The 63,870-nt window shown below is 36.8% G+C and overlaps 2 protein-coding genes across 2 annotated transcripts in view; one reads left to right on the plus strand and one right to left on the minus strand.

The window, feature by feature from the left end:
• Nucleotides 1-700: 700 nt before the first annotated feature.
• ERO1L (ERO1-like (S. cerevisiae)) lies at nucleotides 701-52,837 on the plus strand. The gene is made up of 16 exons (XM_006894361.1): nucleotides 701-1,033; nucleotides 9,425-9,544; nucleotides 10,684-10,767; nucleotides 18,793-18,831; nucleotides 26,452-26,528; nucleotides 26,626-26,699; nucleotides 31,873-31,993; nucleotides 35,134-35,180; nucleotides 38,185-38,196; nucleotides 40,091-40,117; nucleotides 40,245-40,337; nucleotides 42,191-42,437; nucleotides 42,832-42,901; nucleotides 50,690-50,776; nucleotides 50,857-50,990; nucleotides 52,526-52,837. The coding sequence occupies exons 1-16, from the start codon at nucleotides 920-922 to the stop codon at nucleotides 52,584-52,586; spliced, it is 1,407 nt and encodes a 468-aa protein (XP_006894423.1). The 5' UTR covers nucleotides 701-919; the 3' UTR covers nucleotides 52,587-52,837.
• A 6,550-nt stretch (nucleotides 52,838-59,387) lies between these two features.
• Nucleotides 59,388-63,870, minus strand: part of GPR137C (G protein-coupled receptor 137C) — a 46,568-nt gene continuing 42,085 nt past the window's right edge. The window contains exons 4-6 of the mRNA XM_006894372.1: nucleotides 62,783-62,908; nucleotides 62,477-62,595; nucleotides 59,388-59,565 (exon numbers count right to left, since the gene is read on the minus strand). Coding sequence (XP_006894434.1) covers nucleotides 59,388-59,565; nucleotides 62,477-62,595; nucleotides 62,783-62,908 — 423 coding nt within the window. The remainder of the gene's footprint in view (nucleotides 59,566-62,476; nucleotides 62,596-62,782; nucleotides 62,909-63,870) is intronic.

The following is a 63,870-nucleotide window of genomic DNA, read 5'->3' on the forward strand; positions in this document are numbered from 1 at the left end:
CAATCAGATGCCAATAGACTAAACCCAGATCCCCTCTCCTCTCTGGGTCTGTTTCCTTCCCTAAATTGAAACGGTTCTCCCCATATAAGTTCTCAAAATACAGTCGCTACTAGGCACATGTAGTGATGAACTGTGCATCGTCTGTATGATATACACACATTAGCTTTCAGAGACAAAAAAAGTAAAATATTTTGTTAATGCTTTTAATATTTATTATACTTGGAAATCTAATTTTTCACATGTGCATTAAAGAAAATATACTAAAATTAGTTTCACCTGTTTCTTTTTACGTTTGTGGTGTAGCTGCTAAAAAAATGTAAATTACATATTCTGTCTCTATTGGACGGCGCTGGTCAGGAATGTCTCTGATGATGTCCCTTTTAGCTTTAAGGCAGCCTGCCAGGGACACGATGGACACGTAATTCGTAGGGTTTGATTTCCTTGCGTTGAGATATCTAAGGATTGGCCGGCAGAGAGCAGGGGTGGGGCGGGGCCCTGCGGGAAAACACAGGCCCCTCTGACTTGCGCTCTCGCCCGGGGAGCTGGTGGGACCCTGCCTCCCGCCCTAGAGCGGGGAGCTGGCGCGCCAGGCCCAGTGTCCCGGCCGGGGGCGTCCAGGGGCCGAGGCGGCCGCGGGCCGGGCCGGGCCGGGCAGCGGGCTTGGTGCGTCAGCCTCACGCGCCGAAGAAGGAAGCCGGTTCAAGGGACCCGGTGGCCTGCGCGGGCGCCGCAGCACGTCCGCAGGCTCCTGCGAGGGTGGCGGCTGCTGAGAGGCGGGAGAGGCGAGGGCGGGCCTGGGAGGCGGCCGGGAGGTGGGGCGCCGCCGGGGGCCGGCCCGCGCGGGCTTCATCTGAGGGCGCACGGCCTGCGCCGGCTGCTGGAGGCTTCGGGCGGTGCGCGACGAGCTGCTGGAGCGGCTATGGGCCGCGGCTGGGGCTTCCTGATCGGCCTGCTGGGCGCCGTGCACGTCCTCGGCTCGGGCGGCGGCGGCCAGCAGCCCGCGGAGACGGCGGCGCAGAGGTGCTTCTGCCAGGTGAGGGTGTCCCTGTCCTGTCCCCACGCCCCCCGCCTCCACCGTGCGCTTCGCCCTGCGCGCCCCGGCAGGTGAAGGGTGGGTGCGTCCATGCAGTGCTTCCCGCCGGCGGGACCCTTTGCTTCTGCTCCCTGACTGCTGGGTCCTCCACAGTTTACCTCCGGTTCAGGCGAGAGGAGAGAGATTGTAGATACACGCTGTGTGTTTTTTTACCGACTTGGTTGATGTCTCTTTGTTGGTCTCTCCTACCGCGGAGACTGTATTCTTACAACCAGTATTCCTGTTATTTTTACAGAACTCAGATCTTCCTAACTTCTCACTTGACCTGGGACTTGTGTGGGATGGTGCCTGGGCGGTGCTGAATACCTACACTGGCCTTTCTGGCCAAGATATACTTTTGTAGGGGACCTGCTCTCAGATTTCCTTGTCAGGCAGGAGAAAGGCTACTTGCTACTTCACGGTGTCTGATCTCTGCTGCTTGGTCTCTTTGGGGCCACTGCTACCCTGTAGTTCCTCACTGCTTGTGCGTGCGCTTTCTTTTTCCTGTATGCTCCGTGCTTATGTCACCCTGACAACTGCATAACTGATCTGAAGTAGGAAGGTGATCCCTTCTTCTCCATCTGAAAGTTTCATTAAAAGCTTGTCATGATCTTTTTTTTTTTCTTTTCTAATTAGTAAGAGCAAAATAACACTTCCTCCCCAAACTAGGGTTCTGGTACTTCACCAATAGTATTTCAACATCATTACTCTTGTTAAAGTCACCATTTGGTTTTGATGACAATGACATTTTTATGTGAAACTGAGGATTGTCCTCTGATCTGTAGAGTCACAATCAGCCTGATGACAGTGGGTTTGGTTTTGGTAAACTACATACAATCCTCTGTTTAATTTTTTTAAAAAGAATTTCAATTTCAAAATGATTAGACATTGGCTTCTTTTTTAACTTGGGGTGTATAGATTTGGATAACCACCTTCAAGACCAGGACTAGCTCTTTCTTTAAACTGAAATAGTATTTGTAATATTTGTTGTGATAAAATTAGGCTTGAAGGAGGTGGAAGATTCTCAGAAATCCTTATTGTTGTTAGTTATTATTGAGTTGCCCAACTCATGGTGACTCAGGACACAGTGAACTGCCTGGTCCTGGACTATCTCTGTTATTATTTATAGATCTGATCCTTGGTTTCTTCCTTATGTTTCAATAGAGAGAACAAGTAACAATTGTAGTCACATTCATGAGTCCTCACAGTGCATTTAAAAAAATAACCTTAGAAGTAATAATGAAACCCAGGTATGAAGGCAATAAGGGCACCCTGTCCCTTTAAATTAGAACTGATTTTATATACTCTTATGGACTCAGTGATTCTCTATCAGGCTAATGAAAATGAACCCAATAATAATGACATATATCCATTTCTTAGTAATGCACTGCAGTGGAATTAGGTTTGACTCTTAACAACCTTCTGATGCTGAGTCTGTAAATCTTTATGAGAGGAGATTGCCCACCTGTCTTCCTTGGAGTGGCTGGTAGTTTTGAACTTCTGGCCTTTTGATTAGCAGCTGGATACCTTACTCAGTATGTCACCAGAGTTCCATCTATTTCTTAACATATAATTACATATTCTCTTTAAGTAGTGAAAAATTGTCCAAAATTACTTACTCCCAAATGCAAAGAATAGATTTTGAAATGCATGGTAGATATAGTTTATGTATATTTATTATACTAGTTTAACCTATCAAATGTCTTATTTGGACCAATCTAAAGAATAGTTTTTATTTGCTAACTGAAATGACTGACTAATGGAAGAGGCATTGTTGGCAATATGTTGGCTGGTGGGTAGAAAGAAGTCCAAGATTAAAATTTAGTCAGAGGGATCTTTGAAACAGGTAATACTGGGCACTGTTGCCTCTGAATGCCTGTTGGTTTTAGCGCTCTTCTGAACAAAGTGACTGGAAGAAATAACTTTTGTATTAGTTGCCATCCTGTGAGTAATTTGACAAGTGACATTTCTAGTAATTTCAAATTTTTAAAGTAGAAATACCTCTAAGCATTTTATATCCATAACTACATTGTAGAGCAATTTGATTGACGGTGCGCAGGTTTTTGTTTTCTTTTGTGGGAGTGGGATCCTAATAAGGGAATTGATTAGTTTTGCCATTCTCCTAGGCTTGAAATGAGTCATCTCAGGGCAGGAGGACCTTACACCACCAAACAGTGACAGGAGGGAAACCTATCCTTTGAACCCAGAGTCCTTATGCTTCAGACCTTCTAGACCTGGGAGACAGAAAGAGTGGTAACACCAGAGACAGTGTTGGATGGAAAGAAGCAGTGGCAGAAAAATGACAGCAGCAGAGCCAGGAGATCAGCAAGAGAGAGTGTAGTGCGCTCCCAAGTCACTGAGTGCCTTCAAGTAGGAATGTTAGTGTTGCTGCTAGAGAGGGGTGCTGTGGGCACTGGATGCTGAGCTACCAAGTGAGAGAGCTGAGAGACCAGGCTGAGAATTCCTGATGGATTGGGATGCCTGTTGGCCCTTCCTGGTGAAGCAAAGGATACTTCTCTAATAAAACCCATAATCATGAGTATTGCCTATGAGTTCTGTGTGACCATAACGACGAATTCTTGAATTTAGCAGAGATATAGAATGCTGTGGGAGGGATGACTAGTGTCAGGATTGGTAGAAAGGTTGAAGGTTGGTTTGACTTTTACCTCAGAAACCAGCCTCGATCTGTAGATTCTCCTCACTCATTGTGAAGTCAGAAGAGGAAGTCTGCTGCTGCTGCACAATTTTTACATGGATCCAAACAAATGAGAATCAATGGAGGAAAATCATCCAGGCTCTCTCTACAGTTGACTTTTATTTATTCGGTTCTTTGTTCTTTTGGATGACTGATAGAAAAGTTCTAGAAAATTTTAGCTACAAACTTGGTCTTTTTCTTATGCATTAAAAATACATGAACTCCTTTGGGAACTAGTAACATATCTATCGCCGAACACATTTAAACAGAAATAGAGTAATAGTAGTGATTAACATTTACTAGATGGTTCTTAATCTACATAATTTTAGTCTGATAACAATTCTTTGAGATGCCAACTATTACTTCTATTTTGTATACCTATTGGAAACTGAACACAATCGGCATTATGCAGATGACACAACCCTGCTTGCTGAAACTGAGGAGGACTTGAAGTGCTTGCTTCAGAAGGTCAAGGACTGTAGCCTTCAATGTGGATTGAGGCTCAATATCAAGAAAATAAAGTTTCTGACCACTGGGCCAATTGGCAGCATCAGGATGGATGGTGAAGAGATTGAGATTTTTCACAGCTTTAGCTTGCTTGGCTCCATAGTCAACACTTTTGGCACCAGCAGCCAGCAAATTAAAAGATGTATTGCAATGGGAAAGGTTGCTGTTAGGGACCTCTCCAAAGTACTGAAGAGCAATGGTGTCTCTCTGGAGACTAAGGTGCACCTGATACAGGCCATGGTCTTTGCAATCAGTTGTTATGCGTCAGAGAGATAGACAATGACTAAGGAGGATAGAAGGAGAATTGATGCCTTTGAGCTGTGGTATTGGAGAAGAGTATTGCATATACTATGGACTGCTAAGAAAATGAACACGGTCATCCTGGAGAGGGTTAAACCAGGCTGCTTCTCAGAGGCAAGGATTCTGAAACTTCATCTGACATACTTTGGACACATTGCAAAGAGGGATCAGTCTTTGGAGAGGAATGTCATGCTTGGGAGCATGGAGGGACAGTGCAGAAGAGGAAGACCCTCTGTTGATTCGGTGACTGGGGTAATGGGGATAGGTGTGTCAGAGACAGTGAGATTGGCACAGGATAGAGCAGGGTTTAGGGCTGTTGTAATAGGGTCGCTATGAGTTGCAGGCGACTGGATGCACATAACAACAACAACACTGGAAACAGGCCTTGAGTTTAAATTAAATGAGTAAAATTAACAAGTAGTAAGTGAGATGATGCAAACTGAAGAAGGGCTGCCTCTGAAGTCTGTGTGCTTAACTGCTGACACACACTACTTCCTCCTGGAAGAGTGTATTTAGAAGGATTCCCATTTACATTTGGAGGTTGAATAAAGCCTTACAAAGCTTTGCAACTCTTAAGAGACCTTTCATTGTTGTAGGCCAACATTCCAGGGGGTTTCTGAGGTTATAAATCACACAGAAGGAAATTGCCTGTCCCTTGGAGCTGCTGAGAGGTTCGGCCTTTGTACTGCCAGAGAGGTTCATTCAGCCTTTGGGTTAGTAGAGCAATTACTACAGAGTATGTTACCATCTCCCTCTTAAGAGACAGGACTTTAAATTGAGTTAAATTGGATAATGCATGATGTCAAATCTATCTTGGTCCTTTATCTACCATCCCACAATGACAATCTTTTAAACTCAACTGTTAGCTTGGCCCTATCAATACTTAATTTTTAATCTAAAACCTAGAAGTAGGTTTCAAATTTTATCATGTACTGATAGCTTTCAGGGAGAGATGGTTACTTTGTTGTTGTTGTTGTTGAATGCACACTGCTATGCTAGAGCCAAACTTTACTTTCATTGCACATTCTAACAACAGCAACAACACCACCACCAATACAACAAGGCACAGCAAGCACCAGATCGTCCACATTATTAAGTGGTACCTGCCTTTTGGTATTAATTCACATAATATTTTTGCCTTTTTTTTTTTTTTTAAATCTTCCATCATCTGTGAACTTGATTTCTGATGTCATGCTTTCCTAGCACTTTGGTAATATATCTGGTTCCCTAGTTTCTAGAGTTGGGCCTGGTAGCACAGCTTTCAGATTTCCTTCCAGGGATCAGGCTCTGCAGATGCTGGTGGGCTGATCTAAACTGATGGCTTAGATTTCCAAGGAGCTGCCTATTCTTTTGCTGTGCTCTCCTGATGCTCATACCACCCCTTAGCTATTTCTTACTATTTCTGGTGGTACTGAGGAATTCCCTACTCAATATTAAGGGGCCGAAAACCCAAAAATTTACCATTGTCCTATCTTCACCTCTTTGAATTTTCTTGATGATAATAAATCACTCATATTTTGGAGGTAATCCCATTTTGCTTTGGAGCTTCTTAGAATTTCCTTTGTAATTGGGCTATGTTGTTGCTGCTAGGCACCATCTAAGCAACTGTATAACTTATCATGACTCTGTGAAACAACAGACTGGGCAGAGAATGCTGGATGCAAAGGATTGTTTAAAGAGCTCTTTATTTGTTATTAACTGTAAGACTGCATATGTAACTCATATTTATGTGGTCTGTAGCATAGAATACTACTAGATGTAATATATGACATAGGAGAGTAATTAGGTGGTGTGTTGCTAGTCTCTTGTGAATGATGAGAGACAGTGGGCAGCATTCATTTCTTTCTTCCTCCATTTACCCTTCAACATATAATCTTTGAGCATCCCTTTGTGTGCCTTCTAGAAATACAGTGCTAGGTACTAAGACTAGAAAAATGAACAAAAATGATTTTTGCTTAAGAATTTTATAGTCTAGTCAGTGGAGAGAAATAGATACGTTCATTTAAATCTATTCATATGGCATGTGAAAGTGTCATGTGTCAGGAAGGTTATTTATTCTGGCAGGTGTTGGTTTTTAGCACCTGAGATATACTTTCCTAAAAGAGTTAATAGCTGAGTTTTAAAGTTCTTTTCTTTCTTTTTTTAATTTTAGAAATGAACTCTTCAGGGAGAAAAAAAGTGGACTGCTCTTTGACTAAATATCTACTTGACACCTGTCCCTTTGGTTTTTTGCAGTCTGTTATTCTTTATATGATAATTTGTTTCAAAGGAGAGAAACAGTAACTATTTCATGTCCTTAGAAATTCTACATGTAAGGCTCAAAATAAAGAGCCGTGAAAACTCAAATTATCTAAGATTAAAACACTTTTCCTTCGTTTCCAAAATTATGTCTCTAAAATTGTGGTATACTCAGAATGTTTAGAACGAAACATGGACAGATTTCCATACTAAATGAGAATAGTTATATAGTGACAAAATATGTAGATTAGGTTTCTAGAAACTGAGTTAAACCAAAACCAAACCAAACCAATTATATGCAAGTCCGTTCCAGCTCCTGGGAACCCATGTGCTGCCGAGCAGAACTGTGCACCATATGGTTTGCAAAAGCTGTGACTTTTCAAAGGCAGATGGTCAGCCCTTTCTTTAATCTGAACCATCAACGCTTCAGTGAGCAATTGAGTTCTCAACCAGTTGTGCCACCCAGGAACTAGCAATTGTTGTCATGCACCATCAAGTCAGAACTGACTCCTAGCTGACCCTCTAGTGGGTTTTCATAGGCAGTTTTCACACAGGAGGAGATTACCTTCTTTCTCCTGCAAAGCAGCTGTTGGATTCGAACATGAGTTTGGGTTGGTGGCATAACTAATTACCACTAATCTACCAGAGCTCCCCTAGCAACTGAACTAAGTAGTCTGAAACAAAGTAAGATTAGGCAAAAAAAAAAAATCTTACCACTTTAATATTGCTATTATTCTCCAGGTACTCATACTTCTTGGGTGCAATTTCCCAGTCCTATTTTGTGATGTTCAAGATTAAAAGGTAGTGCAATATTTTACTATTCCAAACTTTGTCAAATGTTTAAATATTATTTATTTGCATTCTCACTGGTTGTTGTTGTTGTTGCTATGGGCTGTAAAGTCACCTGCAACTCATAGCCACCCTATGTACAGCGGCTCTGAACTCAGCGGTGTCTTGAGCCAATTTCATTGTCTCTGACACATCTACCCCTATTACCCTAGTCACTGAGTCAATCCATCTCATCCAGGGTCTTCCTCTCTTTTGCTGGCCCTCCACCCTCCCAAGCAAGATATCCCTCTCCAAGGACATGTTGGATGGAGCTTCAAAAACCTTGCCTTCAAGGAGCAGCCTGATTTCACCCACTCCAGGACAGACCTGTTTGTTCTTTTAGCAGTCTGTGGTACATTCAATGCTCTCTCCAGCATCACAACTCAAAGGCTTTGATTCTTCCTCTATTATCCTTAGTCATTGTACAGTGCTCTGATGTATATGTTATATATATAATAACATCTCTTCATCAGACATAATCCACCATTGTGTACAAAAGAAATATTTCCACCAAACTATGAGATGAATCTCTTTTCTGAATGGTTTGGTGCATTGAATAGTTGGTTTAGTAGATATAAATAACCCTGGTGGTGCAGTGATTAAGTAATTGGCTGGTGGTTCAAGTCCACCTGTGGGAAAAACAATACTTGGCAATCTGCTTCAGTAAGACAAACAAACAGCTTTGGAAACTGCAGGCCAAATCTGTTGTGTCTAGTTGGGTTTTTAGAGTCAGGACCAACTGGACCATAATGGGTTTGGGTGTAGTAAATACAATTAAGATAATAATATTAAGCATTGAAAGATCAGCTTTGGCTGCATGATCAGTTTATGATCCCAGTATTGATAATGATAAATAATTTCTTTTTTTAAAAAATGTTATTATTTTTTATGTGTGTACCATCAAATTGGATCTGACTGGTACAGGAGGAGATTGCTCCTCCTTCTGCAGTACAGCATCTGGTGGATTTGAACCACATACCTCTGGGATTGTAGTACAGCTTCTTGCCACTAGGCCACCAGAGCTCCCTTAATGATAAATAATTTCTAGCCACCATTTTAAACTATAAAAATTGCTGTGCCACAGCATTTAAAATTTGATGTATCTTTACTGCTTTTCTTAAAAATTTAATATCACTTTTCAAATATATTTGCCAAGCTGTTTCTGTATTAACATTCTCTGGGAAATTGAAACATAAGGAAGACAGAGACAACAGAATTATAGGAATACAATGTCTCAGGAAGACCAAGGACAGAAATGCAGCTAGGCTTCAGGGAAGACCGGTGATAGTAGGAACTAGAACACCCTAGGGACCTCATGTAGCATATGCTATCCATCTCCCATCTCTGCTTCCTCTTGCACCTTTAAAAATCTTTCTGATCTCTGCTACCTGGATCTTCTGTTCAGAATTACATGATGGAATATGGTCTAGGCTGACTTCTTTATAGGTCCTGACTCAAAGAGAGACATCACTTTGTCTTAGTTTCAAATCTATATTCCTGGAGAAGAGTTCATGACCTGCTTTGGGTCAAGTCAGATCTCAAGGCTGGTCAAATCAACTGAGGTAGAGTTACAGATGGCTGCAAGGTTACCAAATCTCTGGGGGCGTGTGGCTCATTGTAAAAGCAGTCGTTTTCTAATTGTTGTCCTACACTCTCAGAAAATGATTAGGAGAGAGGAGATAGAATTGGCAGAATTACAAGATATTTCATGATAACCACGTGAGAAAAAAAAAATCCTGTTGCATCAAGGAATTTCAACTTAATGTTTTATTTTCTTTTAACAGGTTAGTGGTTATTTGGATGATTGTACCTGTGATGTGGAAACCATTGATAAATTTAATAACTACAAGCTTTTCCCAAGACTTCAAAAACTTCTTGAAAGTGACTACTTTAGATATTATAAGGTATTTTTAATTTTTCTGGTATAAGAATATTTAAAAGTTTAAGTGGATAGTTATGTTTTCTTGTAAGTTAATTAAGTTGTGATTATAATATAAAATTGTGAGTTGTTTTATTAAGAAAATTCATTCCAAAAGATTGGATAATGTAATTCTGAACAGTCAACACCTGTTGGATATATTTTTAATTTTTTTATCTGAATTTGACTAAGCTAGTTGGGTAAATTGATCTGAGAACAAAACTATTGTGTTGTTATAAATAAGTGAATTATTTATAATTTTCTAAAACATCAGATTGACTCTAAAACTGTTAAAGCAATTGAAAGAAAGTTTTAAGGAACATTACTGTTTAGACCTATATAATTTTATCAAGTAACTTGTGCTATTTTATTCAGAGAGTTTAGAAAAACCTTAGCAGTAATATATTCAATTATTGTCTGAATCACAGTTATCCAACTGATTTACCTGTTAAATTTTACTTGCTTTTGGAGGGACAGCACAGGAGCGAAAGACCTGAGATGAGATGGATTGACATAGTAACTGGGGCAATCGGTGTTAAGTGTGTCAGAATCAGTGAGACCTGGCAGGCTTCAAAGCTGTTGTACATAGGGTTGCTATGAGTCTCAGGTGACTTGATGGCACATAACTACAACAAAAGAAAGAATGTAAGTTGAGAAGAGTTATGATATGAATGACTTTACTGAGGAACTGTTTAATAGCATTCTGTGTCTTTCTAAGAAAGTTCATAAATTTATCTGTACCAGTTACACATTTATATAATTATTGACAGTAGGTAAGTGGAAAAATTAGAATAATTGGAGCGAATAATACCAACCAAGTCTTTGACCCAAAATCACTGCCACTCAGTGAATTTCAACTCATAGTGACCCTGTAGGACAAGAGGAAGTACTCCATTGGATTTTTGGGACTGTTAATCTTTATGGAAGCAGATAGCCTCATCTCTGTCTTACAGAACAGCTGGTGGGTTTGAATTGCCAACTTTTTGGTTATTAGCTGAATATTTTAATCACAGCACCACTGAGCTTTTTCTGCTCAGGTTATATATAGAATCACAATCCAAAACCTCCTCATGATAATTTTGAGATCTTTATTTTTGGGATTTATTTCCTCTTATTATTTTTCAGGTAAACCTGAAGAAGCCATGCCCTTTCTGGAATGATATCAACCAGTGTGGAAGAAGGGATTGTGCTGTCAGACCTTGCCAATCTGTAAGAATCAAGTATACATTTAAAATTGGTTACATCTTTTTTTGTCTTTGAAACATTTTAAAAAAGAACAAGTACAACTGAATAGTTTACTCTTTAGGTTAAATATAATATAAAATTTTAAACTTAAAAATGAAAACTTATTTTGAATGATTTTGCCCATAGAATGATATAGGGAGCTCTTGTGGTTTAGTGTAAGGAACCTCACTGCCAACCCAAAGGCCTGTGGTTTGAATCTCCCAGTTGCTCTGAGGGAACAAGATGGATAGTCTCCTCTTTTGCGATTTACTGCCTCAGAAAACAGACTGGCGGGTCAGCTAGGAGTTGGTTCCAACTTGATAGCACACGACAACAATCATAATGATGTAATATAAATTTTATGGTTAACACAATCCTTTGCTTATTAATGAGATTAATAACTCTTGTGGCTTGACTTTTATCTTGTATCTTACCTGAACAGAGTTATGCTTATAGTGTGATAAAAAGAAATTTGTCTGAGATATAAACAAAATTTATTCTCCCTTTTTTTAGTAGGTGTATTGTTTTTCATTTAAGGGGTTAAAGTCTAAAACACCTGGTTTTTCATAAGAATTCTTAGAGCATTAACATTTGAAATAGTATAATGTTAAAGCCGGTGACGTTAAGCTATGCTGCAATACCAGTGGCACACGGTTCGAAGTCACCAGCTGCTCAGTGGGAGAAGGATGGGAAAGTCTCCTCCTGTGTGATTTACAGCCTTTGAAAACTTTCTGGAAGGTCAGGTATAGGTCAGTTTTGACTCATTGGCACACAACAACATAAACCAGATAAAACTTTAAGCTTTTCGTTAAATAGTTCCTTTTATACACTTACAGTTTGGTACATAGACCTATCTACATAGACCTAGTTGTGGTGTTGAAGAGTACTGAATGCCCAGTGGACTGCTAAGAGCACAAAGTATGTCTTAGAGAAAGTGCAACCAACGGGGCTCCCTAGAGGCATGGATGGCAAAGCTTCATCTTACATACTTTGGACGTATTGTTAGGAGGAAAAGGACTTCATAGTTGGAAAGATGGAGGGTCAGCAAAAGAGAGGAAGACCCCCAGGGAGGTGGATTGACACAGTCCCTATAACAGTGGGCTCAATTATATCAGAGATGGTGAGCATGGCATGGGATAAGGCAAGGTTCACATCTGTTGCTCATACAGTTGTACCTGATTCTTTACCACCTATAAAAAACAGCAACAACAGACCTAGTGTCAAGTAGTTGTTTTGTCAACCTGAAGGCAGACAGTTCACGTTCACAAGCTGTTCCTTGGGAGGGAGATGGGTAGTCTCCTCCTGTGTGATTTACAGCCTTTGAAAACTTGCTAGGTCAGCTATGAGTTGGTTCTAACTCCATGGCTCATAACAATGACAGAAACAACATAGACTTAATGTGGAATTAAAGCAAATGCAAATATTATTAATGAACATTTTATTATGAAAATGGATGAGAAGCTTGTTTTTAGTTATATTTAGCCTCATACATACGACCTTTTGAAAACCAAAAATTCAGTTATGAAAAACCTAGTGTTATAATTTCTAAAGCTTGCACTTAACATCAGAGTAGTATTAATTAAAACATTTAATTTTGGCGAGCTCTGGTGGCCTAGTGGTAGGAAACTGCACGGTTCAAATCCACCAGATGCTCTGCTGAAGAAGGAGGAACAATCGCCTCCTGTACCAGTCAGATCCAATTTGACGGTACACACGTAAAAAGAATAAATAAATAAATAAATAAATAAATAAAAATTATAAAAAAAACCCAAACTCCAAAAACATTTAATTTTATTTAGTAAGTTTTTGCATTTAATTTTCAGTTGTAGGAAAAAGTACTTAAAGATATTCACAATTAACTTACATGGAAGGTAAATATGTGCTCACTCTCTCATGGCCATTGAGTCAGTTCTGACCCAATGTGACCTTCCATCAGGCTTTCAAAGCTGTAATTTTTAATGAGAAGAGACTACTTGCATTTTTTTCCGTGGAGTGGCTAATGAGTTTGAACCGCCAGAGATGAGCAGTATCACACTCTATGGACCAGAGCTCCTTAAATATTTGGCATTATAAAGGCATTTAATTCAATCATCTGCATCAGCTAGGCTTTTAACATTAGTCAAGTGAAGAAAACAGTCCATTAATTACTGCAAAATAGAATCTCATTTTGAGATAGTGGCTACTTTTTCTCATTAATCAAGTAAAAGCTAGAGGATGCTGCTTTGACAAGAAGACTGGAAGAGACAGAAGAATGAAAAGATAGCATAAAATAATAGTTCTAGATTACCAGATTAACATATGGCTGCATGAATGAGGCCTGCTTTAAAGTAAATCCTACCAAAACCAATGAATTTATCATTTAAGAAATTTAGAAAAATAGATGCTTATTACTTGAACACAGAAATGCCAAGAAAGAACAGGTGAAATTTGTTTCAAGAAACTGAGACATAATCTATTTATTTCAGGTCCTATGAAACTGTTTCAGAGAACCTTTCACATCTGTCAGGTGCTAGTATTTTGTGGTTTTTTTTTTTTTTTTTTGGTTCGCTCCTACCTTGAGCTGATTTCTTAGCATAGGAAAGGCCTTTTCTTTAAAAGGCTATTGTGATTGTTAGGTGTCGTTAAATTGACTACTACTTGTAGCGACCTTATGAACAAAAGATCTGAACCTTGCCCTACCTGTCCTGTGCCATTCTCCCTATCTCTACTATGCTTGAGCCCATTGTGCCAATGGGTCACTGTGTCAATCCATCTTGTTGACGATCTTCTTCTCTTTCACTGACTTTCCACTTTTCTATGTGTGGTGTCTTTTTCCAAGGATTGACGCCTCCTAAGAACATGCCCAAAGTATATGAAACAAAATTTGACCATCCTTGACTCCAAGGAGCACCGTGGTTATCCTTTCTCTGAGAAGTATTTGTTTGTGCTTTTGGCAGTTAGAGGGTGTTTATCCATCAAAAATAGTCTTGGTTGTAAGTGTATATATTGATCTTGTGTGGTTAGATCCAAGTTTTAGGATACCTGGCAAGAGTGTAGAGTGGCAATCAGAAGATGGGGCGGGATGGAGAAGTGACCGGTAAAGAAATATCAAGGAGCAGTTGAGTGCAGTTTGGTGCAATATGGTATGTTTAGGAAGCTTCCTATATACTAGGACTAACAAGATGAGTTCTAACCTTGAGGAGTTTATGTATCTAAGAGGGAAGAGTAACACTAAGTAACCACTTCACTGCAATAACAGAGATGCACTGAAGGTGTATACACAGTGAGCAGAGGGGAAGGGAGAGCAGAGGAAGAAGACATTGAACTCCAAGTAAGGATGAGGAAATGAACCACTTACGTTCCTTATAGGAAACCTGGGCTCAGTTCTGACTGTTCTCAAATGGGCTGTGTGGTGTGTCAGAACTTAAAAGTGATTGAAGATCAATTTAAGCACTTTGAAGTACTTGTTTCAACCTAAATTATTTGTTGTCAGGAGCTCTTGTGTGGATCCCTTGTAATTAAGTGCTCAGATACCAACCAAATTGTTACGAGCTCACATGCTAAGCAAAAGCAGTTAAAGCCCACCTAACTGATGACTGGCAATTAGTTCCCATAAAGATTTACAGCCTAGACAACTTTATGAAGCAGCTTCACACTGTCTTGTAGGATTGCTATGCATTGGAATACATTTGGAAGCACACAACAACAAATCTAGCATTCCCCCCCAAATTCGATGGTAATTTCTCAACATTTCATTGTTACATACTGTAGATAACCCCAGTCCTGCCCAGTTGATTCCAATTCATAACAGTTGTAAAGGACAAGTAGAGTTGCCTCCTGGATTTTCCAGGGCTGTACATCTTTTCAGGAGCAGGCCTCCTCCTCTTTCTCTCACGCAGTGGCTGGTGGGTTCAAATGGTCAGCCCCTCATTTCACTTAACCTTCTGTGCCATGCAGCGTTCACGCTTGTTGCGTAGGCATCTTTTCAAGAAAGAACACTACTTTATGACCACAGTGCCATTATCACACCTAATAAAATTAGCAGTTCTTTCTTAAAGCATGTGGAAGTTTAAACATGGGTCACTTACTGCCTCTGCTGGTCTGCTGTGGTTTTATTAATGCCTTTTTGGACTACACAAGGAACAAGGTTCGTTTTCTTGGTGTCCACTCTTTGATTTCCTTGTTAGTTGATTTATTGACTTGGTTCAGATCATACATAGACAGAGATAGAAAAAAAATAATCAACATTGAAGTTCTCTTCCTTATCCTTGGATTTATAAAAACCATACACTTTGATTTGCATCCCTGCTTCCAGAGAAAATTTGAATGAGGCAGGCAGTCTGCCCACAGAGACTGGAATATTTTAGTGTAAGCTGAAAGTCCAGTCATTTGGACCCTTTACAATTAATCTGAACAAAGTTTTTGTCTCCCATTACTAATTGCCAGCATGGAAAAGATTAACAGTACCCAGTGTTAATTTGGGAGTTAGAGAAATGAACACACAGGTAGTTAAATTTTTTAAAAAGAGAAATTCGGCAAAATGTTTCAAGAAATTTTACAAAATACATACACTTCCTCCTCCTTCCCTGTTTAACATCTTTTTTGCTAGGAATTTAAAGTTCTGTTGCACATTTTATCCCCATTCTATCTATTGGTCTATCTACTGTGGTCCTTATTTGAACTGTTAATTATGGTAGATTATCTAGTTCTTCTAGAGAGATGAAGCTGTGGCTTGTGTAGACTGTTTTCCCTGTTGACTAGTTTCTTATTTGAGTCTTTGGTTTCATTCTTTTTCTTTTGCATTACTTGAGAAGAGTGCAGTATTTGTATGTTTGATGGCTGCTTGTAAGCTTTTAAGAACTTAGTACTAACCAATCTAGGATGTAGCATTTAACCTTATAAACTATGAGGGTTGACCAAGATATACAATGAGACTATAAGCAAATGTCTGTGACATATTTGGCAATGTCTAAGAAGTATGATTGCTGAAGACTGTGACAGTGATGTGCCAGTCGTGGTAATGGGTACCCATGGTGGACAGTGCTGGCTGGAGCTTCCTGACTAAATCAAGCCTGGAAGTAGGAGCGGCATCCACTTCCGAAATGGCTTTCCTCCGGAAACTCTATGTACAAACAGTGCTCAGGCCGTTCGTTCATAGGGTCACTATGAGTCGTCTACGACTCTACGGCATCAAACAACAACAACAACAAGTATCATTAGCTGTGTCAGCGTGTATGTGTGTGTATATCTATACCATGGTTCAAATCCACCAGCTGTTCTGAAGGAGAAGGATGGTCAATGTCCGCCCATGTAATTTACTGCTTCTGAAAACCCACCTGAAAGGCAGCTGTGGATCGGTTTAGGCTCAAAGGTACACAACAACAACAAATTACCTGATGTCAGGGACCTCTCCTAGAGCACTAAAGAGCAATGACGTTAATTTTAGAGACTAAGATGTGCCTGAACCTAGCCATGATCTTCTCAGTTGCTCTCTATGTTCCTGAGAGCTGGAAGATGACTAAGGATGACAGAAGAAGATTTGATGCCTTTGAATTGTGGTACTGGAGAAGAATATTGAAAATACCATGGACTTCAAAGAGAATAAAGAGGTCTGTCCTGGAGAGGGTGAAATCAGTTTGCTCCTTTTAGGCAAACTCTGTCACACATACTTTAGGCATGTTGCCAGGAGGGACCAGTCCTTGGAGAAGGACATCATGTTTGAAAGGGTAGAAGGTCAGTGCAGGAGAAGACCCTGAATGATAAGGATTGCTACAGTGACTGTGGCAATGGGGTCAGATGTGTCAGAGGTGGTGAGTTCGGCTCAGGATAGGGCCAGATTCAGAGCTATTGTTCTTAGGGTCCCTGTGAATCACAATCGACTCAACAGCACATAACAACAACAACAACAACAACAACAACAATAGCATATTTATATATACCTATCAAACCTATTGTCATTGAGATAATTACAATTCATGGTGACCTTATAACCTGTCTAGTAGGTTTTCCAAGGCTGTCATCTATATAAAAGCAGACTGCCACATCTTTGTCTTGTGGAGTGATTGGTGAATTTCAGCTATCAACCTTTATGTTATTATTAAATACTTAACTACAGTTCCATCAAGGTCTCTGTATATACATACATATGTACCTACTGTTGTTATTGATGATGATGATTGCCTTTGAGTAGAGCATGACTCTAGCGACTCTATGAGCAAAAGGCCTGATACACCTCTACAACTATCAACATTTATCAAGTTTAGGAAGTCGTTGCCACTTTTCACATGTCATTTTTGCTGTTGCCTCGAATTATATATGCCATAGCAGTTACTAACAAAGCTGGGCACATTTTACCCTCAGTTAATGTTCCCTTTCTGTCATGAAAAATGACAGGTGACTCTTATGTAGATAGTCAACACCCCTGCCTCCATATGATGGTTAATAATTGCTAATGAACATTATTAGTCAATTTCATGTTATTTTGTAAAAGTGAGTACAGACAGTATTTGGGTTCTGTGTGTATGTGTGTGAATATGATAGACTTATTTCACTCCAAAATGTCCTTCAAGTTCATCCATATTCCAAGATATTTTGGGAATTATTTTTTTTTAATTTTTTCATTGTATACATATTAAATTTAACTTATCAATTAATCTTTAACTGTCACTCAGGCTTTTTCTAAAGGACCCCTTGTGGTGTAGCATATAACATGTTCTCCTACCTACAGAAAGTTTGGCGAATCTACAAGCTACTCAAAAGAGAAAGATGATCAGTCTTCTTTGGAAAAGATTTAATGCTTAGGAAACTCGATGGCTGTGTGTCAAGCCAACTTCACACCAGTGTGTTTAGCTTTTCATTTGAACCATATACATCATTATTTCTTCTGATAAATGGAATGAGTTAACTTTTCTGCCCTATAGCCAGTCAGGCCTCAAAACATGACTAAAACATCAGTACCATTTTCCTCTGAGTAAAACTAAAAACCAAACTAAACTAGTTGTTGAGTTGAAACTGGCTCAGAGCTGACTCTCCAACAGCTTCTTGGAGGCTTTACAGCACATGGGAGGAGGTAGTCCACCTTTCTGCTGTGGAGCAGCTTGTGGATTTGAACTGCCAAAGACCTTTGGGTTAGCATTGTAGCTCCCTACAGACCACACTACCAGAGCGCCCTTGGAACAATACCGAATAAAACCACAGACTCCTTAAAAATGGCTAATTTGAAGACTAAGTAAGAAATATATGAGTCTTGATTATCTTGTCATTAAAAAAATGTGCAAAACCTACTACAGACTATGGGAGAATATCCAGAGGACACAGGGATTAGCATCAGTGGTTAAATCTGGAATGATTTACGTGAGCATCAAAAGGAATAGTGGCTAAGTAAATACGCTCATATTTTCATGCAGTAACAAAATATATATTTAACAATCCACATAATAATTGCTTGTTGCGTTTTTATTTTTAAGAAATAAGTATAAAACTGCTTAAACATTCTCTGTTAATAAATAGCCCAAATGTCCAACCACAGCTCAATGGATTGAGAAATTATGATACCTTCACACAATGGAATACTATGCAGCACACAGGAACAATACTTTTGTAAATTGTTACCTACTTTAGGAGGACTAGAGAACATTATGCTGAGTGAACTAACTCAGTCTCATAAGGATAATTATTGTAGAATGAGTATAAGGATCCAGGAAGGTGAGAGAGGCTGGAAGCCGAGGGATGTGGATGTGCAGGGGGAATGGGGGATTAATCATTGGATTGTATAATTTGATGAGTGGGGGTTGAGGGAAATTGAAAGAATTTGTTCGAATTTTGTAAATAAACTAGTAAAAAAAAAGAATGATTGAATGAAACGTAATATGAATAAAGAATAATATGAAACACTATTCCAATAAAAATTACTATTAAGAATAATTTTAATAATTATTTTATTTTCAAGAAAATAAAAATATTTAATAAAATATTTTTTAAGACGATAAAGAAATGCTTTCATTAAAAATAATCTTGTTTTTTCTCTTTCAGGATGAAGTTCCTGATGGTATTAAATCTGCAAGCTACAAAGTATGTATTTACACTTATTAGTATGGTTAATGTTTAAATGAGAAGCCCAATAGACTATCTTTCCTGTCAGTTAATATTCTATTTCTGTTTCTTTTTACTAGTCTTTCTTTTGCTTAACTTTGTAGTGTAGCAAGTACTAAGGATTAATAAAGTTACAGAAAAAAAAGTAATTCACCCCCATTCACCATCACTCACTTTCAGTAACTGTCAATGATCAGTCTTCATCAGTTTCTTCCACTCCTTCCTTCCAATTATTTAAAATATTTAAATAAAAAAGAAATAATTTTGCTTATAACTAAACCATATACATCTATAAAGCAAAAAGACATGTTCTTTTAAACATGACTGAAGACAGTTCAGATTTCTCTGGTTGTTTCATAAATGCCTTAGTTGTTTATTAGAAACAGATTTCAAACATGTTTCACATATTGCATTGGATCTATGTGTCTCTTGTGTATTTCATCTCTCTTTTAATATTTTTTTAAAAATAAGTTTTCTGACTCAATTTTTTGCACATATATCAGAGGGCAAATAAAGTCTCATTTTCTTTCTTTGTGATGTTAAGATTGGTCATTAGGTGACAACAAGTATTGTCAGCTTGTTCCATCTGTTATCAAGTTCCCTACCAACTTTTCACCTAAAAGTTTTGAAACCGTTGATGTATTATTTCAACGTTGTTGTGTACCATCGAGTCAGAACCGACCCATAGCTGACCCTCTACTGCGTTTTCAGAGGCAGTTCATCCCACGGGAGGAGAGTGCCCATCCTTCTCCACAGAGCAGCTGATGGCCTTGAACCATGTGCCTTCAGGATTGAAGCATAGCTTGACGCTAGGCCACCAGAACTCCCTATTATTTCACTAGGGGTTTGGAAATGTTAGTATTCTAATTCTGTCATTTATCTAGTATTTACCACTTATTATAATATAGGGAACTCTGGTGGTCTACTTGTTCAATTTTGAGAAAGTTCCTCCTGCATATTTACAGCCTCTGAAAACCCACTGGAAGGTCAGCTATGAGTCTGTTCCAAACTGAAGGCAATGAGTTAAGTTTATTATGCTATAAAGAAGACATTTTCTTTTATCTATCTTTAAATATAGTTGCTACAGAACAAGTGTTCTATTCTTTTCCTTTATTTGTAAGTTTTCAGAATAATATTGAATTGGTGACTGTAGCCCCCAGAGATATTCAGGGACTTTTTCATTATTTTTAATGTATTGTGGTCTACTTCTAGTCACTTAATTGTTATGTCTTTTTTTTTAAGTGTTTTTATTTTTTTAATGTCTTTTAATGCTTGGATTGCCCCATTTTGATCATAGGAGATCCTTTTTGTTAACGCTTGTGGTCTTTTGACAAAATCCTAGCAGTCTTTAGTAGATTTACCCCCAACCCCTATTCTGTTCATCTCACATTCTTTGTATCTATTATCAGGAAGGGCCAGTCCTTATAAAAAAGGTATCGTGCTGGGAAAGGTGGAGGGTCCCAGAAGGAGGTAAAGACCCTAAAAAAAGGAGTTGACACAGTGATTGTAACAATGGTCTTAAGCATGTCAGAGATCTTCATGTTGGCACAAGATAGAGCAAGACTCAGATCTGTCGTTCATAGGGGTCTCTATGAGTTTGCAGTTGACTTGAAGGCATGTAACAGAAATAACATTATGACAAAAGGGAAGCTCTGGTGGCATAGCCCATAGAGAGGTTTGCTGCTAATGGGGAGGCTATTTGTCTGGGGGAATTGGAATCCACCAGCAATTTTATGGGAGAAAGAATGTCAGTCTCCTCCCATTGAGACTTACAGCCTTGAACCTGATGGAAGGTCACTATGAGTCAAAACCCACTCAAGTGTCAGCGAGTGGGTGAGTGTGAAAAGATCTCAAGGCTTATTTTATGCCTTTCTTGCTCCAGGCTTGGAATTAACCATTTTTCTAAGTAACCCTTGTTCTTAGTGGGAAAGTATGTTTAGAGAATTTAGTCTGGGTCTTGTTGTGTGCTGTTGAGTCATAGCTGATCCATCAGTGGGCTTTCAGAGGTAGTAAACCACACAGGAAAAGACTGCCCATCCTTAGAGTTACTAATTGCTAGTGAGTTGTCATTATTTCTAAGCCTTCCAATTGGCAGAGCTGTAAGACTAGTGTAAAAATTCATCTGTTCAATTAGAAGTGATATATGATTGAGTATTATGGTTAGCACAGGAATCCAGAATTAAGGTTGCATAGAGAAGTGTACTCGGCGTGGGGGGTGGGGGAAGGGACGTGGGAATTGTATACTAATGAAGGAATTTTTTTTCTTTTTTTTCTCTCTTCCGAGGGGGAAGTGAGCTGGTGGGGAGGGGTGGGAAGGGAGAAAATTGCAGCAAAGAATGAATGGAAATCCAAAACCTCTGTAAAAAAAAAAAAAGAAACAAAAAATAATTCATCTGTTCATTTTGACATTTTCAGTTTGCATTTGTGATTACAGATTTCTCTTTCTTAAACTTTGATTTTACATTTGTATATCTTATGCCCTCATTTTCACTTGAATTCATTCTCCTAAAATGTCCTGGAAATGGCAAGGGCTACAATACCTTCCACTTCGTTAAATTCACACCATTTAACTTGCTAACAGCATTTGAACATGCTCCTTTATACTTTGCTGGCCTGTCCTTCTGAGTATCTTTTGCAAGTTCTTCCTTATTCCCCCAAACTTGAAAGGACAAGTTCCTCAGACCTCTTCTTGTTCTACACTCATTCTTTTGGTGGTGTCATTTGGTCTTAGGATTTATAAAATACCCTCCATATGACGATAATTCAGATAATGAATTCAAGTATTTATCTCCAGCCTAGACTTCTTCCTTGAACTCTATTAAATTTTATTTGAATAACCAACTACCTGTTTATGTTCATTTTGTTATGTGATTAGCATTTTAAACATAGATATTCAAAATAGAATTCTGCTACTGTTTTATCTCTCCCCCAAACCTGCACCTCCCACAATCTTCATTATCATAATGGCAACATCTTGCTTCCAGTTGCTCAGACAACAAACCTTGGGGTCATGCCTTTGTTAAGTCATTCTGTCATATATGAGCAAAATCTGTTAATGTTGCATTTACTCTATATATTTAGGACCTTACATTATTTACTGTTAACTTTCATATTTCAAACACCATCACTTTTGCCTGGCTGGGTTGCGCATGAGCCCTCTTAAGGGAATTTCCAGCTTCCATGCCTGTCTCTCTGTTGTTCCTATTGTGTACCATTGAGTCTGAACTGACCCACAGGTGATCCTGGGGGTGGGGATTTGAGAAGTAAATCGTGTGGGAGGAGATTGTCCATCCTCCTGCAGAGCCGCTGGTGAGTTCCAGTCCTGTGCCTTTGAGGTTGCAGCATAGTTTCTTACCACTAGGCCACCAGAGCTCCCTAATCTTTTGTAAAAATAGTAGTCTTAGTGATTTAAAAAAAAAAAAAAGAAAAATAATTGTACCTTCTCTTTAGTTAAAATCCTATTCTTTTCCTCTATTTTAGGGTAAAAGTCAAAATGACTCTGTAAGCAGAGTAACAGAGCAAATAGAGTGACCATCTGCCAAGATTTCCCTGGAAAAGACTAGTTATATCTGTTGGCTTGTCTGATTTATCATTTGTCCTGAGGCTTTATTTATTTTTTTCCCAATAAAATATAGTTAACAGTGTGCTAAACTAAGTTGTGATCAATTTGATAGACACAATACTTTGTATTTCTATTTTCCTCTGGACAAGTATAGGTTGTCTTTTCCTCATATTTGAGTTGTATGTGCGCTAAAAAGCGTTCTCACTTTAACACAAAGATGGCTTAGAGAACCTGTCTTTATTTGTTCTGCTGTTTGCACGTATAAAGCAGTCTTTCCAGAGCAATATACTGAGTGATGATTGATACAATACATAATTGCCCTTAGACACAAATGGCTAGGGGTGCTGTAATTGCTTACATTCTTAGGGGTGAGGGGGCCTAGAGGTTGGACTGTTGGATGCTGCTGCCTCTGCTGACCTCTTGGTTAGCAGCCATTTGTTTTGTGACCCCTGTCACGTCTTGAATATGTCCTATGCGGTTTGGCCACCAGGTGGCAGGCAAGTGAGTGGGAACACTGGGAAATCCTAGAAGAGATTTGTAAGAAATACTTAACGGGAAATAGAGGCTAAACCAGTCCTAATCAGGGTAATAGCCTTGCTATAGTGCTTTCCCCTTTTACTGCATAGTGTAAATCAACAACTTTACTTTATTATTAGGTAATGTATATTTATTTTGCATTGGACCCTTTTGGTTAAAGTTACATAAAAAAGGAGAAAGAAAATATACATGTTTAATGGAAAACTAGGTTCCCAATTTCCCTTTTTCATGAGAGCTTACAGAACGAGAGCTTACATGTACTTACCATTCTGGGATACAATTTTTACTTAACCATTCTGGGATATTATTTTTTTTGTTGTTTTGTTTTGACAACTGAAGTGCTCTAAAGTATTTCCCCCCAATATTATATTATGAAAAATTTAAGACAAATTGAGGATGAAGGAACATTTCCTATAGAAACTTATACTCACCCCCTAGTTTCTACTATTCTTTAATTATGTTATCTTGAGCTTTGGTGGCCCAGTGTTTAAGAAGCTGCGTTGCAATGCCGAAGGCACACAGTTCTAATCCACCAGGTGCTCCGCAGGAGAAAGATGAGCAGTCTCCTCCTATGTGATTAGCTGCTTTTGAAAACCCTCTGTCGGGTCAGCTAAATGGGTCAATTCCAACTTGATGGTACAGAACAACACAACAATATATTATCATGTGTCTGTCTTTCTAGTCAGTCATATAGTTATTTATTAAACCATCTTGCTCTTTTGGATGTATATAAAAGTGAGGTATAGGCATTGATACATCTACCCACCCACTCACATGACTAGACGTTTATCACTTACTGTTGTTGTTGTGAGGTACTGTAGAGTTGACTGTTACTCATAGCAATCTTATAAACAGTGGTCTGGACCTTGCTTTATCCTGTACCGTCCTTAATGTCTCTGATATACTTGAGCTCATTGTTACAGTCATTGTATCATTCCATCTTGTTGAAGGTCTTCCTCTTTTTTGCTAACGCTCCACCATTGCAAGCATAATATCTTTTTTCAAGGACTGGCCCCTTCTAACGACATGCCCAAAGAATGTGATACCAGGTTTAATTATCCTTGTTTCTAAGGACCCCTGTTATACTCCATGACATATTTGTTTGAATTCTTGGCAGTCCAGGGGATATTCAGTACTCTTCTTCAACACTACAACTCAAAGGTATCACTAAAGTTCAATATTTGTTTCTGAGTTTTTATATAAAATTAAAGTGTAATGCATAAATCTTAAATACACATTTTCTAAATTTAGACAAATTCATATACTTGGACAACAAAAGAAGTGACTTACGAGGTGAGATCTAGATTTCCCAACACAGACCCTTGAGTCCCAAAAGGGGGCATGCTGCCCTTCCATGGGCATTGATGCTTTCACCAATCAAGAAACTTATGAACCTCCATACCCAGAACTGTTATTGTCACCTCATTATGTAGCCCTGAGTGACTGGGTCTTGCCACAATCCACTATGTTTGGCTGATATCAAGCAGTGGATCTTGCTGATGGGCCAGCCCCTACCTGAGATGTCTCATTAGCATATTCTGTAGTGTCTAAACTCCTTAACATTTTAGTCATCAGGTGGAAGTTATCTCAGGAACCAATGCCAAAGACCAAATTATCTGGGTAAAGTTAAATTTTCACAAACTGTCTTGTAGGTTGATTAATATAGTAACAAAGTGTCTGTCATTTAATAAGGAATGTTTAAAAAGACTATAGGGAGCTCTGGTGGCCTAGTGTCAAGAAGCTGTGCTGTAATCCTGCAAGCACGTGGTTCGAGGCCACCAGCTACTCTGCAGGAGAGTGATGGGCAGTCTCATCCCGTGTGATTAACTGCCTCCAAAAACCCACTGGAGGGTCAGCTGTTGGTCGGTTCTGATGGTATGGTACACAACAACAACAACAGCAGCAACATATGGCTTTAATTATCTTAGTATTCTCCTTCATCTTCATAAGGTAGTTATGGTGGCATAGTTCATAGGGAGTTGCGCTGCTATCTCAATGGTTTTGCCTCTTCGGCAGTTTGAATTCACTAGCACTTCCTCAGTAGAACATGAGCAATTTCCTCTGTGTTGTTTATAGCCTACAAACCCTCTAGAGGGACAATTATCACTCAGTTCAACCTCATGTCAGTGAGTTTGAGTTTTGAGTTTCATCATCAAAACTGTCCATATCTGGGAAGAAAAGTATCCTATTCGAACTTAAATTGTATGGTCACTACTATTAAGTAAGGCCATAGTTTGTACTTGGTACCTATTTGTTAAAATTGAACTTGTAGCCTCCTGACTTCACTGTTGTTTTTTGGACTGCTTTGTAGTGATGACTGGTGTTTTGGGAAGACCAGTCTCAGGATCTACACTCACGACCCACACTCACTTGCCTTGTATGGCAAAACGAGTGAATAGACTGTGAGTTACACATTGAGAAGAAATAATGCTTGTTGAAGATTTTAGTCTAAATACCTAAAGGTGCTGGAATATGTTTTATAAGATCCAGTAGGCTTCAGGGCATTCTTAAGATCATGGAATTTAGAATTGGGATGAAAATTTAAGCACATATTATCTTCTTTATTTCATGGAAGAGGAAATAGATGCCAACTGTTAGGCTATTAGAAAAGTGGGCCAGTGCTTGCTGATTCCTTGCCTGTGGTTGCTCTTAGGTGCGATTCAGTCAGTTTAGCCTCACAGTGACCACATGTCAGAGTAAAACTGGCCACAGAGTTTTCTAGGCCAGAATCTTTATGGAAGCAGATCATCAAGTCTTTATCCCACAGAGCAGCTGGTTAGGTTTAAACTATCAGCTTTTTGGATTGCTAATTACTAAATGTTTGTGCTATAGTCACTTTTTTAATACTACAAAGATTCTCCTAGTGGACACTTTGGTAGCTACTAAATACTTTTGGTTTCCATGTATATGCTTACTTCATATAAGTGGTATCACACTGTATTTGTACATTTATGACTGACTTCATTTAGCATAGTGTCCTCTAGGGTTGTTCATTTTGTGCATGCATCCAGACTTCCTCTTCCATTTTATATATATATATATTTAATTGTTATTACATGCTGTTGAGTTGTAACTGACTCATAGCTGATCCTCCCTCCAGTGGGTTTTTAGAGACAGTAAATCACACGGGAGGAGATTGCCCATCTTTCTCTCCTGGAGCAGCTGGTGAATGTGAGCTGACAGTGCAGCTCCTTACCACTAGGCCACTAGAAATATATACACCGTATTTTGTTTATTTGTTCATCAACTAATGGGGATTTTGGTTGTTTCTACCTTTTATAAATTGTGAATAGTGCCTTAGTGAACATGAACGTACTGGGCAAAGCTTTTTATTTTTCAACCTTAAATATGAGGACTATGAGGACCTAATTTTTTTCTTATATCTTTAGGTTTTGAATCGAAGGTGATGGTGCCAAATATTAAAAGAACCTGAAATTACTTCTGAATTATGTTTAAAACATTTTAAAAAGTTCAGTGAGTTTATTCTGCTTTTTATTTAGTATTCTGAAGAAGCCAATAATCGTATTGAAGAATGTGAACAAGCAGAACGCCTTGGAGCAGTGGATGAATCTCTGAGGTCTGATTTTAGACTCTCTGAGGAGTATTTTATGTTTCTTTCATACGAAATTTTGACTTTAACAAAAACTAACACTATTTTATTTCTTTGTTTGAAGTGAAGAAACACAGAAGGCTGTCCTTCAGTGGACCAAACATGATGATTCCTCAGACAACTTCTGTGAAGCAGATGGTATTACATTTTTTTTAAATAATATGCATATGTTTAAAATTAAGTAAGAAGGAAATAATTCTTTAAAGCTTATTTTAAAAAAGACATCATCTTTAGTGAGAAATAGAATGCTTTGTTTGCTCTGTACGCTCTCACAGTACAGAGAAAAAGATGAGGGGATATCACAACTGATAGTCATGAAGTTTTGGTATTTTGAAGATATAATATGTTTCAACTTCCTGTTTAGCATAGAAAGCAGTTAACAAAGTAGTGATGGAGAATCTTGAAAGATCAGTCCATGATGAGAAAGATTTAGAGCTGTGAGATTCTTATCCTTTCTTCTTTCCCTCCCTCAAGTTTTCTGCCCCTTTTTCTTTACCAAAATTACATACTATTAGTTATGTTGGGATTATACTCATAAGAATGTATATGGCTATTGAAGGGAACATGGGAGGGCCCATAGTTGGAGAAAACGTGGATTCTCTTAATGACAAAAACTATATGCAATATATGCTTTTATTTTTTATTATTTTGGGATGTTTTTATGCAGCTCCATTTTACAAATACTGGAAAATAGTGTTATTGAGTTTGTGCTGAAAAAAAGCCTACCTTTGGAGTTTATGTTTCTATAGTTTTTGTAAAACAAGCATTTTGCATGAGTAGCAGAAACACAAGGATTACAAAAATGTTGCTTTTGTTAGATTTGTGTTAGATCGTCATGTATTTTCTTTAATGATAGTCCTTGTTCCTTCTGGAGAAGAGATTGTTAGATCATGAGATGTGTCTGTTATGTTTCAGACTAGGCCAGAGAACTCTAGTGTTGGAATCTGTAACCTATTAGAGCTTTTTAATCATAGATTAAAAATATTTTTATAGATTTTCCCATTCTTCCTCTTTTTCATTTGAATTATTAGACTGTTGCTTAAACAAAGTAGAATTGAGCTTTGTTATCTTTTTATGGCCTTTTTGGAATGGATTAATGATCTTTAAAAACAATCATTGATCAGAATATTATGGATCATTGTAATGACAGGTAAAAGATGATGCTTGCCATCTCCCCAAAAGGGGAAGAAAAAAAAAGAAAGTACTTATTTTTAGTTTTGTGGCTACTGCTCCTTCTTTTTTAAAAATGCTTTTCTTTTGGGAAAATATTACTATATGTTATAAAATACAACTCTATACTCCATTATTCCTGAATATGAAATCTGAAGACTATAGAAATGAACTTTCTTTTTAAATGTAGTACAGACTCTTGTAGAATAATCATATTTCATCACTGCAGAGGTATCTATGTGTTTGATTAAGGAGTGCTGCTCCAGGCTCCACTGTGGTTTCTCCAGGACATATTTGCTTGTATTCTTGCCTTGTCTGGAATAACATTCACTATATTTTCTCTTTAAAAAAAAAACTAAGAAGTTCTTAATTCCAAGACATTTGGAACCAGGGTTCTTGAGTAAAGCACTGTGAATTTATGACATGATTTTTACTAGTATTCCAATTCTCTTCCACTTCCTTCTGTACTTCTTATTTTGCTTTCTTTTCTATAAGGATTCTTTGGCTTTAGACATTTTTAAATGAATATTTTGTCATTCACATACATTGTGTTTCATGCATATTCATTTTTATTTATACAGTCGTCCATTTACATTCTATTTCATTGGAAGCGGGAGTAGCATCAACATGCCTCTGGAAACTCAATGAGCTTTGATAAATGTTGGTAGTTATAGAAAAGCTTCAGGCCTTTTATTCATAGGGTCACTATGAGTCGTGCTTGACTCAAAGGTAATCAACAACAACATTAAACCAATACTCTGAGGAAACAAGCATGCCTCTTTTGCTGAAGGATTTTCTGTCCAACTTGAGCATCTGAATCCACAAGTAAAGTCCAGTTCAGAGCAATCCATCAGGTTGCAGCAGTCTACTCTAGCTCACAGCGTGGATCGCATTTTTTAAAAAAATTTATTTTATTGTGATTTTAATGAACGTTTACAGAAAAGTTGGATTTTCATTCATTCATTTTTGCACAATTTCCTCTTGTCCCCACTGTTTACCCTCCCCAAATCCACTTTGCAGTAGTACATTTCTTATTCTGGATTGTTATCATACATATATTCATTCATATATTGTCCAATATATATTCATATATTATTGTCATTCATATATTCCTTTTAAACAGTTCTTTCCCTCATCTGTTCCAAAGCAGTGCTCATTATCTATCCACTCTTTTCCTATTCTTCCCCCAACCCTCCATATCTTTCCTGCTATATTAGTGGCATTATGCCGTATTTTGTGATCGAGATATTTCACCCATGTTGTGTAATGTTTTACGAGTTTGCTGTTTTTCATTGTTGCATAGTATTCAATTGTGTAAATGTACTGTAGTTTTTTAATCCATTCATAAATTGATGAGCACTTGGGTTGCTTCCATCACTTTGCCATTGTGAATAATGCAGCAATAAACATGAGTGTGCATATGTCTGTTTGAGTGATAGCTCTGCTTTCTTTAGGGTGTATTCCCTGTAGAGCAATTGCTGGGTCAAATGGCATTTCTGTTTCCAACTTTGTGAAAATCAGACCACCTTCCGTAGTGGTTGCATCATTTTACATTCTCACCAACAGTGAATAGGAGCTCCAATCTCTCCACCATCTTGCCAGCATTTGCTGTTTGCTGCTCTCTTGAACTTAGCTACTATAAGTAGCATGATCATCCTCTCTTCATCTGGTTGGGTTCTGGTCATCTTGTCTCCAGCCATCCATTGCTAGGCTTAAATGGACTTAGACATTTTTATATGAAAGAAAATTAAATTTATAACATCAGAAAATATTTTACATCCGTCATGTTAATGAAAATAATGATAAGATTTTATATTAATAAAGTATCCTCTTCAGATTGCATGATTGCATTTGGATAACACGGACTGAGAATCAGTACTTCACTTCCGAACTGGTGTTTTGTTATTTTTGGTGAATCATTTGTTCATTTGTAACTGTTTCTCTAGTTAAAGAAAGAAGGAATGTAGAGTATATTTAACAGATTTTTTCTTGTTGTTGTTTGTTGTTATGTGCCATCGAGTCGTTTGTGACTCATAGCGACCCTATGCACAACAGCCCCAAACCCTGCTCTATCCCGCGCCAACCGCACTGCCTCTGACACACCCATCCCGATTACCCCAGTCACCGAATCAATCCATCTCATAGAGGGTCTTCCCCTCCTGCGCTGTCCCTCCACCCTCCCAAGCATGATGTCCCTCTCCAAGGACCCATCCCTCCTGGCAACATGTCCAAAGAATGTCAGACGAAGCCCCAGAATCCTTGCCTCCAAGGAGTAGCATAGTTTAATCCTCTCCAAGATGAATCTGTTTGTTTTCCTGGCAGTCCATGGTACATTCAGTACTCTTCTCCAGCACCACAGCTCAAAAGCATCCACTCTCCTTCTGTCCTCCCTAGTCATTGTCCAACTCTCTGATGCATAACAAGCGATTGCAAAGACCATGGCCTGTATCAGGCGCACCTTAGTCTCCAGAGAGACACCGTTGCTCCTGAGTACTTTAGAGAGGTCCCTAACAGCAGACTTTCCCATCGCGATATGCTTTTTGATTTCCTGACTGCTGGTGCCAAGAGTGTTGACTGTGGAGCCGAGCAAACTGAAGCTGTGAACAATCTCAATCTCTTCGCCATCCATCCTGACGCTGCCAATTGGTCCAGTGGTGAGAATCTTTGTCTTCTTGACATTGAGCCTCAGTCCATACTGAAGGCTGCAGTCCTTGACCCTTCGCAGCAAGTGCATGAGGTCCTCCTCAGTTTCAGCAAGCAGGGTTGTGTCACCTGCGTAACGCAGATTGTTAATAGATCTTCCACCAATCCTGATGCCACGATTATCCTCATAGAGCCCAGCCTCTCGGATAATCTGCTCTGCATACATGTTGAAAAGGTATGGAGACAGCATGCATCCCTGGCGTACACCCTTCCCAATTTTGAACCAAGCAGTGTTACCCTGCTCTATTCTGACTACTGCCTCTTGGTCCAAGTATAGGTTTCGTATTAGCACAATTAAATGTTCTGGGATTCCCATTCTTCTCAGAGTCAGCCAGTTTGTTATGATCCACACAGTCAAATACCTTTGCATAATATTTTATGAGTCCTAATAGAAATAAGAGCTTTGTCATATAGCAAAATAAAGATTTAAAGCAACATTTTATTTTAAAAATTATGGAGAGGTGATGCATTTGTCTTAAATAAGATTATGTGGCACAAACTGTTTACTTCTTTGATTAATTAAAATATTAAGAAATTTAATTATTTTTTTAGTTGTTTTCTTTCTTGAATTATTACAGACTGAACATTATTTATAAATTTTAAAACTCCGTTTTTTTTTCTGGATTAATTATAATTTGTTATACCATGACATCACATTAAACAGTAAGTGAGGTGAACAGTGCTGTGTCTGAACTAGATGATTCTATGTTAATATTTTTTAATTTGTTGCTTCTGTGTTGGGTTCTCTTTTAGTTTCTGTATGTTCTATGTGCTGTTCTAGAAGCAACTTTTCACCTTACTTATACCTCTAATATAATGAGAATGGGAAGAAAAATAGCCAAGTATAGATTTCTTTTTTAAAAGTAAAACTATGAATAGCACCACCATTTTTTAAATGATGACTAGAGAAGGCATAGAGAACTTACATAAGTTGTTTAAGGATCTTAATCCAAGTAGTCTGGCTCCAGAGCCCATGACCTGCAACCCCCATGCTTCCAGTTTCCTCCATACAACTACCATCCTGGATATGTGCATTTGCATACTCGGGACAGCTGAGGATCCTGATGATGGTCATCTAGGAAGGAAACATTGCATTGCAAGCTATAGAAATGGTTCTAATACACCTTCATTCACTTTAGATGTTGATGCATGTACTTAATGATGGAAAGAAATGTGTATTGTTTGTCTGGCCAGTTTATAAGAATTGAATTACCATGATTTTTTGCTTCTAACAGTCATGTATTTTTATATTTTATTATTTCTAAAATCAGGATACTTTTGTGATCAGAGTGTGATTCTGTTTGTTCTTCTTTTTCCCTTTTTATGAAAGTTGTTTTAAAATACTTGGTGCATTGTTGCTTTTGTGGACCTATAGAATTCATAGCTTTTAAAGAAAACTGAAGAAAGAAAATATTCAAGAAAACATTTCATTTTGCAGACATTCATTCACCTGATGCTGAGTATGTGGATTTGCTCCTTAATCCTGAGCGCTACACAGGATACAAGGGACCAGATGCTTGGAAGATATGGAATGTCATCTATGAAGAAAACTGTTTCAAGTATGTGCCATTTCCATTTAGAGATTCCTGTAAGATGTAGACTTTCTCTTCATAAAAATATCAACACAATCATAATGGTTATACATTTAAATAAAATGTACTCAGTTAACACGTTGCCGCAAATGATGGCTACAGCGATAAAAAAAGTGTTTCTAAGAACGGTCATCGATTTAAAAGTGTGCGGCAACATGTTAATGGATGTATTTGTTCATTGTTGTTGCTGTAATGCACCTTCAAGTTGTAACTGACTCATAAGTCACCCTCCAGTTTTCAGAGGCTATATATCACACGGGAGGAGATTGCCCATCTTTCTTCCACAGAGCAGCTAGTGGATTTGAATTGCTGGCCTTTGAATTGGCTGCACAACTCCTTACCACTTTGCCACCAGAGCTCCTTTTTCATTAGTCCACTTCCATTCTGATTTGATCACAACTCTAGAAATGAGCTTCAACAAAAATTCTTCCATTTTAAAGATTTAGAATTTTAGTCCTTCCTGGGAATACCATAGGCACTTCACAAATGTTCCTTAAGTAGATTATAGAAGCTTTTTTTTTTATCGAGTCAAAGAGATTAGTTTAATTTCTTAAGACCATATCCCAGTTTATTCAAAGTATATTACGCCTAGTGTTAGTTTTCTGTGCACTTATGTTGTTGTGGAGTAATGATGTCAATTTGAGAATTACGGTGCATTTGATTCAGGCCTTGGTCTTTCTGATCACTTGCTATGCATCTGAGAGCTGTATAAAGATGATAGAAGAAGAATTGATGCTTTTGTGTTGTGGTGTTGGAGAAGAGCACTGAACAGCCCATGGACTGCCGAAAGAGCAAAAAATATGTCTTGGAGAAGGTACATCCAGAGTGCTCTTTGGAGGCAAAGATGATAAAGCTTTACCTCATATACTTTGGGCATGTCGCTAGGAGGGGCTATTCCTTGGAGAGGGACATGAAGCTAAGAAAAGCAGAGGGTTGGAGGAGAAGAGGAAGACCTTCAACCAGGTATATGACATAGTGACTACTGAAATGGGCTCTACTGTGTCAGGAAGTATGAGGATGGCACAGACTAGGACAGGGTTCAGATCTGTTGTTCATAGGGTCGCTATGGGTTGTACTTGACTCAATTGAACCTAACAGTGACAACAGTATACCATTTTATTCAAAACTCATTACCTCAGTATTAGTTTTCTGTGCACATTATGCATGCCATACTTGTGTATCAGCTATTTATGTAGGTACATTAAATGTGAAAAATATGGTAGTTAGTGTCAGGTATGTATTGAAAATCGTCATCTCTTAATTCTCTTTTTTTTAATGTTCTGTACTTCTTGGGAAGTGGAAGACCTCAGCGTTGCTGTCTTAACGAAAATAATTAAAGCAGTTAAGCTAATCTCTGGGTGATTGAGAAAATGCTTCACATTGCCCACTTGTGAGCCTCTTGGCTCTGTTTTGGAATTATATTTGTGTGTGTGTGTCTCTGTGTTATGCTATCTCAGACCCTGGGGGTAGATTCTGGGAAAAAATCTTTGGCATCCTAGATATGGGGAGAATAAACTGCACTTTTTTGTAAGTCAACTAAAGCATAGCAGTGATTATGTTAATAACAGCAGAATGTTAATTATACCAGCCCTCCTCCCCACCCCCAACTTGAACTTTTCCAGTTTGGGAACTGGAATTTTCACTATAATCCTATTTTATTCATTTCCCCCCCCCCTATGTATTTTACTTAAGTTCCTTTGAATCTTATTTGGAATGTTTGGTTACAGTAGCTTACTTTAAAGAATTTTGTTGGTTATGTTTTTAAATTGCATGAAAAGAATGCAGGGGAAGTATTGATTCAAATTATATTAGTTTAAAATTATAACTGATTTATATCACGATTCTAATTTCACATAAACAGTAAATAAAACAATAAATGACACTGAATGTGTCAAAATATAGTATATTTCTTTTTTTTTTTTTAGTATGGACTGTTTTTGTTGTTATCTTCCATTGAATTGGGACCAACTCATAGCTGACCCTCCAGTGGGTTTTCAGGGTTTTCAGAGGCTATAAATTGTATGGGAGGAGATTGCCTATCCTTCTCTGGTGGAGCAGCTGGTGACATCAAACCTCATGCCTCTGGGTTGACATGCAACTTTACCTCGAGGCCATACGTTGTACAGATCTTTTAATTATGACATTAAAACAAACCTGCACTTTACTAGTACTAATGCTTATTTTGGGATTTGAAAATACTGGTGGCATAGTACATAGGGAGTTGCACTGTTAAACAGAAGACCTTGTTGTCATCAACGCTGTCATCAACAAGCAGCTCCGAGGGAGGAAAATGGGCAGTCCCCTCCAGTTAGGATTTTCAGTCTCAGGATCCCAGTGGAGGGTCACTGTGAGTCAGAACCAACTCAACAGCAGTGAGTTTGAGAGTTCTGTGCGCCCGCCTCCCCGCCCCGAACTTAATAACACTCCAGAAAACGTCTGACTTTTTTCTCTTTAGATCCTAACAAACTTGATGGACACACGGTAAATTGATGGATCTAAAATTATCTAGGTGGAAAATAATCTGCCTACATTTTAAAATGTTCATGCTTTGCCCCTTCTGTTTTATTGCTTCTGTTGAGTAGTTTTACTTTTGTGTTTGCTCGCCTCTCATGCATTAATTTTTGTCACCATGACCTTCTCTGTAGCAGAGCCCAATTACCACTCTCATTTGTTGTTATTTATTTAGCTTACCTTTTGTCTAGTCATGCAGCCTGTGGCACCCTCTGACTCCTGCCCTCTACCCCAACACACACACACACACACACACACACACACACACACACACACACACGTGTGCGCACGCAGGCACGTGCTCTCTCTAGGCTAGACGTGTGACTGATTTTCCCCCCTCCCATTTGTTTGAAGACTTAATTAGGAATTGATCTACTGGCTGCTGCAGTGGGAAAAAATTAGGGGCTGTTTTCTCTAACTCAAATACCAATCACTCTCCTTTAAAACAATTAGAGAAAAATGAAAGTTTAAACAAATTTAAGTAGATTATGGAAGGAAGTAGTCAGAAAGCAGCTTTTTGAGATAATTTCACTTTAGCTTAAATAGTTATAGTGTGATTGGTAACAATGATGTTTTATACTTTCTTTTATTTCTAGGCCACAGACAATTAAAAGGCCGTTAAATCCGTTAGCTTCTGGTCAAGGTGAGTTGTTTAATTTTACCATTTATTATTTATCAGCCAGTGAACTTTGGTTAGAAGGAAAGGGAATGAATGCAAATTAAAAGGTTTGCAAAAGCACTTGGGCTGATATAATCTACTATCTCCTGTTTCCGCAGAAATAATGTCTCACTCCTAAAGATAAATAGGTGATTAAAATATTTATATTTTAAGAATGAATATTTTTGTAGACATACTATGTATTAGATTATAATTGCATGAACTTTAGGGATATATATTTATTTTTTAACCCATTTTAAACAAACGAACGTGTATGTTCCTTTCCCCTCTCCTGCTATTTTTAGTTATCCAATTAAAAAAATATCCAAATATCGCTGATTAAAAATATTCCCCACAACATGAGTTACATTTACTGTGATTTTGGTTTGAAATCCATACATCTATATATGTAATAAACATTTTTCATTTTTTGGTAACATTTCAATGTTTGTCTTATATGCAGTGTCTCATCTCAGAGCTATTCTTGATCTTCCTAACTGGAAGTCATCTCCCCTTGTTCCTGAACTAGTCTTAAATTGTTTCTTTTTGCCTTTCCCATGGCCTACCATTGTTATTATTTTTATTGCTGTATAGCTATTCCTTTACCATAGGGCAACATTTTTTCTGTTTCATCTCTTAGTACAGAGCTAATCATGGAGGAGTTTGTTGGATAAATGGTCAATATTAATCATGCTCTTTGCTTAATGGTCTTGTCCACAGTAATGAAAAGCATGTATTCATTCAGCAAATGGGTATGCTGTACTATTTACTGTGTATTTGGCACAGTTTAGGGAGCTCTGGTTAGGTTGTCTGTAAGGAGTTCACCACTAACCTGAAGGAAGTGCCTGTAGGTGGTTTGAATCCACCAAGGGAGAAAGATGGGCAGTCTCATCTTGTGCAATTTACAGCCTCAAAAACCTGCTCAAAGGTCAACTGTGAATTGGTCCTGACTCACCACCAATGAGATTGAGGTCTTTATTGGGGCAGGGGATGGGGGTGGTGGTGGTGGTGGTGGAAGGGGGTTAGTCACTGTTCTGGAGAAAAGGTTTGGTCATCACATTTGTTCAGTGTGCAGCTGACCATGTTGATGGCACAGGGCCAGGTAGTGTGTCCTTTTGCCTGGAGTAGACTAGGTTAGGTGCCATGCTGCTGTGGTTACCTGCTGTTGAGTTGGCTCGAGTCATGGTGATGCCCTGTGCAGGGTAATCTGACTAGGTCATCATCCCTAGAGCTTTCATTGACTCATTTTTGTTAGTAAGCCTGGAAGTCTTTCTTCTTAATCTGCTTTAGCCTAGAGTCTGACTAAATATGTCCATTGACAGACAAGTGGTAGATGTGAATGAGGTGTATCACTTAGGAATTGAGTCCAAGGCTTTAGTGTAAAAGGCAAAGAAGTCTTTGCTGGCTTACTACTGCCCTCTTAGGTTCCGTAAACCCAAACTGTTGACCTTAGATAGGTGCCACACCAAACGCAACCCACTGCAGTTGAGTTGATTCTGACTCATAATAGCTGTAGAGGACGGGATAGGATTGTCCTATCATGTTTTCAAGATTGTAATATCTACCGAATCATCTTGCCACATCTTCTTCCAGTGCAGCAGCTGGTTGGTTGAACCACTAACCTTTTGGTTATCAACTGAGCACTTAACTGTTGTTAACCAACAGGGCTCCTTTAAAGGATGCATATAATTAAAACTCTAAAATCTTGCTTAACCCCTGAGAGGAAAAGCATTTATTGAATAGATTATCGTATGATTTCACCCTGTTCCCTTAGGGAATAAGTATTCATGTTCTCTTTAAATATGTACTTACTGATTAGATCTTTGATGTACTTTCAGCAAATGTATAAGGTTTTTATTTTAAAATTTTATTTGAAGAGATGCTGATCTCATACAGTCAATAAATATAAAAGTCCTTCTGGAAAGTGATGCAATTACATCATCCCCTGAATCCTGGCAGACAAGTGTGTCTTAGATTAGAAAAGAAAGAACATCTTTAAACCAGGCTCTTTGATTTTTAAGAAATCACATGGGTTGCCTCAGCTTTGATTTATTATCAGATGAAATGCTGTAGACAAGAGATGATCTTCATGTGAATTCACATTATAAGTTGATTATTTAGCCACTCTCAATTACCATAAAGGTAAATTGGAACAATCTAGATATTTTTCAATCTTAAATGATAATATTCACATGGTAGGATAAAGCCACTTACAGCTGTTACTGTAAATTTATATGGATTTACAACAAAAGGAATTAATAGTACATTGGACTAAAAAGTGGGTTTTGAGTGTATACGTAATATTTTTGTGAAAACGTAATGTGACACTTAAATGTATGCTAAAAAGGAAGTTTACCAAAAATGTTAATGATGTTTGATTTGGGGGGAAAAGGAGTTATAGATGATTTTTTTATTTCTTCATAATTTTTAAACATATTTGCAATGAGCATGTATTATTCTACAGTGATCAGATTAAAGAAAAACAGATGGAATGAAGACAGTTTTTCAGCAATAAATAGAAATTGTTTCATTGTGCAAAGTTAGAATTTTACATTAAATTCCTAAATGAGATTAAATCCTATAATGCCAATCTGGAGATATAAAAGCAGTAACACATTATCTTTGACAGAAACTGTTAAGCCTTAGGATAAATAAGTGTGACTAGTTGCCAGGCAAATAACATTAAATTGCTAAGATATTTAATAATACTTTTAGATGATGGATTTTGTTTTTCTCTCCTGTAAGCCCATGTTAGACCTTATGTGAGTTGAAACTTATTCATCAAGGCTTCAGGAAATAATGCATTTACTTAAATCAGGCAGAATTCAAATTGCAACTCAAAGATCTCACGCTAAGATTTTGCTTATGGAGATGACCTGATGGTCTAAAATGAACTAGTATTAAAAGAATCTTATTTTTATGGAAGTGTAATATGTTAAAAGGTACATTTGGAAGGAGTTTATAATAAGGATTTTGTTTTCTTTTCCAGGAAAAAATGAAGGTGAGTAGAAGTTTGTATCATATATTTTTAAAAATTAATTTAGTGGTAGTTTTTTTAGTGGAAAGTTTTATTTCTTTCCCTGTTTCTCAGAATAGGAAGAACTTAACTTTTATTTATCTCAAAGCCTGGGGGTGAACGAACATGTTTGGGGGGTAATGACTGCCTGGGCTCAGGTTCTAGAGGCAGGCTGTGTCAGCCTCTCTGACAAGATGATCAGACATTCTAAAAGTTAGCCATTTTGTCTGGCCTCTTCAGGAGAAACTTTGTCCTCTTTTCCTCCTAGCTGAGTTCCAGGGTTGGCAGCTGGGTATGGTCAAAGAGTCCTTGGTAGTGCAAGTAGTTAAGGCTCACTCAGCTTGGGAGCTAGGATGGTATAGTTGTCTTGACCCAGAAGAAAGGCTGGCAGTCTCTGCAATGATCATAGCATCGAAAATCCTTTAGTTCTTTAATCTGAAACATGCAAGGCTGCTGTGCATCCCTTAACCTTTGTCAACATGTTTATCCTAACTAATTTAATAGATAAAAATATCTTATTTTAACTTTTGTTAATGAACTCAGACAATTTTGATGTTATTCTCATTTGTAGTTTTTCATTTGTGATATTTGGCCTTTTTAGTGGGCACTTTATAATTTTTATTCAGAGTTCCCCCACCCCCATATTAAGGATATCATCCCTTTGCTGTATTTGTAATGTGTTTTTATTCATTTTGGGTTTGCTTTTTTTTTTTTTAAATTTGTTTTTTCATTCTGTTTTGTTTATGAAGTTCCAAATAGATTTTAGTGTGTTGAGCTTATGATTTTTATTTTTCATTCCTTCTTCTACTTTAATGATTATTTGTTTCATTTTTAATATCATAATAAGCAACTTTAGTCAAAAGAACAAAATCAATGTATTTGTATCTGTAGCAAATGCATACATTTTACATAGTTATAATAATGATTTGATATAAAATTATTTCAAACAGGCATTTTCTTTTTTTTTTTTAAACAGGCATTTTCTTGTATTGTCACATTTCATATTGTTTTAATTGTTGTATAGTGTTCTATAAACTAGTTATACAGTACTCTGTCATGTTAACTGGTTATTATAGTAGGTTAACTGGCACTTATGTTAACTGGCACAAGGTTCAAAATCACCAGTTGTTTTGTGGGAGAAGAATAGGCAGTCTCCTCATGTGTGATTGACTGCTTCTGAAAACCCTCTGAAGGGTCAGCTATAGATTGGTTCCAAGTTGATGGCACAAAACAACCAGCACAACAACCATGTTAACTTGGGCATTATTGCTGTCATTTGAAAAATGTTTTATCTTAATTAAAATTACTTCTCCTTCCATTTGTTTTATCTCTTTGTAACATAATCGTAAAAGGAGAGTTATTTAGTCTAAATTTATGAACTGTGATTGTTGGTGGTCATAGAATATAAATGGTATATTTCCCTTAATTATTCTTTTGAAATAATAAATGATATATAATACTATCAGCTATGTACAGATAGACTTCCAGTGCAACTTTACAGTTTTTATTTTTCTATTTTATAATACCTTTAACAGATTCTTAATTTTCACATGGATTGTTATTAATGCTAGGCAATTTTCCATGTACTGATTTACTACTTAAATTCTATGTTTTGATCTTATATAAAACATTTTATCCAGAAGGTTGTGACACTGAAACAGTGCTAAAAGCCTTTTAAAAATTAACAGCACAGAGTAGTACCTAATTGAATCCATATCAAGAACTTTTCTTCTTCCTTTGGAAAATTGCAAATAAGATTTGAATTTTTGGTTAGGTAGTCTTCCTATTACTTTTTAGTACACATTTAACATAGTATTTTAAAACTTTTGAGGCACTTATATATTTTGACAATCCTGACTTCTTTTTCTTTTTATTTCAGAAAACACTTTTTACAGTTGGCTAGAAGGTAACTGAAAACTTTAAAAAATTTAAATGATAAATTTTATATTCTTGTTTCCAAAGAGCCATGAGATGAATTTTTTTACCTTACATGTTTCACATATGAAATATCTTTTTTCCAAATTCTTATTTAGGTCTTTGTGTAGAAAAGAGAGCATTCTACAGACTCATATCTGGTCTACATGCAAGCATTAACGTGCATCTGAGTGCCAGGTATCTTTTACAAGGTATGTGACATTAATTTTTGTTCACTTTGCCACACTCATTTTCAGGCATTCTTGAAAGTTCTTAGTATTTATTTAATAGGAAAAAAATTATCTTCTATGTTCTGCTTTTTGAGAAAATGCCAAACTCCTTCCAGAATGTTTGTACCATTTTACAATCCCATCAACAGTGCATGAGAGTTCCAATCTCTCCACATCCTCTCCAACATTTATTGCTTAATGTCCTGTTAAACATTGCTACTGCTATTGGGGTGAGGTGGTATCTCACTGTGGTTTTGATTTGCATCTCTCTGATTGTCATTGAATTAGAACATTTTTTTTCATGGGTCTGTTTGCCATCCTAATGTCTGCCTTTGTGAAGAATCTCTTTATGTCTTTTGCCCGTTTTGTTATTGGGTTATCAGTCTTTTTCTTGTGGAGGCCCTATAGTCTGCAAACTTTCATTATGAGACTCTTGTCTGAGATGTCATTGCCCAATGCTTTTCCTCTGTCTGTAGGCTTTATTTTCTCTCTTTTGGATAAAAATTTGGATGAACATGGGGACTTGATTTTTAGAAGGTCCCATTCATCAATTTTATCCTCTCTTGGTTGTTCATTTCTGGCTATATTTGCAAGCCCGTTGTTGCCATAGGTTAGGATGTCTATGTTTGGTCATTCTTTGTCTCTTAGGATCTATGGGTTTGAGTTCTGCCCTAGGTGACCTTGAATTGATTTTTGTGTATGGGGTGAGATGTGCTCCTGTTTAAGTTTTTTTCTGCAGGTGGATGTCTAGTTTTAGGTAATGATCTTTAAATGGATCAAGACTGTAGCTACTATTATGAATAGTTTCCTATGTTCTTCTTTCTCCTTTTATGAGTTGCTTGTGCTTGTACAAATAATATTGAAAACTATCCTTTTATTTTGTTTTGGAATTAAAGTAACTCCCAATGTCAGAGTTTGTTATTAGTTCAATATTATTGTATTGTTACACTTTTACATTTGCACCAGTTTTAGCTGAGAGTTTGAATGGATCAAAATATTTCCTGCTGTCTTTTTTGCTTTGAGAATGTGATTACAAATGTAACCATGGTCAGGTTTCTCCAGGAACATAGAACTTTTGATTTAAAGTATCTCTTATGTCTTAGAAACAACATATATAGTAGCTTTCATTTTATTTTATTTTTTTTAGTAGCTTTCATTTTAAATAGAGCTTCAAACTCATTAGTAATTTTAGACCATTTTTTAGTTGTATATTTTAGTTTTGTGACTATGCTCGTATTTAGATCTATGATTTTTTTGAAATCTAGTCTTTCAGTGAAACTTTGAATTTATTTTATGGAAGATGACAATGAATATGGGATATTAAAGGATAATTTTTTTTTTAAAGTTATCATGATTATTATATTTCTTTGGATGAAAAATGAAAATTAACTTCTGTAGATATAAATAACCTGTCTAATCACTACTGTTGAGTCAATTCTGATGCATTGAGACGCTCCATCAGATTTCTGAGGCTGGAAATCTTTACAGAAGGAGACTGTCCATCTTTTTTCCTACAGAGCAACTGGTGGGTTTGAACTGCTGTTCTTTAGATTAGCAGCTGACCACATTATCCACTACACTACTAGTTCTCTTTGCCATTGAGAACCTCCTGCAAGTGTTCTAAGGCCGTAAATTACATGGGAGGAGATTGTCCATCTTTCTCACATGGAGCTGCTCGTGGTTCCAAACTCCCAGAGAAAGTTCTGCCTTTAGATAACAGTACAAATCTTTACAGACAATGCCACCACAGCACAATTCCAGGGGTCCTTAGCAATAACTTATAATAGAAATGAATCCGTTTCAAACTTCATTGTTTAATTCTTCTTTCTTCCTAGATACATGGTTGGAAAAGAAATGGGGACATAACATTACAGAATTTCAACAACGATTTGATGGAATTTTAACTGAAGGAGAAGGCCCAAGGAGGCTTAAGAACTTGTACTTTCTCTATTTAATTGAATTAAGGGCTTTGTCTAAGGTGTTACCGTTCTTTGAGCGCCCAGATTTTCAACTCTTCACTGGAAATAAAGTTCAGGATGTGGAAAATAAAATGTTACTTCTGGATATACTTCATGAAGTCAAGTAAATTATATTCTATAATTTGTATAGTAATAAAAGATTGACAAGTATTATTAAAAATTAAATTTTTTAAGTGCCATTTTTGAGAAAGAAAACAAATAATTGTGTTATTTTTGTTTATAGGTGTTTGAAAATGTAGGATATCTTAGGGTTTTTTTTGGTTTTGGTACTAACTGGTACATATTTTCAGAGCTATATATTAAATGCTATTCTTTTACTGCCTGAAACTTGTATTATTTTTTATTTGGATTTGGGGCCAAACTATTATATAGTGTGTGATTTAGTTTTTAGATTTAAGGATAAGAATTTGTTTTACAATTAGAATATTTGTTCTATTGTACTTTTTCTTAATAATTTAAAATCAATGAAATGGAATATTTTGTATTTTAAAATGCAGATCATTTCCTTTGCATTTTGATGAGAATTCATTTTTTGCTGGGGATAAAAAAGAAGCAAACAAACTCAAGGTAATTATTTTACAATTTAATTTTTAGGTACAAAGTATTGAATGCTTAAGTAGAATTCATAACTAAGTATGACTATAATCCCATGTTTTTATACTTATCTGAACTTATTAGTATACTAATGTATACTCTATAGAATCATAAGTGCTCTTTTCCTCAAGGAGAAAAGAAAGTCCAGTGTTATTATGGCTAATGCCATAAGAGTCCACCATGCCCAAAGTATATGAGATGACGTTTCTCCATCCTTGGCTCCAAGGAACACTCTGGCTGCAACTTTTCCAAGACTGATTTTTTCCTCCTTTTTGGTAATCCATGGGATATTCAGCACTCTTTTCTAGCATCACAAATCAAAGACATAGATTCTTCTTCTGTCATCTGTATTAGCCAGCTTTCAGCTGCATAGCAAATAACAGAAAATATTATGATTTGGATCAGGTATAACTTACTCTTCAAACTGGCATTATTGCTTTTCAGTACTTTGGAGAAGTCCCTGAGAGCAGACTGGAAAAGCATAATACATCTTTTGATTTCCTGACTGCTAGTGCCAAGAGTGTTGATTGTGGATCCAAGTAAGATGAAATAATTGACAGTTTCTATCATTTTTGCATCTATCATGATGTTGCCTATAGGTCTGGTAGTAAAGGGTTTTTTTTTCCTTGATGTTGAGATGTAATTCATAATAAAGGCTGTAGCCTTTGATCCTCTGCAGCAAGTATTTCAAGTCCTCCTCACTTTCAGCAAGCAAGGTTGTGTCATTTATATAGTGCAGGTTGTTAGTGAGCCTTTCTCCAATCCTGATGCCATATTCTTCTTCATTTAGTTCAACTCCTTGAAGAATTTATTCTGCATACAGATTGAATAGATATGGAGAGAGTATACAGCCCTGAGGCACACTTAAACAATGCGGTATTCCCTGGCTCTGTTTGTAGAGTGGCTTTTTGATCTCAGTATAGATTTTGCATGAACACAATTAAATGTTTTTTGATTCCCATTCTTCTCAATATCAGCTATAACTGTTATGATCTACTCAGGCAAATGCCTTTCAATTGTCAATAAAACACAGAGAGACATCCTTCTGGTATTCTCTGCTTTCCGCTAAGATCCGACCCCAGTTAGAATCTGCTCTGAATTGGTGGTAGGAGAATTTAATTGCAGAAATGGTTCTTGTGGCTGTGAAGTCTTTGCTAGTGGATCTCTTCTAATTGAATCACTGGGACACAGCGACATGGTCTCATGAAGATTTACATCTTGGCTGACAGCCTGGCTAATGTTTACATTATGTGCTGACAAGATAGCTCTGGTACAATAGCTTCTTATAAATCCAGAGAGAACTTCTGGCAGTTCTCTGTTGATTTACTGACGATTTTGAATAATCTTTAGTGAGACTTTATTTGCATGTGATACTAATAATTTTATTCAGTAATTTCCACATTCTGTTTAATCACCTTTTCTTTTAGAAAAAACCACCAAAATCTAGATCTAATATGAATCTCTTCCAATCAATTGGCCAGGTGCAGTTCTAGGGCTACATCCCTTTCTTGAAACATGTGAATTGGTATTCCACTGATTTCTGAGGCTTTATTTTTTTGCTGATTTCTTCAGTGCAGCTTGATCTTTTCTCCCCCTCCATCATCATTGGTTCTTGATTGACCATATACAACTTCCTGAAATGTTCTGTCTCCACCATTTCTTTTTGGTACAGTGACTCACTGTATTCTTTCTGTTTTCTTTTGATGCTTCCTGGGTCATTCAATAGAGGTTATAAATTAATCTAAAAAATAAGTAGCAGTATTCTTCTTTTTTTTTTTTTTTTTTAGTTAGGAGTGAAATGGACAGTATAATGTTTTGTCATCATATTTACTAAGAAAGCAAGGAATTTAGGAATAGCATGAAGTTGTGGAAAGAACAGAGAAAACAAGGTACCTCAGGGAGCAGGACCACATTTTGATCTTACCTTTTCATGGGTGAATGAGTTTAACAGTTCTGTCTATAAGTTTATGTATTTGCCCCCAAAACATTAGGAAATCATTACTAAGAATATAAATATTTTTTAAGTGTTCACTTTGTGCAGAGAATTATTCTTGTCATTAATAGGAGAAACAAGAGATTGTTTCAACAATCAACAAGAGATTGTTCCTATCTTCAAGAGATTTCTAAGAGTTTGGAACTCAAATAAAATTATATTTCTGTTCTCTGTTCTGAACAATTGGTTAGTAAAGGCATGATGCCTTCAGTAACATTAGACTTGATTTAATTTCATCATAATCCTTATAACAACCAATATTCTATTTTTTACTTTTTGTTTCTTTGCATAGTGAAATAACTTGATTTATGTGTTTTGCAAATAAAATTCCTTCTGATTTTTTTTTGTAGGTAATAGTTATTTACCCCTAAGCTTATACCTCCTTAGAAGTATTCATACTAGAAATACAATCCTCAAGGTTTATATAACTTTCCAAACAGTTCTCAAATTTTAGGAACTTGAAGGGTCAAGTGAGGGAGAAGGTCCTTCAGTAAGACTTCTTTTTCTTCTACTATTTTCAGTTTCCTCATTTTTAGTTCACATGCCAATTTATAGAAATGTTTTAGTCTCAGCTCTTTTTATATCATGCAGATTAGAAATTTTCTGACAATATTTTAGTTTTATCAAAACTCTGAAACTTTTGGCTTTGATGTCCTCTGAAGTTTAGAGAATCGTTGAACAGAGATACCACTATAAATTCCTTTATAAGGAAAAATTAAAAATCTAAAACATGTTAATATTAGAGCTTTCCTTTTTAAAAAAGAAAATGTATTACTTCTGTAAACATAATGGTGTTTGAACAGTCACATTTATGAATTAATTTTAAAATATCATCTTGTCTCTTTTATACTTTGTTGTGAGGAATGAAGGACTTAACAGAAAAAGAAATTGCTCAAATAAAAATATAATAAGAATTGAGTGATAGCTATTTTTTTATCTGTTGGTTTACTTAATATAAATCTTAGTATGTTTAATTGTTCTACCCACTAACTATAACTCTAAAAATAACTGTATACTTAACTAAGGAGAATTCATAAGTACTTTGAATTCTGGTTATTTTAAGAACTATGAAACTTTATAATAAGAGATAATTTTGAAATATGTTCTAAAATGTCAGGTTACAGGCTATTGACTATTATTTTGAAGAGTCAATGATTTTTTCTCCTGTCTTGATGTGCTAGCTTTCTACTCTATTAATTTTCTTCTATTCTTGTTGTTGTGTACTATCTAGTTAGAACCCACTCAAAGCTGACCCTTTTCAGCAGGTGTTTCGAGGCTACATCAAAGGGGAGGAAATTTTCCATCTTCTGCCCCTGGAGGAGAAATTGGAGGAGAATTGGTAAATTTGAATTGCTTGCCTTTGGGTTGGCAACTCATCTCCTTACCATTAAGCCACCACCTAATTTTGTTCTAGCCTCCGAAATTCTGCTAAGCAGGAAGATGCATGCTATTTCATGTGCTTCATTTTAATCTTGCAGTATATAACGTTGTCTGTCATCACCAACCATGCTTCCTCCGTTTATATCACATAAAGTGATTTGATGAAGAGCTTCCATATTAAAACACTTGGATCAACAAACATTGATTTAATTCTGAATGTAGGTGATTTCTACAAAAATATGATCTGTAAAGAAAATCAAGGAGTCAAGGAAACTATTAGTCCAAAGGATTAAAGGACCATGCAAATCAAAACTTCCACTAAGTGAGATAAAAAGAACTAGGTTGTACTCAGCTACTACCGTCTACTGCTTTGATCAGTACCACAAAAGAAGGCCCTGGACAAAGTAGGGGGGGGAAATAGAACAAAATCGGAAATAATAAAAGAGGTTGAAGTTACTGCTTGGATCCCTGAAACCATGGCCCTAGAAATTTGCACTTCTAAACCTGGAATTGAACCTACTTCTGGGATAATTTTTCAGCCAAATAATAGGCCTTCAGGTGAATAAACAATACTTGTGAGAACACTCAGACACAGGAAAGCAAAAGGATAGCAGTTGCTAAAAAAAAAAAGTTTAGGAGGCAGGAGGGGGCAGAAAAGAAGGATAAATGGAAAGGAGGGGTACGGATGGGGGCTGGGGGGACCCAGGCTGTGAAAGAATGCTGTTTTGTTGAGGGGATTGCCACTAATGTTTGGTTAAGAATGTGTATAAATTGTTTAATAAGAAATCAGTTTGCTCTGTAATCCTTCACTCAAACCATAATAAAATGCTCAAGCCTCCTACCTTCTTCCCCCTAAAAGCAAAACCAATGCATAATATTTTGGAACTAGAAGCTTCCAATCTTTATAAGCATATTAGTGTTAAGTTCAAGATCAAGTATGACTCATAGCAACCCCATGACCGACACAGCTGAAATCTGTCCTATTCTGCACTATCCTTATCATTCTCAACACATTTGAGTCCATTGCAGCAAACACCATCCATCCATTTCTTTGAGAGTCTTCCACTCCTTTGCTGACCCTCTTTCTTTCCAAGCATGATGCCCCTTTTCAAGGAATAGCAAGGAACACTTTGTTTATACTTTCTCCAAGTTATAGCTGTTTGTTTGTTTGGCAGTCCATGGGAGAGTCAGCGTTGTTCTCCAATACCACAATTCAAACGCATTGTTCTTCTCCTGTTATCCTTATTCATTGTCCGGCTCTTAGATGCATACCAGATGATTGGAAAGACTGTGGCTTGAATCAGGTGCCCCTTAATCTTTAAGCTGACATCATTGCTCTTTAGAGAGGTCCCTGACAGGAAACTTTCTGAGTGTAGTATGTCTTTTGATTTCTTGACTGGTGGTACTGAGGGTGTTGATTGTGGATCTAAGTTAGATGAAATCATTGACATTTTCAATCTTTTTCTATCATGTTGTTGCCTATTAGTTCAGTAGTGAGGATTTTTATTTTCTTGATGTTGAGATGTAATCCATGTTAAGGCTGTAGTCCTTGATCCTCTGCAGTAAGTGCTTCAGATCCTCTTCACTTTAGCAGGGAAGGTTGTGTCATCTGCATAACACAACTTGTTGATGAGCCTTCCATCAATCCTGATGCCAAACTCTTCTTCATGAAACCATCTTCTTGAACTATTTGCTGAGCACACAGATTGAATAAAGAGGAAGAAATTATATTACACTGATACATACTTTTCCTGATTTTAAACCATGCAATGTTTCTTTGCTCTGTTCAGATAGCAGTTTCTTCTTCTAGGTATAGATTTCATATATGCATGATTAACTGTTCTGAAATTTCCATTCTTCTCACAACCCTAAATTGTTATACTACATACAGTCAAATGCCTTTGCCTTTCCAGATGTAGTCAGTGAAATCCAAATAGATATTCTTTTGATATTCTCTACTTTCAGTCAAGATCCATCTGACATCAGCAATAATATCCCTGGTGCCACTGCCTCTTCTAAACTCAGCTTGAATATTAATGCTCAATTTTAAATTAAATATTAACACACTTATATGTTAATAATAATATTGTTATATTTAAATATTTGTTTGTTTTACCTAATTAATACTAGAAAGAAAGGCTTTTTAATTTAGCTATTAAAAACAAGAATTTTCTGTTTTTTTCTTCTTTTGGTAAATGACATTTTCCAGCCCTTCCTCCTGAGCCCACTACATATATGACATAAAGTTGGTTAATCGTCACATACCGCAGTCACTTCAACTCAGTAACCTTTGTGTACATTGCAGATAGTTTAGCTTTGGCGTTTGGCAGAACTCAATTTTGAGTTTGTCACTTACTTAAAGTGGAATCTTAGACAAGTACCGGGCCTCTCTTTGTTTCTTCTTGCTGCTTTAACACAGATATGACAGATGGTGAACTTAAAGAACAGAAATTTATTTTCTTCCACTCTTGGAGGTGGAGAGTCTGCATTGGAGTCCTTGTTGGTAGTCCTGGGTGCTCCTTGGTTCCTTGGCTTGTAGAAATACTTCTCACATGGTTTCTTCTCCCTCCTTCCTGTGTATTTGTGTTCCTTCTCCTCAGAAATTATTAGATTTAAAACCTACTCGCCTTGGGTATGCTTCAGTTAACAATTTCCTATTTCCAAACAGAACTGTATCTACAAGTATAAGGATTAGAAGTCCAACTGCATTTTAGAAAAAACACAACATAACCCAGGATACTCTTAGAGCATTGCTTGTTTAAATTTGTTGTAAAGATTATTATAAAAGTGTCTGCTTTTGATCAATGTGTAGTTTAAAATAAAAAAAAGTGTGTGTAAGGGCTGTAACCATTTTCCGCACCTATTCAATCCCTATGCTGAACAAATCATTTGAGAAGCTGGACTTTCTGAAGAAGAATGTGCCATCAGGTTTGGAAGAAGGCTTATCAACAACCTTCACCATGCAGATGACACAACATCGCTTGCTGAAAGTTAGGAAGACCTGTAGTGCTTGTGCAGAAAGTCAAGGACTACAACCTTCAGTATGGATTACATCTCAACATCAAGAAACAAAAATGGTCACCAGTGGGCCAATAACCAACATTATGATGGAGAAAAGATAAAAATTGTCAATAGAGCCATATTACTTGGAGATCCACAATCAAGAACGTTGGTCTCAGCAGTCAGGATATCAAAAGACATGTTGCATTGGGAAAGTCTGCAGCCTTTCCAAAGTACTAGAGAGCAAGGATGTCAGTTTATTAGAGACTAAGGTGCTCCAGATCCAAGTCATGGTCTTTTCAATTACTTGCTATATATCTGAAAGTTGGACAGTGTTCCTTAGAGGAAATACTGGTGAAACAACATCTTACATACTCTGGGCATGTTGTTAGGAGGGGCCAGTCCTTTGGAAAAGATTATCATGCTCAGGAGAGTGGAAAGTCAGCAAAGGAGAGGAAGACCCTTAATAAGATGAACTGACACTGATTCGTTCTAACAATGGACTTTAGTGTGGCAGAGATGATAAGGATGGTACAGGATAGACAGAGTTCAGATCCATTGTTCATAATAAGATCACTGTGAATCATAGTTGACTCTATGGCACCTAACAACTTATGAAATTTTGAAAATTAAATGATATTATAGTTTGTACAATATCATTAAATGATATTATGGTGTTTGTTGTTGTTGTTAGGTGTTATCAATTCAAGTATGAAACTGGATAAGACATTTCCTTTCCTGTGAAATTAGCTTAATATAGCTTACCTGTAATATAGCGACCCTTATTATACCTTAATGTAGCAACTCTATGAACAAAAAAGGTCTGAACCCTGTTCTGTCCTGTGCCATTCTTACACTTCCCGACAGAAAAGAATCCATTGCAGCAGTCACCATATCAATCCACCTGGTTGAGGGTCTTCCTCTGTTTCATCGACCCTCTACCCTTCCCAGCATCATGTCCCTTTCCAAGAAATAGTACCTCCTAGCAGTATGTCCAAAGTATGTGAGGCAAAGCCTCATCATTCTTGCCTCCAAAGAGGCACTCTGACTGCACCTTCTCCAAGTCTTGGCCGTCCATGGGATGTCCGGTGCTCTTCTCCAACACCATAGCTCAAAGATGTCAATTCTTTTTCTGTTATCCTTATTCAATGTCCAGGTCTTGGATGCATGGCTAGTAAATAGAAAGAGTATGTACCTTGGTCTGTAAATTTACACCACTACTCCTCAGTAATTCTGGTGTTTAGGAGGTACTAAATAAATGCTTTGTTCTCTTCTACTTTTATGGTACACCAGAACACTTAGCATTGTGTGGCCATATAGAGGGCCCTTGGAAAAGATGAATTGACTTTAAATTACCTTTTAGTACCATTTTTCTCAATTGTTTTCAGGAGGACTTTCGACTTCATTTTAGAAATATTTCAAGAATTATGGATTGTGTTGGTTGTTTTAAATGCCGACTATGGGGAAAACTTCAGGTAAGGAAATCTAGTTCAGCCCTATTTATTAGTGATCCTGTCCATAAAGACTCTGATGATTTTTCTTATTTCTATTGTAGACTCAAGGTTTGGGCACTGCCCTGAAGATCTTGTTTTCTGAGAAACTGATTGCAAATATGCCAGAAAGTGGACCAAGTTATGAATTTCATTTAACCAGACAAGAAATAGTATCATTGTTTAATGCCTTTGGAAGGTTAGTGTGAATGTACTAACATTTCTGCTAGCCAAATAAGTCTAATCAGCATGTAGACATTCAGGTAAAACTGGGTAAGAAATTTCCTTTCCTGTGAAATTAGCTTAATATAGCTTAATGATAATCTGACTCACATATGTAGAAAAAGTTTTTGATAATAGTCTTTATTTTCATCTGTTCACTTTTATAATCATGACTGATGTATGGACATTAATATTATTGTATTATTGTATTGGACAATAATATTAATGTTAAGGAATTTGAGTATTCTAAAATTTTAGAAGTAGATTTTTGTGCTTCCAACTTACTTTTCTAAAGGCTTTGGGGAAAAATAAAAATCATACATTGCTTAAGATAGATATGAATGCAGATTTCTCTAATTCATAATCATGCTAAACAAGTTGAATCTTTTATAAGAAATATTTTTTATTAAAGTGAGTAAAGGTTAAACTTGAAATATGGAACTTATAAATGTGAGTATAAGTGAATTTCTTTCTGGCTTATCCTAGTAAAGATTAGTGAGATCTATAAAAATTAATATTTTTTAGGATACATTAATCTAAAAAATTACAGTGACTTGAAGCTTGAAATAATTGACCTAAGTTATTTCTTTGATACTCAGAAGCTTAATGGTTATATTTTATTCTGTATTCTGCTCCATTTTTTTATAGTGGAGAGCAGAGCCAAAGAACACTTAAAAAGAATTAAAAAAAATAATGATGAACATTACTTTTTATAGAAATTAGTGAAAAGAAAAAAATTGATCACACATTTACTATTCTCATTTATACAGACCAGTAGATATAATTGTTAACTGTATTTAGTAGATATGATAATAGGGTAATAGTAATTTTGTAAGGATTTATATATTTAAAATGACACTTTGTATGTAATATTATTAGCATGAATATAGTTAATATTAAGTATTAGTAACTATTACATATTACGTATGTTGTTCTTGTTAGTTGTTATTGCATTGATTTTCAAGGCTGGGACCATTCAGAAGCAAAATGCTAGGCCTGTCTTCTGAAGAGCCTTTTGTGATGTATGAACAGCCCATCTTTCAGTTAGTAGTTGAAAACGTAATCATTTGTACCATGGACATGATATATTAGGTATAGAAATATTAGGGAGTTCTGGTAGCTTGTTGGTAAGGAATTGAAATGCCCGCCCAAAGGCAAGCGGTTCAGATCCACTCATCTGCTCCATGGGGAAAAGATAGACAATCACCTCCCGTGCAATTTACTGCCTCTCTGAATCCCCTGGAGCTGTGGGTCAATTCTCACTTGGTGGTACACAGTAGCACCAAAAACATATAAATATTAAAAAGAGCTAATTTTTGGACAGATAATATTATTTTAGTGAGTTTTACTATGCCTAAATCAGAATTAGAGTATTTTAGATTGAAATATTAAAATTTCTAGAAATAAAAGATATAAAAATTTCTTTGCTCTACAAATACATAATGAAGAATAACGTTTACAAGAGACATTTGTCTGAGATGACTTGAGTGAATTTTATTTTTTTACTTACAGAATTTCTACAAGTGTGAGAGAATTGGAAACCTTCAGAAACTTGTTGCAGAATATTCATTAAAGACACAACGGTAAAATATACCTGTTTTTGGACAATGGAGGCCAAACAATGGACTTTGAAAAGCATAATGGCAATGACAGTCTTAAGCCAAACTTTTTATATAAAGCTGCTTTTGTAAGAGGAGATCTATATTGTTTTAAGTAAACATTTTGTAATTGTGTTAAGTCTTTGTATAATATTGTGAGTAAAAGTAATACTTTGATAATGTGAAATTTTAAAGTAATACTGAATAAAATCAGGATTATCAAATTTGTATTTAGTAAAGCTAAGTGAATGATGTTTTGATTCTCTCCAGATTGAGTTTTTGTATCAGAGGATATAATATAAATAAAACCATGGCCCTTGTGACAAGTGTTTAACATGAAAATGTTAAGAAGTCTCATAATTAATACTAAGAATTAAAAAAAAAAATGCATGTATGGTGCCAGATACAGCAAAAACCAAACAAACCACAGAATACTAAGATAAACATTGAAGAAGTTTTTAGTAAAAGAATATCTCATACAATATTTGAGATATACTTGTATTAAAAAGTGATTTGTCTGAAATTGAAATTTATTTGGAAACCTTGTATTTTATCTGGCAATTTTAAGTATATTGGTATAAAAACAAATAACTTTTAATATTATTCTATTTTGATAAGGCTGTTTTGGTGTTTAGAAAGGTACAATAACAATTCGAAGATATAGAAGTAATTTCTACATATTGTGAAAAGTTTAGATTTATATTACTTATAACACTTTCTCTAATATGGAATACAATTTTTGGGGACCTTTTTATTTTAATGTAATTTCAAATTCACATAATAATTTTAAGAATAGTATAGAGAGCTCATTTATTCATATTTGTCCATATTTGCTCTGTGTTTTGTGTCCTCTTTTTCCTCACTCAAAAAAAAAAGTCAGTTACCGGCATTTTGCCCCTTGAGTGAAGAATTTTTAAAGTTATGTTTTTAGTAACACACATACAAAAAACAAATCTGAAACTGTAAGTCTTAGAATAAGAAATTATATTGACTTCCAATCTCAATTTCTTTTTTGAGTTATTTTGCTCTCTGTTTGAGCTGTATAGTAATCTGGAATTCCGTGTTTGTTATTCATATATGAGGGTTGTCCCTTTGCCACCCTAAAACGGAATTTAAGAGGTTTAGAAATTTGTATCATAGGGTAATTGTAGGAGAAAGGAAAAACTGTGCATCATAAAATATATACCTTCTTAATCATCATCTCAGCAGGTATTCCATGTTGAGATGCACAATATTAAAAGAGCAGGGATTACTTATACAAAGGTTTAGAAAATGTCACTTTACAGTGCTATATTGTTTTCTTTCTGTGTCTTTAAAATCTAGTACAGTGTTAAACACATAGGGTAGCCAATAAATATTTGTTACAGAATGAATGTATATGAATATGTATCCAGTATTTTCAATGACTTCAGAGTGAAATTTAACAATATGTGTCCCATTTTTTTCTTTTCCTCTTCATTCTCTTGAATAGGGCAGGAAAAGAGAGATAATCCTCTTGCAGACTTAAAGGATTATAAAGTAACCATCGTACATAAACGTTTAGAGACTTTTGTAGTACTCTGAAGTTTGATAGTTAGGTTCAGATTGTGATTTTGTCTATATACTTCTCAAAATCTCATAGCTTTTTTAAAATACCCAAACTCTGTAAAAGAATATTCATACTTTCATTTTGTCACTTCCCACTTGCTCCTTAACTAAAATCTGGCTTCTGCTCCTATAATTCTTAAGAATTCTTTCCTATAAAGTCTAAAATTCTTGTTCTAAATGCACAGACAGGTTTCCATTTGTTGGAAGCAAATTTGTCTTTCTCCCTTGACACTTGATAATGTTTACAACTCTTTCAGAATTCTTCTCAGTTCTTTAAATTTTACTCACTCCCTTTCAGCCTCCTTCATTCTCCCCCTATCCCCTTAAGTATATTTTCATGCCTTCCATCCTTGCTATTCTCTTGAATAAACCCAATCTAATAATTTCTAAATCCTTATCTTTAGCCCAGACCTCTTAATCCAACTACTCAAGTGCATATTCACTTGGCTGGCCCACAGACATGTGTGTGTGTCTAAAATAATCCTTTCCCCCTAAACCTACTCTTGTGCTTATTTTCTTTACTTTGGTTCATTTTTGGATCATGATCTTCTAAATTTGCTAGACTCGGTCCTCTCTTCGGCTTTCTCTCTATCCAGTTAGTGTTTATGCTCTTCTGATATGTTTGCTTATCTCCAAGTTATCAAAATTTTTTTATCACTCACTCTTTGCCATTGAGTTGGACTAACTCATAGCTGACCCCCTATTGGATTTTCAGAATCTTTAAATTGCACAGGAGGAGATTGTTCATTTTTCTCCTGAGCTGCTAAGGGATTTGAACTTGCTTTCTCTCTCCCCTGTTTCTTAGGGATAGGAATAGGAACTTCATTTGTTTTTGCAGGTTGAGACACTACCTTGTCTCCTTGTTCTCAGCATTTACTGGATTATCTGCCTCATCCGGACAGTTCTCATAAAACAGCATCACAATTCTCCAGATATGCTCCCTGGTCAGGCCTCTATACCTAGGTGCTATTACCTTTGGATCAAGTAACCTAGGATTCCTTCCCTTCCTGGAGCACTTATGTGGCATCCTTGCAGGGCCAACACAAGCATCTCCTCTGTGAAAATTTTCTTGCTCTTCAAGATGAGTCGTCTGACTTCCTCCTTTGTGCCACCACTGTAATTAGGACCTACCTCCATTTTATGACGTATTGTACTGTACCATGTGTTTTGTTTTTCACAGCTTCCTTTACTAGAATGTGAGCTCTTTAGGGGCAGGAAGAGGAACCTCATTTGCTTTTGCAGCTCCACAGCATAATTTTGGCATATGAACTGTTAATAAATGTTTGTTGACTAAATTGCATTTAAAGTAACACTTCTATTATATTAAAGGTTACACCTTCAAATATTCTACAGAGCAAGACTCAGTGCTCCCAAGAAATTGTGGAGTTTAGGAGGCCAATAAAGATGCTGAAATTGTATTCAAAATTTGGGGTGTGTTTTCTTTGGGGGGGAAGAAAATAACTTTTAAGGGAAAGGGCAGCATCATTATAAATAATTTCTTGAGTAATTAAAGAATAGCTGCTTGGAATTATGGGGTACATTGATTTCTGTTTAAGAATCTAAAGGGAAGGTAGGGGAGAAGTATTATATATTATTCCATGTAAGGATTTCCTTAGCTTAATATTTGAATAAACATGTATTATCTAATGTATATTCAATATTTTATAGACAGCTCCTGAGTTACAAATGTATGATTTAAAGGCAACTCCTTGCCCTTTAATGTTATGTAAATTTACCCTCAACTGAATGAAATGATTTGGTTTTTTTGTTATGTACCCTTAAGTCTTGGAAGCAGGAGTGGCAGCCACTTCCATAAAGAGCTTGCCTCCAGAAACCCTATGAACTTGGAGAAAGGATGAAAGTTATGCACGTAAGTGTCAAGGACTTCCATTCATAGGGTCGCTATGAGTCACCTGCTATGAGTCTCCTATGACTTGACGGCACCTAACAACACTTAAGTCAGAGTTGACTCATGGCTGACCCTCAAGCAAGTTTTCAGAGGCTGTACACTGCTTGGCAAGAGACTGCCTTTTCCACAGAGTTAACTGGTGGATTTGAACTGCCTGCCTTTGGGTTGGCAGTGGAACTCTTTACCCCTAGGCCACCAGACCTCCCTGCATTATCCTCTTGTTGCTACAAGTTATCAAAATCACCTTCATTTGCTACCCATTTAGCTTCTTCCTAATTAAAAAGGCCTAGAGCCCTTTCTTGTACTAAACTATGTAAGAATCATTACATCTGTTCCAAGTTATCTACAAATTCTTAAAAAAGAATGGATCTCATTTGTCACCTGACAGCTGCCTGTACATGACATTTGAAATCAAATTGGTATATATTACTAAATGATTTGATGTTCAGATGTATGAGATCATCAAAAGCAAACTACTTTATAATGATGTATTTTCCCCTTTTCTGTAGTAAAGATTACAGTCCCTTATTCCTAATGGTGACTTTTAAGTGCTGTCAAGTTGAATACGATTCATAGCAACCCTATGAACAGTGCTGCACCCTGTCCTATCCTGTGCCAACCTCAGAATCTCTGACATACTTGAGTGCATTGCTGTAGGCACTGTGTCAGTCTTTATATTGTGGAGAAAGGCATAGACCACTAAAAGAAATTAAGAAAACTATACATTGAAATAAAAGCACAAATATTTTTATTTTTAACAGTAGTGTTTTGTTATAATTTAGTGAAACAACAAATAAATACATTCATTGGCCACAGCTATACTTTGAAACCAGTCTGAAACTGATTATATAGCTGAGAAACACAGTTAAACAATAAAAAAGGCGGTTATGCATAAAAAAGCCACTCTAGCTATAAATTACATCTACCAAAAAACTAAATCCCGCTAGAATAAGAATTTAAAAATTAAGAATTACCCAAATATAACAATAAAAACAAATACTGCTAATAACTGTAGAATTACATACATAAGCAATGAAATTTGATTTTGTAATTAATGAACCAAAAAGGAAGGTTTGAAATCGTCATCATGTGCTTCAGTGCAGGATGAACAGGGAATCAGTAGCCCTTTGAGTTTAAAAATGACTCCTTCCTTAAAGACTAAACTTAAAGTGCTCCTCGTGCTTTGGAATTTTTAAGTAAAAATTGGGCCAGAAGCTTTTCTTTGTCTTTGGTGATGTACTGTGGGAGACGTGTATAAGGAGACAAATGCAAATATTTAGGTACCTTAGTGACAAGAATAAACAAGTTTCAAATTTGGAAGTCAGCTAATGAAACAGAAAGAATCAGATCTGAGAAAACTTTTGAGTAATCTTTGCTCGTCTGATAAAATAACATTATCTAGAGAAGCTTTACTAGAACACATTATTACCCTGAATCCCAAGGATTAACAAAGACAACATGGATCTTTTCAGATAGCTCTAGATAATCAAGAGGCCTAATATATATTATACATATTATATAATAGCAAAAGAAATAGGTAACATCCTGAAATCTAATAATTGAAGTTGTAGCAGTGACTATGAAAGTTGTTTCTGTCCTATAAATTTTCTAATAATTTGGTTAGAGAACTTGTTATAAGCAAACCCCAAAGAAACAACTAAATTTATGCTTGTATTGTAATTTTGTTATAATTCTGTGAAACAAATATTAAAGAGGTAAAAATGTAAAGAAATTTTAACAAGAAATTTTTTTGTATCGGTCTCTCAAATGACTGAAGTAATTTAAAATGTAATTTTATTACTTGGACATTCTTTCACTTACCATATATTTTATATGAAGTTACTGCATTTTAATTAAAGGGAGAAAGATATAAGTTTCCAATCAAAGAAGACTGAAAAAGACAGTCGTATTACTAGTTTCAGTTCTGAAGAGATCAGCAGACAGTTGTTTAATTAGCTGTCTTAGCATGCTGTACTAACTTTCTAGTGCTGCCTTTTCCACTGGTATCTTGAGGTATTCAGCTTCTACTTCTTTCCTTATAAATAGGTACTGGCAGAAAGTGCATTTTAAAAATTTCTATTACCCTACCATGTATTTTTTTAGTTTTGGGGTAGGATAGTCAAATCTGTTTTAATGAAATTCTAAAGGTCTTAAAATATTGTTAACTGCTGGTTTTATACTTACCTAATTAATGCTTTAAATAAATGTATTCATTCAGTGTTCTGTTGGAATTAATTTTAATTTAATTTGGCATTTGCCAATATATAAGGTAAAAATACAAAAACTAAAGGAGGAATCACATTTTAAAAAGTATTGCACTTGAGTTCACTGCAGTGATGTATCATGATTTAATTTACCTGAGGACAATCCTGCATCAATAGGTAAGATCAGTTTTATTTCTGCTAAAGAGAATGCTTTTTAAAAAATGTATCCAGGTTTTAACTTAGAAGTGTACACTTTAGGAATCTGTAAACATGTTTAGTCTCATGAAGTTTCTACCAAAATGTCTCTATCCAAAGATCACTATTGCTTTCTTGAAGAATCATGCTTTATCTCTACTACATAAATCTTAATAATACAAAATAATCACTTGACCAGTTTTACTCAAAGTAGCAACACAATTTTCAATGGTTTACTGTCCTTTTGAAAAAATTAGTGTGGCTTTCTAAAGAACGTTGCTGGTCATCACTGTAGAGTCACTACTAACGTCTGTTTAAAATAAACGCAAATTTCTTCATGTGGCATTTTAAAGTCATGCTTAAAAGAACTATTTTCAGTGATTAAATATTTTGAGTAAATTTTTAAAAAATGATACATTTTTATGCCTTAATTCCATAGAGTCCACACTGTGAAAAGTTTATTGGGCAAGAATTCCACATAGAATACACCACTGAATATACAGTGTTTATGTAGAAAAACCATCTCCCAACTTGGTGTACAATATACTATGCCAGTGTGAACACTGGGGATTGCAGTTAACTCTTTCAGAACCAAGATAAAAGTGCAAATAGGCAGACATTTGATGTTCCAAAGTCAAGATGTGTGAAGGTCATTACAAGTGCCTTAAAATCTACTGCTTTTCTCCTCCAAATTGTCTGTTCTCTCTCATGTCACTATGAAGAAATCTCAAGTAACAGCTGTGTCTTCTGCTGAACACATTATTTCCAGGCTTTGTTTTCAGTTGTAACAGACGATGAAATGTTTATGTAGGTGGAATCAAAACACATTGAATGTACACATCCATGAAGAACACTTCAAGAATTATGACTTGGTAATGCTGTCAGTTTAGTGGTGGTGTATATAAGTTACGGTGACTGTTCGTGTCTAAATTACTACAGGTGAAGAGCAAAGGAGCAGTGTCTGCCACAGGGCCGTTCAGGTGTGGAGGGGCTGTGTCACTGTTGCTGCCATATCCTGCCATGGTGCCGTACCAGCCCAAACCTTGCGAATTTGGTAAACTGCAACAAAAAAAGGCAAAGCAATCCACAAGACTGTCATTAGTTTTAAATGAATTTCATAAAATAATTAATAGAAAATATTCTGAGAGATGATCTTTGCAAACAGTACAATGACTTTATTAAAAATACTACTTTTTTGTAATAACCTGTTTCATCTCACATTATATTAATAAATGCTACCCAGAGCTGACAGAACATGATTATTAGATCATAAACAGCAAAGCTTATTATTTATTCTAAGATGTGTGTGTATACACACACACACACACACACACACACATGTCTGTGTGCACATAGATCTGTACATATACTAAAAAGTATTTTGCTAAATAGGACCTAAATTTTTATTTTCTATTTGCTAAATAACAGGACCTATACAATGGTTCCACAATTCTTTTAAACAAATGCTAACAGTGATTCTTCTTCAGTTATAACTACGAGTGCTAAAGCCACACTCGCCTCAGAAGGAAAGCATGCCATTGAAAAGTGGATTACTTCTTTGAGTAGAACTGATCAATTCTAGAGTAACATTGTGAGATAAGTTCTATTATTTCCCCTATTTTGTAAAATATTATAAAAAATGGAGATAAAATACTGAGGCTAAGTAACTTGTTCAAATGAAGTTTGGATTATAGAAAAGGTTCTATCAAGCAGAAAGCATTAGATAGGTGTGAGTTACAGCTTTTATACTGCCTGACTGCTAACTGTATGCTACATGAATTTTAAGCAAGGAGTTCATGGAAAGCTTTCTTTGGGTACATAAGCATCTTAAGAGTTTTATCTAGGGCTCTCCAGATTTTTTTGTTAAAATTTGTATTGGTTTGTATATAATCATTCATATACATCATGTTTTGTACGTGTACTTTGTGTTTTATGCAATCATTCATATGTTGTTTTCATTTGTGTATAATGTATTTTCTGCAATCATTCATATGCATTGTATTTTATATAATTAATTACCATTGCTCAATGCCTACTGTCTTCCCATCTCTTCAAGTCCCCATCAAACAAACAGTACAACTGCTATGGGAGGCAGTTTGGTATTTCCTCAAAAAGCTGAACACAGAAATCCCGTATTTCTCAGTTATTCCACTGCTAGGAGTATATCCCAAGGAAATCTCAAGTAGATTTTAAATAGCTGTCTGGTGGCCTCATGGGTAGTTGCTGCTGTACCACAAAAGAGGAGCAGTCTCATCCTGTGCAATTTACAGCCTCTTAAAAACCAGTGGATGGTCAACTATGATTTAGTTTTGACTTGACAACAATGAGAGAGAGTGAGAAATACATAACTATTACAGGCTTTCTGCTCGTTGATCCAGATTGCCCTCTCTTGTGCAGCCTCAGCCGCATCCCTGAGACACAATGGTAAAGGGCGGAGTAAACGGATTTGGCTGCATTGGGCGCCTGGTCACCAGGGCTGCTTTTCATTTTGGCAAAGTGGATGTTGTTGCCATCAATGATCCCTACATTGACCTCAACTACATGGCCTATATGTTCCAATATGATTCCACCGATGGCAGTTCAACGGCACTATCAAGGCTGAGAATGGGAAGCTGGTCATCCATCAACGGGATCAATATCTTTCAGGAGCGAGATCCTGCCAACATCAAGTGGGGTGATGCTGATGCGGAGTGTGTTGTGGAGTCCACTGGTGTCTTCACAACCACGGAGAAGGCTTGAGCTCACTTGAAGGTTGCTGCCAAACAGGTAATCATCTTTGCTCCTTCTGCTGATGCCCCCATGTTTGTGATGGGCATGAACCATGAAAAGTATGAAAACTCTCTCAAGACTGTCAGCCATGCCCCAATCACCACCAACTGGTTGGCTTCCCTGGCCAAGGTCATCCATGACAACTTTGGCATTGTAGCGGGACTCACAACCACAGTCCATGCCGTCACTGGCACCCAGAAGACTGTGGATGGCCCCTATGGAAAGCTGTGGCGTGATGGCCGTGGAGCTGCCCAGAACAATGATCCCTGCATCTACTGGCGCTGCCAAGGCTGTGGACAAGCTCATCCCTGAACTGAATGGGAAATTTACCGGCATGGCTTTCCATGTCCACATCCTCAATGTGTCAGTTGTGGACCTGACCTGCTGTCTGGAGAAAGCTGCCAAATATGATGAAATCAAGATAGTAGTAAAGCAGGCATCAGAAGGGCCCCTCAAGGGCATCCTAAGATACAGTGAAGACCAAGTTATCTCTTGTGACTTCAATAGTGACACCCACTCTTCCACTTTTGATGCTGGGGCTGGCATTGCTCTGAACGACCACTTTTGTCAAACTCATTTCCTGGTATGACAATGAATTTGGCTACAGCAACCAGGTGGTCGATATGATGGTTCCCATGACCTCCAGAGAATAAGAGCCCCTTGGACCACCAACCCCAGCAATAGCACTAGAAGAGAGAGAGAGACCCTCAGCTGCTGGGGAGTCCTTGCCCCAACTTGATCCTCCCACACACTGAGAATCTCATATCCTTGACACAAGTTTCCATCAAATCCCCCTGGAAAGTGTTGGGTGGAGGGGCTTGGAGAGCCCATATTGTCATGGACCATCAATAAAGTACACTGTACTCAGCCACACAAAAAAAAGAAATATGTAACAATTACAGTAATATTCATTCCCTGCTTACTCTGAAACGACACGGGATCCTGAGGTAAAATAAAATGTTGACTAAAGGCATTTATCAAATAAAATTAATTAATATATAAGCTTAGAAGCAGATGATATTCTTTATCGTGCAAGTCCCTCTATACTTTTACCAACCTACTGGAGCTCTCTAAGCTCTAATTTTAAGGGACCTTCTGACATAGACCACCAAATCACTCCTTTCCATTTCTGAGTTAAAGCTTACACTGTGCTTTTCAATCTATTTCAGTAATAATTCAGAATAAGTGATGTTATATCTACCTTCCTTCTCGTGAATTTCCCAGTCTTGGTAAGTCATCATCACTGTCATACCGCCTTGGATTGTCAAAAAAGTAAGCTCTGGAACTATAATTGTGGCTATTTATCATGCCAGCAGGTGTCTGTGAACAAAACATCAAATAACATTAAAAGATTTCTTTTTCAATTATGAAAGGAGCTTGGAATCTACAATGATTTTGTCCTAAGCATTGCAAAACAAAACAAAACAAAAAAACCCAAAAACATACTTTCCATTATTTTTTTAAAAAATAAGGAGAATGAGCATCAAAGGATATAATGATATCATACCAAATTCTGGTTTAATCTCTGTGCCCGGAAAAACAGTACCACTGACCATGCTGGCACGTGTTCCCACAAAAAGAGGACCATTCCAAATACTATATACTCTTCACCATTTATGTCTTCTATATGAGCCTGTAATCAGAGCATGGTAAAGCAATTTTAAAATCTCTTTTTAGGTCTGATGATCATTTCTGACCATTTACTGGCTTTCAGAAGGACAAATTTAAACATAATTAAAAAAAATTTTGTGGATGAATGATATCTATCATTCAAAGGATATAAAAATGCTTTGTTACTAAGAAGAAGAAAAAGAAATTACATTTTTCAATGTGCCAGTTTAAGAATACACTCTGAATCTGTGTACAGTTCATAGTGGGAGGTTTGGTGGCATACTCTATAGGGAACTGCACTGTTAACCCAAAGACAGTACCTCTTTGGTTGCTCAAAACCATCAGCAGTGCCTCTGGCGTAATATGTGATTTACAGCTTCAGAAATCCACTGGAGTTTGTTGATTTGCTATGAGTTGGTTCTGACTCAATGGCAATGAGTGAGGGATTGATAATGCGTAGTGATAGACTTTTTAGAGTTCATAGCCTGAAGTAAGTAGTTATAAAGAAACTGCTGATTCCAGGTGTTTCATAGACAACAAACTGATAAGTACTATGTTACTCCTGTAGATAAATGAAGTCACTTAGCTTTGCTGATTTAAAAATATGCCACTGGTTCGGGGAGGGACTGCATAACAATGAAAGAATTTTTCTTTTTCTTTTCAAGGATAAGAATGACTTGGGGTGGGGGTGGGAAAAAAGTGCAACAATGACTGACTGGAAACCTAAGTCTCTGTAAACTTTCATTAAAATAAATTTTAAAAAAGGAAAAAATATGCCATTGGGTCCAGTCTCCATAGTGAACTTATTATTCTATCCCATCATGTAGCAGAGAATGGGAAAAGGAATAAAGAATATCTGGTATCATGGAATCACATGAAAATTCTGTCTCTACTGCATGGTTCAAAATTGGGAAGGGTGTACGCCAGGGATGCATCCTGTCTCCATACCTTTTCAACATGTATGCAGAGCAGATTATCCGAGAG

The sequence above is a fragment of the Elephantulus edwardii genome, unplaced genomic scaffold (genome assembly GCF_000299155.1).
Source record: "Elephantulus edwardii isolate Elephantulus edwardi_28Jun2011 unplaced genomic scaffold, EleEdw1.0 scaffold00140, whole genome shotgun sequence".
Taxonomy (NCBI): domain Eukaryota; kingdom Metazoa; phylum Chordata; class Mammalia; order Macroscelidea; family Macroscelididae; genus Elephantulus; species Elephantulus edwardii.

Bases quoted from the DNA above. Each gene is read 5' to 3' on its own strand.
- ERO1L (XM_006894361.1), top strand. From the start codon at position 920: ATGGGCCGCGGCTGGGGCTTCCTGATCGGCCTGCTGGGCGCCGTGCAC. The intron at 1,034-9,424 runs GTGAGGGTGTCC...TTCTTTTAACAG, and splicing joins CGCAGAGGTGCTTCTGCCAG to GTTAGTGGTTATTTGGATGA. The intron at 40,338-42,190 runs GTATGTGACATT...CTTTCTTCCTAG, and splicing joins TGCCAGGTATCTTTTACAAG to ATACATGGTTGGAAAAGAAA.